The 72,089-nt window shown below is 37.7% G+C and overlaps 2 protein-coding genes across 2 annotated transcripts; both read left to right on the forward strand.

Annotated features, from left to right (window-relative positions):
- Positions 1–24,495: 24,495 nt before the first annotated feature.
- Positions 24,496–25,614, forward strand: LOC138901043 (uncharacterized). Its single transcript, XM_070188770.1, has one exon. It carries the CDS (start codon positions 24,496–24,498, stop codon positions 25,612–25,614), a length of 1,119 nt encoding a protein of 372 aa, XP_070044871.1.
- A 12,992-nt stretch (positions 25,615–38,606) lies between these two features.
- On the forward strand, positions 38,607–39,116 carry LOC138901044 (uncharacterized). Its single transcript, XM_070188771.1, has one exon. It carries the CDS (start codon positions 38,607–38,609, stop codon positions 39,114–39,116), a length of 510 nt encoding a protein of 169 aa, XP_070044872.1.
- The last annotated feature ends 32,973 nt before the right edge of the window (positions 39,117–72,089 follow it).

Raw genomic sequence — 72,089 nt, forward strand, 5'->3', positions numbered from 1 at the left:
AACTTGACGAACTCCTTTCATCGTGCTAGGCTTTCTATTTTAGCTATATTTATGCTATTGGATTATTTGACTTATGATTTGAGATTATCGGCTCTTTTTGCTTATATTTGATATCATGATCGGGCCTTAGAATAATAAATAAACATGTTGAATTGATATGATCGTTGAATTACATGATTAGCCATAGCTATCTCTTATTCATGTTGATGTTCATCAGCAAAATGCATGTCCATGTGCGCCTTTATTACATCATCTCATATGCATATACATGAGTCAGAGAGTTGGATATTGAGGAAAGTTAAGGATTTGGCACAAAGGAAATTATGAGAAAATATTGATTATGGACTTCAGTATTATTAGTGGATCGGGTTGCACTCCGCAATAATGCTTGGATATGAATCCCTCCCTCCAGAGTTAGGTGATTACCCATGTTACTTTGGGCCCTATGAGCATAACACTCAGATTGGTGCTATTTTGGACACTTGGCCTGTGTCGGGCTTATGGTTTGATACTCTGAGGTGTTGAGTTAGATTAGGAGCATGCATATGAATTTTTGATTCATGTCGTATTCCTCATTTGTACTTTTCGTTCAGTTCAATCTTGATTTTGAAAGTAACAGAGATATGTGACTCTGTATTGTGGTTCTACGCCTGAAAATCATGACAAAATATAAGTTATTTATGTGTCTTAATCCTTATATCCATTTGATGATATCATGTCATATTTATTGCTTTTTTTAATACTTTCACTTGCTTATTATACTGCTAATGAGTGTTAGTGTCGATCCATCATTACTACTTTTTCGAGGCTAGACTTGATACTTACTAAGTACCGTGGTTTGTACTATACTTCTACATATTTTGTGCAGATTTTGAGGTTGGTACTAGTCATACCCGTCCAACTGCTTAGTGACTTACATTTGGAGACTTTGTGGCAAGCTGCCTACTTGTTCGATCCGCATCATATGGAGTCCCCTCCCCTGTTATCTATTTCTTTTTTGTTTCTTTCAAATGGATATTGCTATGTTATTAGACACAATTTAATTAATATTAGATGCTCGTGAGGTTTGTGAAACCGGGTCTTGGGTATTGTTAGACATTTGTGGTCGTGTTTAGACCCTGGTTTAGAGATTTGTAAATTTATGTTGTATTTTGACACTATTCTATTTTCATATTTTATTATCACTCTATTAATAACTTAATAAATTGGCATATGTTATTGTTATTGAGTGTTGGCTTGCCTAGCAAGAAGGTTAGGCACCATCACGACCTTTGGTGGGATTTTAGGTCGTAACAATTCTCTAGGGCTAGGAGATTTTTTCAATATTGTCTCTTAGTTAATTCTACTGCTATCCGTGTGTGATATATATGTAGCATTTGACTTATTGCAGTTTTTTGCACATACACAAAGAGCTTAGAGAAAACATACACACAATCAAAACAATTTCAATAGCAATAGAAAAGTAAACTGAAGAACCAAGTCCCAACAATTGAGTCAATCTAGTTCTTGTTGTCTTGATCTTGTAGTAGGCGTTTTTGAGTTATAACCTTACTCTGCTTGTTCTAGAAGCACTTTTGTAAGGATTGCTTCTGAAAGAGATTATCTAGACTAAGAAATTAGTTTAGAGAGAGTAGTTGCAATCATCTAGGTTGCAGGTTGTTGAGTGGCTAGAGTTAGTCTCTTAGTTTATAAAAGAGTTTTTGTAACCTGAAACTGCTTGTTGTTTTAGTGAAGTTTGTGAGGAAAATCCTAGAGTTGGGTCATGATTTTTACTCCCTTGGAAAAAGAGTTTTTAAGATAAAAATTCTTGTCTTCTTTGTTCTTCTGCACTTATTTGTCACAGGAGTTGTTGACGGCCAATTTTAACCCTCCCCTTTTAAATTAATTTATTTATACTTAATAATTTACAATAAATATTTTAAAGCGCTTTCCAATAACAAATATCTATTTTTTCATAAACTAACCAAGCATTAGTTTTAAAATTAATCACATATTATTAATATTATGTAATTACAAACATATTTACTATTTTAAGATTATTAAAATATTTCTTATATAGGTTCTATAATTAATTTGATAAATTACTCTCTAATTTCTATTTAATAAGATTATTATGTAAAAATTCAAAATTAGTGTTAAAATGCAAAAAATAAAGTATTTTTATAAATATAATAATTATAATTTTTATCACATTTTATTGAAATTGTTAAGTTTATTTAAATTAAATTCAAAAGGGGTTAAAAGACCAAAAGGCCACAATTGCAATTCTCAAGTCAAATGCAAAATGACCATTCCTGAAATCATTTTGGCCCAATGCATCAGCCCAGTCCGAAAATACACCCAACCCAAACACCCATCTCTTTCCTCCATGACGATCCAAGTCACTCTATTCACACCAATCAACGCTTGTCACGTCACCTATCTCCCACCTTCACATAAGAAACACAAATGATCTGAGTCGTCGATCCAAACCATCGACGGCCCACGATTATTCCCATTTTCTCTTTTAATTTAGACACATTACCAGATATTATCTCCACAGTTAGATCACACAAATCCAACGGTTCCCGTATTTTTCCAAATTAATTTCTTTAAACGTATAAAGCCCCAATTTATCAAGGCCGTTGATCAAATGATCAAACGTCCCATATTCCATCTTACAAACATAACCCTAGAGACCAACCCCCAATTACCCAAATTCTAAATCATTTCGTCTCTGACCTCGCCGCCTCTCTTTCCCCCTCCTCTCTCTTTTCTCTCAACCTCACAAGCCAAATCAATCACCAGACCTTGCACAAATTAGTGCAAGGTCACGAGTTCATCAGAGATTCATCTCTTTTTCCTTCCCTAGCCGTGATTCCCGCTGAATTTTCCTCTCTAATCATCAGAGACGTAAACCCCAAATCCGAACCCTAACCTTAAAAGATGAAACCTCAAATCACCATTGTTCTTTCAAATCCGTGGCATGCATGGCCATTCGTTTTGCTCTTGTATATTATACCTCTTCACTCTTTCCATTTTCACCATTCGATTTTAAAGTCCTAATCGAGAAGGTCAGACCAAAAGAGTGAAATTTCAACTCACCAGATTTCTTCCTTCGTCTCTTCAAATCAAAGCAAGTCTGAGACGCTAGCTGGCTTCCATATTGGTATTCGACACCCAAAAGTCAAATGCAATGACCTCTGGGTACTAGGGTTCAGACCAACGGTCTCTCATACTTCAACAATTAATCCTTCCTCTTAGGTAAAATCGACCATGTTTTTCCCTCTGTTCCTTGCTAATTTTCACTTGATTCGCTATCATAACCTGCCATGCGTCACTCTCCACTACTGATTTTTAATTTATGAAACCCTAGAACCTTCAATGGAACTATAAAGTGGCCTTTAATGTTCTCACCAGACACACACAAATACAAACACAACGACATAACACTGAAATCACTTAGAGTATATTCTGAGATCAAAAGCCTAGGTTTCCTTACTATTTATTTTCCTTTCCATTTTCTGAGTATCGTCACTGCTTCGAACATGAAGTTCTTGGGATCTTAAGAAACTGATAGAGCCTTTGTTTGGTATCCTACCCTTAAAAAGGTCAGCACATCCTCATCTCTCTCTTTTGTTCATCTCCTTTGAATGCTATAAATATGTTAGTTATCTTCTGAGAATGACAGTTGTTTATGGTATTTGTGATTAGTATGGAAATTCTTATGTTCTGATAGTCTAATGTCTGCTTATGATTATTTGTCCTGCTTTTCAAGTCTTTAATTGATGATTGGTCAAGTCATTAAGTAATTCTTGATGATTTTTGTTTCTGAGTTCTAATTGTCCATATGTTTAAGTTCCAATGTCTCGAATGATTATTCATACTTACCTAAACTCCACAACTCTTCATTGATGATTCTGTAGTGATCTTTGCCTTTACATATTATTTTCCCTGTATGCTATTAGTCTCATAGTCGAGTCAATTGTTTGATAACTATGACTGAGATGAATCTGAAGGTTCCTAAGTCTATCATCTACCCTCTAACTAAAGCATGAAAATATAAGTGTTTATATGCCTTCTCTTCTCTGTACTTAGTATCTGCTGACTTTGAAAGTAACTTCTGGGTTGTCACCATGACATTCTCATCTAGGTGTATTTTCATCTATTGACCTGGTTTTGTTGGAATTAAACTTTCTTCTTTTCGTGAATATCCATAGCTCTACATCACACATCCTGTTGGGATTAAGTTATTCTCCATTCATAAATAAGTCATGATCTTGTTTTGTTGACTGGTGGTTGTTCAGCTATCTCATGTTTGTTTAAAACCTTCAATTACATGTTCTATTTAAAACTTACTTGGTATAGTACTTCCCTGCCTTTAATCTCTTTAAACTACTGTTGGTTCTTGTGAAGCTTACATGCATCTATCATTGAGTAATCCTCCATAAAATGTAGGACTTACTTATTCTTTATTAATCAAGTGATAACTTTTAAAAGCCGAGGCATGACTACTTCATATGTAGATATTAAACTGGATCCATGCTTAAGTTAAACTTGTTTCAATGCAATGCTTTCCTTTATCTATAACTCCCTCTCTTCATGACATGTTTAACTTGATCGTGAATGTGCAAAGCTCCCCTGTTTATATGAAGTTATAACTTCACTTGAAATGTTCATGTAGCTAACTAAATATTGTATGTCCCTATATGATTCCTGATTTCATGCTCTGACCTGAACCATCTCAGTCCTTTCCCTACTATTAATTTGAAGCCAAATATGATCCTTAAACCTTATGAGGTCCTTTATTGATACTGTCTGAATATGATGACATGTTTAGGGCTAGCATTGTTAGGAGTATGACTCTGTTGCATCCTCAGGGATTCCATGTTTAAATCTGTGAACTTGTAATCATGTTGAGAGTCTAATCTTATTCCTGATATCTTTGATAACCTCTATAAAGATGTTTAACCATGATTGCTTTGTCTGAATCTTCATTGATGACCTTTAAAGTGTTAAATAGTATTATCAACCCTTGTATGTGCTAGAAGTAAACCAATCAGTTCACAGTTGGTTTGCCAGAGACAGGAACATCTGTATCTATTGTATTGTTGCATATATGACCCTATATAGCTTGCCTTTCCTTTGAGTGTGCTCTTCTCTAGTGTTTAGACCTTTACAACATTCTTGTGATGTTTTTGCTCCCCTTCCTGTGTACACTTGAAAGACAGATCCTTAATTCACTTTATATGCATTCTTTTATTTGGTATAAAATGTAGACTATGTGTTCTTATGTTAGGAAAGAAAGTATATTTTGTGCTAGGTAATGCTATAGCGCTTAGTTTACATTGAAAGGGCCTCATTGGCATTTAAACCTATAAGAAAAATATGTTGTTAGTATCTAAGGGTATTTGGGAGTAGAGTTTAACTCTAGGTTGGGCTGCTCTCCCTGGTAAAGGCATTGCCCAAGGCCTTGAGTCCCTTGGGAACTTTGAAGTGTCGGGGGATTCAAAGGGGCATCTACCTTGAGTAGAACTTCCTCATTAGCCCTTAATTCATTAACACATTTGAGTTCTTTAGGGGTTTAGTATTTAATGACAACGAAAATTTTCAATATAAATTATTTGCCGAGTATAACTACCATATTAATATAATTTTCCATAACATTGGAATATTGATAATTTCTTGTTACAATTGTTTGTCTATATATATTTCATACATATTTGAATATGCTGAGAATGTGGAATATACATCTAATGACCTTCTTTCTTTTTTGGGCATGTACATATTTAGGCATGCTGAGTTCCTAAGGAACTCAAGCCCAAACCAACCTTGTTGCACTTTCTGTAGGGGTCCAATCAGCAGTCGCCGTACTTTTCAATTGCTGAGCCTACCTTCTTGAGGACCAACCATTAGAGTCCAGTTTTCTTTTCCTCATTTCCTTCGTTATTAGTTATTGCTTCCTTAATCTAGTTTACTACTTTATTACTTTACCTACTGCATTGTCATATTTTGTTATCATGTATTTAACACTCATCTATTAGATCATGTACTTTACCTTCATGCTTTAATATCACCTGAAATATAAGCAAACTTTAAATAATATAGGATTTAGAGAATATTAGTTAGTAATTAATCTTCACTCCGCTAATTATAATTTATTCATTTTGTTCACTCACATCTCTTAAAAGGTTTTTGAAGCCCATAATTTAATCAAAATAGCGCCCCATTTTCAGAAAGAAAAAATCAGAAAGAATCGTTGGTCTTACTCACAAGAGGTAAATCAGATTTTCATAAAGCATTGAAGTACTATCGCCCCAAAAATAGATTTCCAAAAGACTGCCTCTTTTCAGATTTTTAAATCAAGGTACATTTAGGCTCACTCTCTTACAAATATTTTTTAGAGTTATATAAACATCTATTCCCTAAGTTAATTACTTCCATAACTTAATCTCATTATTGCAAGCCTTGTAAATATGGACTATTTTTAGAGATCTTTTAACCCTTCATAACTCTTTTATAATCTCACATCTTTCTTAAGTCTTACATCCCTTATATATACCGTCTCTTAAATATATATATAGTAAGCCATGCCCTAACAGTAATTAAGCATAGTATAAATAATCGGTTCCTAAAAATTAGTCTAAGTCTTATGGAGCTATCTCAGGTAGATTTTAAGGGGTGCCTAACACCTTCCCCTTAGAAGAACAATAACCCTTACCCATAATCTCACCGGTTTGCGGACCTATAAGGAACATGACTTAGTAATTAAATAGCTACTCTAGTATACCTTTAAATATTATGTGGTGACTCTCTTTCATCAACAACAGAGAAACCACAAGTTAAATTCTGTGTTGACTAGTGCAAAATAGGGTGCAACAAGAGTTATAAGAACCAATTGAAGAACTTGGTTCTAGGTATAACGTGAGAATTCTAGGGATAAAAATTTTAATAAGTCATTGCACTATTCATACATATCCCCTCTAGTGTATAGGTGGTGTAATAAACTAATAAAAAGTCAAATCTACCTAAAAGTACCCGATAAAGTAAAAATTAGCATCCACGAAAAAGAACTGTGGTTTTAAAAAAACAAATATTAAGCCAATAAAAAGACTACACTAATGTTGTACAACTAGAGTGCCCTCAAGTTATGATCAACATATATATAATAAAAAGCACGCAATACATAAATCAAGTATATCAGTTAAGTACATGCCGATAGAAAATTATTTTGACATCCCCACCCACACTTAAGTAGTGCATCGTTCTCAGTTGCACGCTATCACAAAACATAAAAATGTAAAGGTGTCAAAAACTCCCTCTTATGGACTATGGCTGCGTCGAGGACTGGTCACATCTCGATCCTTGGTGTTGTTGGATCCTCAAGCGCAACACCAAACACATCTACATCCTCAATCAACTCACCCTCCCCAGTATGAGAGCATCTAGTTGCAACAACCTCCGCTCTAGCCTTAGTCTTCTCCTCAGTAGCTACACTTGTTTTGGACTCATCAGTAAGAGTGCTATCAGTAGTACTGACTCAAACATCTGCAGCTCCTCCGACTTTGTTTATACTCCAGAGGACCGCGTCGGCAACGCCATCTTAAAGATGAGTATAATGTGGTCAAACTGCGAATGTATCCACTAGTCCTAAGTCTCTGCTACAGTCAAAAAGCATGATCTCGTGTATCTAAATCTACTCTCAACTGCCGGACCTCATCCTCTATGGCAGTGATATACTCCCATGGCCTTTCTTCTGCAGGTTTTCTTCATTTAGGTCTTAGACATCGCATATGTCATGAAGCACCTTCTCTTTCCCATCAGCCTTCTCAATTAGCTTGTACGTCTCCACCAATATGGTCAGGGTACACAGAAAGTATAGTCCCTATTTTATATTCTTGCAGGTCTTTTCCATCTGACTCCTCATCACCTCGCCAATGTTTACATAGATACCTATCATCAAAGCACATAATAAAAATATATGCTCCCAAATTACAATTATCTTTTGTGTTGTTAGTATCTATATATTGCATATCCAGTTCAACCAAGTTCGAGCCTCCATGTTCATGTATGTTTTTGTCAAAGCCTGTCTCTTAATCCATTTTGCACTACTCAGATCCTCACACATCATCACAAGCAATGTCAAATAAAATTTTTACTCTCTCCTCTAATATATTTTGATTGCGTGAATGGACTCGATATTATCTGTTTATGGCCATAGTTGAAGTATCGACCTCCACCCCGTGAATCCAAACAACATCACCCTTATTCGGGTCCCAGTTAGCATATAGTTCTTGCATGAGAGTCTAGTTAGCCTTTCCATTTGGTCCTTAAGCAAAACGCAACCACATTCTCTCCAATATCTCCATCACTATGTTTGGGCATTTGTTCTTTGTAGCATCCAAATTCAGCGACTTCTCTAGCAATTGAGGGAACACATACTTTTGCCTTATATTGTCCCACAGTTCCATGCATATATGCTCAGAATCTTATTTTCCAATATGTATTTGTTAACCAGAGTAATCCTCTGGCGTGGAATAATCATCTCATCATCAGACGAGTCAGAATCAGTCTCTGACTTAGGGGTGGCAAGTGGGCCGAGCCCGGTCCTAAGTGGGCTTCGCGGGCCCGGTCCTAAGTGGACCGGTCCTAAGTGGGCCGGTCCTATGCGGTCCGGTCCTAAACGGTCCTGGGCTTCGCGGGCTTAATGCTGGAACCGGCCCGGGACCGGGACCATGAACTAACGGTCCCGGGTTAAGTGGGCCGGTTCCGGGCCCAAACGGACCTAAACGGGCCCAACAGAAACTTTGTATTTTTAAATTTTTTTTTTATAGAAGTTAGAGAAAAAAATAGTAATAAAGATATATAAGCTATATTCGATTTATATACTATATATACATCTTAAAATATATATATACTATATTATATATACATAGTATACATCTTAAAATATACTATATATACATCTTAACATATACTATATATATATAGTATAGTATAGTAGATCTTAAGATATATATACATCTTAAGATATATAAGCTATATATATATATAGAGTAAGATGTATACTATCGAATATGACTTATAAACTATATATATATAGTATAGTATATATATATATATATATATATATATATATATATATATATATATATATATATATATATATATATATATAGTTATATACACACTATACTATATATACATATATATATAAGCTTATATATATATACTATACTATACTATATATACATCTTAAGATATATAAGTTATATTCGATTTATATACTATATATACATCTTAAGATATATATATATATATACACACACTATACTATATATACATAGTATATAAGTCATATTCGATAGTATACATCTTAAGATATACTATATATACATCTTAAGATATATATATATATATATATATATACACACACACACACACTATACTATATATACATCTTATATATACACACACTATACTATATATACATAGTATATAAGCTATATTCGATATATTCGATATACATACATATATATATATATATATATATATATATATATATATATATGCAGATATGTATACTATACTATACTATAATATATATACATCTTAAGATATATAAGTTATATTCGATTTATATACTATATATACATCTTAAGATATACTATATATACATGTATATCTACTATATATATATCTAATATATCTAGTATACTATGTATATATAATATATCTTAAGATGTATATATAGTATAGTATAGTATATATAGTATATCTTAAGATGTATATATAGTATATCTTAAGATGTATATATAGTATATCGAATATAGTTTATATATCTTAAGTTATATATATAGTATATATATACTATACTATACTATACTATATAAGCCGTATTCGATAGTATATATATAGGCTTATATATATATATGTATATCGAATATAGCTTATATATCTTATGAGATGTATATATAGTATAGACTATAGAATAGTATAAATATAAGCTTTTTTATATATATATACTATACTATACTATATTATACTATATGTATAGCTTAAGATATATAAAAGAACAAAAATATTGTAAAGAGATATTCAAATCAATGCGTTATATTTTTATTATAGCATTAAAAATCATGAAAATATCTTTCTTAGTCTTCCTCCCCCTATGGAATGAGCACAACAAGGTGCTAATACCACCATTGAGAAGAAAAAGAAACTAATCAAGATGTGCCAAAATACAAGTTACATATTAATTTACATGGTATCTCTTACAAATTTCATAAATCCTTCAAGGTCCGGAGGAATTTCCGTTGGTGGTGGCGGAAATGAAGCTTGCTCATCACCGCTTCCAGGCGAAGCATCATCCTCCGCAAGTTCAGCTAGCATTTCTTCGTAAGCTTCGTCTACCTCTGGTTGTGATTCAGCAAGTCCAAAATTTCTTCTTTCCGAACGGATCCAATCTCTGAAAAGTACTGATTTTTCCAAGCTCTCCCTCATAGACGCTCTATAATTACCGAGTTGAAGTCTTGCTTGACTGAAAGCGCTCCCTGATGCCACTGTTGAAGCTTGAATAGTTATGATTTGAGACAAGACTAAGGAGGTCTAGAGTTATGATTTTCCCAATTGTCGGAATCCTTCCCGCTATGCCTTCTATAATTTCGCCTAAGTATTTTCTACTGATCGTGAGTACTTCAGGTGTCATAATTCTCTTCCAAGCAACTACCACAATTTACTAGACATATTCTTCCGAACTACGCTAGCTGGCACTAGTTTACTGCTCACTAAGATCGCACCAAGGTTTCGTTATTCCTAATCCCACCTTTAAACCCTTCGTATTGATTCCTCACATACGTCAGGAGTGATGTTGTTCAACAACTACCTAAATATGTACCCTTTTCCAAGCAATACATACTAAATAGGCACAGTCAATTGGTGGTCATTCAATTAACAACAATAAACACGTAGTTGAACAAGTAGAGAAATTCAACGACTCAATTATATAAAAACATAACAAGAATTTATCCTACAAAAGGTTCTATTAAAACTCTAGATAACAAATTAGCTATTCATAATAGTATACAAAACTACAATACTAGAATTCATAACCAATAATGGAAATAGGAAGAAGGAAGTGAAAAATTCGTAAAAGAATTCCCCGCCTTGCTCCTAGTGTGTTCTTGCCTCCGTAGGTCAAATCCCCAAAGTCGGTCTCTCCCTCAAAATTGGTGTTTAATGACTATTTATATATGTCGAAAAAAGATCCAAACGAAATAAACAAGTCCAAAACCAAATAGGAGACAAAATAGGCACTAAAAAATCGGAACATGCTCGTTTAAGGGTGGCAAGTGGGCCGGTCCAGGCCCGGGACCGCGGGCCAAACGGGCTAAAGCCCGATTTTAGCGGGCTTGGGCCGGTCTCGTGGGCCAGTCCTATGATTTGGGCCGGTCTCGTGGGCCGGTCCTATGATTTGGGCCCGTCAGGCCCTGGACCGTTTAGCCCGCCAGGGCCCGGGACCAGCCCGGTCCCTTAGCGGGCCAAACGGTCCCAATGGCTATTTTTTTTTTTAAATTTTTTTTTTTTTAAATATAGCTGTTGGGCTGTCAAAAATAGCCGTTGGCTATTTATAAAATAGCCATTTAACCCTCCCCCAACTTTGTTTTAATCCCAAACTTTTTATAATTACACTTTTTTCCTATTTTCAACTATAAATACCCCATTATTCTTTCATTTTTTCTTACAAAATCATCAATCTATCACAATCTCTCTCTAATTTTCTTCTATAATTGCTACTATTGCTTACTTTATTATTACAATTTGTGAAACAATTGTGAAGTTGGTGAATTGAAGTCTTCAACGATAATCAATTTCCAACAAGTTGTTCGTCAATTCGGTAAACTCGTTCCAACTCTTAAGTTTTAATATTATAATTTTGTTTGTTTTATTTATTTTCTATTACTTTATTAATTAAGATGGCTTCCTTAAAAAAAATATTGGTAAAATTAAGGGAAAATCCAAGAGTGACGAATGTAGTGCTCAATCTGTTCCTCCCCCACTGCCCCGGGCTCCTCGAACCAAACTCCATATACGTCCTAAACCTGCTATTCTTGATAGCGATAATAGTTTATTACAATTTACTGAAAGTCAATTTTGCCATAATATTAGATCTGGTGAACAATTAGACCATGAATTAATGAATGCTCTTTATTATAATCCAACTATTGATAAAAATGATGACGAGGAAATAGATTTTGATGAAACTCAACCGGATGATGATACACCAACTAGTCCTGCTCCTGATGTTAACCCAACTAGTGGTAACCCTGCTAATCCAAATGATGCCCCATTTGATACTCCTGTTACTACCCCTACTTTTTCTAGACAACCTAGCAAACGGACGGAAACATCTCCCGTTTGGCCATTTTTTACTCAACTAATTCCAGAAAATAAGGTTAAGTGTAAAACTTGTGGCACAGAGTTAGTTTTTAAATATTTTGGATCACGGGGGGGAGGGGAAGAGACGGAAACTTTGGCTAGACACATAATGAAACACCCTCAAGATAAAGTGAGGTATCTTCGTCTGAAAGCTTTGGCCGACGGGAAAAGTCTACCTACTCCTAGTCAGGTTGACCCTAGTACCGGTTCAAATCAATTTCAACCGGAAATTAACACTGTTACCGGTGGTATTTTATATTATGATCCAAAAAAAGATCGGGAAGAATTGGCAAAAATGGTAACTGTTATGTGTTTACCCTATAGTTTTCCTTCTGATCCTAACTTTGTGCATTATATTAGAATTTTTTTTAATCCTACTTATAAAGGTTTTCCCCGCACAACCATAAAGAGCGATATTTATAAATATAAACATGAATATGAACAATATTTACGCTATTTATTTACTCATATAAATTGTCGTGTTGCTATTACAACTGATATTGGTAGAAGTGGTAACGACTGTGATTACCTTGTAGAATTTTTAGAAAAATTTATATTGCTACTAATGAATTTTTTGGGCAATATTATCCTACTATTTCTAACTGTTTAGTTTATATTGCAGAACTTGCAAATTTGTTTGCTCATTTTTCAGAGGGTAGAGAAATTTATAAACTTGCTATTGATTCTATGAGAAAAAAGTTTAAAAAATATTTTTTCCCTATTCCCCCTATTTATGGTGTTTTTGCTTTGTTAAATCCTTGTATGAAATTAGGAGGTCCTCATTTTTAGTATGAAACTGTTTATAATGATTTAGCACTTAAAGATGAGGAATTGTCTCAACTTTTGGAACCAATAGCCTCAATTAGAATAAATGCTCAAACTATTTTTAATACTTATCAAGTTGCATTAAATCATGCTAGACCAAATGTTCCAACTCATTCTTCTTCTGATTCTCAATCATCTAAAAGAACTGCGAGAGTAAGAGCACTTAGTGCTTGGGCGGGGTTTAGGGGTTCTCAAGGTTCTAGTAGTAGTGATTTTTCACAACTAAATGAGCTTGAAGTTTATTTGTCGCAGGAAATTGAGGAAGTGAATTCCGACGGCTCCTTTAATCTTTTGGAATGGTGGAAGGACAAAGAAAAACACTTTCCGAGAATGGAGGAAGTTTATTTTTCACCTTGTTGTGCTCATTCCATAGGGGGATGAAGACTAAGAAAGATATTGCCATATTTTTTAATGCTATAATAAAATTACAAGGCATATCTCTTTACAATATTTTTATCTTTAGACTTAGATATTATTTTTAACAACCTTTTGTCTTTAGACTAATATATATACTATACTATACTTTATATACATCATATATATAGTATATAAGCTGTATATATAGCTTATCGAATATAACTTTTATATATATACTATACTATACTATATATACATCTTATATATAGTATATAAGATGTATATATAGCATATCGAATATAGCTTATATATAAATATACTATATATACATCTTATATCGATATATATATATTATACATTTAATATATATACTATACTATACTATATATACATATATAGTATATAAGATGTATATATAGCTTATCGAATTTAACTTATATATATATATATTATACATTTAATATATATTCTATACTATACTATACTATACTATATATACATCTTATATGTAGTATATAAGATGTATATATAGCTTATCGAATATACATCTTTCATGAGCCTAGGTACTTTCATGGTATATATAAGATAGATATGAAATATTCGACATAGATATGTTTCTGAAATATGGATTTAGGAGAAACTAGTATGAAAAATACTAGATTGGAAGAGGTAGATATACCTCAAAACCTTGATTTGTTAAACAAATGGACTATTCCTAAAGTCCCTATTAGAACAATCTATGATTATGGATGGTTTGATAAACTCTCTTCTAAACAACTTATTAAAACAACTGAGCAATCTTTAGCTTTAAGTTCGTCTGAACAGACTATTCGTTTGTTAAACAAACATGATGTAGATATTCATAAACACCAGTATAATTATTTGCATATTGGTATGGTTCAAATTGCTTTTAAGCCTTTAACCCTTAAAGGGTTACCAGAGACATTTTTGGCTGCTCTCAGAGATGCCAGAAATTTGAATTTTAGACAGTCTCTGATGGGTTCTATTGAATCTACTGTCGCCTATGGCCCAGTATATTTTAATACTCAACCCAATTTGCAATTATCTTTATCTGATGTTAATATACTTGATGCATTAACATTAAATGTGAAAACGCATGGTTATAATTATGCGCCTGGTTCTGAACTGATATGTTTATCGTATAGAATATATTTTAAATTACTATCTACGTTAAACCCCAGATGTAAATTATATGATACATCTGATCAGACTATTCTAGTGGAAACGAATTTTGCAAAGTCTAAGGTCACCACGAGAAGACCTATTAAGTGGGAAGAAATTAATTTTTCAACCACATGGACTTTGGATTCGGTTATATCCCCCAGTCAGATAACTGATACTGTTAGTAATACTGAGTATTCTCATATTACTCAAAATCCGGATGGTAGGATTTGCATTCAGTTTGACGATAATAGTTCCACTTATAGTAGACAGTCATTTTCTAATAATAGAATGTTGCCTACTATTAATTCTAGTTATAACAGACATTCCTTTACTAGTCGTAGACTGTTGCCTGATATTCAACACATTTCTCCTGTTGAACCAGTCTATGGACCAGCTAGAAATCGTGCTGCATCTTTACACACAATTTCTACTAAAGTAGGTGATAAACTTGTTGAAAGGGTTAAGATTAACCCCAAAACAAATATTGTTCAGGATAGTGATAATATTTCTGATAAGGATATTCCTTCTGCGTCCGAAATGGATTTTGACCCCAATGATTCTTAATGATTCCACACCAAATTGATTTTAGTCCAGGGTCACAAGCTAGAGGTTATATTCAAAAAGAATTTTTTACTGATAAATGGAACCAGTTTAAAACTTGGTTTTTTGATACTTATAGTAAGGAAGATTTAAACAATATTTCACAAGAGTTTTATGAAACTTGTGCTTTACATAATCAAATTATGTATTTTGTTCCTTGGTTTATAACCACATATTTACCACTTTTTATAAAAGTTTTGGAAAGATCTTATAAAGACGGGAGTGGCAATATTACTAAAGCCATTTACCCTCCTCAATCATCTTTTGTTTTACCTAATAATACAGGTATTACTTTTACTGCATTTCAAAAATTTATTGATGAAGATGTTGCTGCAGTCAGCATCGCAGAAATTAATAAATTAATTTCTCAAAATAATTATTTGAGTTTATATGTTAAAGTTTTGGGTGAAAACGTTAGTTTTCTTAATAAAAAACTTGATGATTTAACAGTCTTGATTAAGGAGATGAATACGAAAAAGACTTTGACTGATATTGCCTCTTCTTCAGGAAGCAAATCAGAACCTCAGATTGTTGTTACTCATATTCAAAGACCTCCTGATATTCAGGATTTTAAATTTAAATCTTTTGGAGACTTAGAAGAACTTCTTGATAAAAAGTTATCCGGTTTGAATATCAAACCCATTGATTTATCAAATGATTTTGCTGATAAATTAGATTCTACTTTTGACTATAAAAAGGATGTTTTGTCAGAGTTTAATAAACTCAGAAGTTACCCCAAAAAGAATAGTAAGTTTGCAGATAGCAGATATGCTGATAAACCTAGAATGCAGACTTATTATTACAATCGTCCTACTCCTCAAGATGTTTTAATAGAGGAACGTGATTGGAATCAGACTAATACGTCTTACAGTGGTTCCGAAATTTATGAATGGAATCTTGATGGTTTGACTGATAGGCAGTTAACTATTCTAGTACATAGAATGCTTATGTATGCAACTATCTGTAAAAGTGTAAAAAATACAGATAGGAATATTTGCAGAATGATTGTTGCAGGTTTTACTGGCCAACTTCGTGGCTGGTGGGACAATTATTTGTCTGTCAACGAAAGGGCAATGGTTATTAACGCTAAAGCCGTTGACGAAGGACTTGATAACTTAGGCATGGCCCTAGTGGCAAATAGAGAAGATGCCGTTTATACCCTTATTCTTACTATATTAGAACACTTCAATGGTAGATTTACCAACCAAAATGAAACTGTTCGTACTCTCCTTAATAGCCTTAGATGTAAGACTTTAAGTGAGTTTAGGTGGTATAAAGACACCTTTATGAGTAGAGTGATGGAACTACCAGAAAATAAGTTTGAACATTGGAAAGCTAAGTTCATAGATGGCCTTCCCTCTTTATTTGCCGAAAGAGTTAGAAAGGTTTTAAGAGGTAGTTATGGAGAAATTCCTTATGCAGACTATACCTATGGTAAATTAATAGGAATTTGCACACAGGAAGGATTAAACCTGTGCAATGAATTAAGATTGTCCAGACAACTTAAGATGGATAAGCTTAAAGAAAGAAACCAGTTAGGGGACTTTTGCGCCCAGTTCGGTTTACCCGAAACTTCTACTCATAGGAAAAAGAAACATAAGTATCATAGATACCCCAACCAAGACAGTCCTTATAGGAAAAAGAGATCTAGATATAGATCCAAAGAAGAACGAGAAGCCAAGAAAGCACATCGCAAGTCTACTAGATTTACCAAAAATAGGTCTAAGCGAGATCTTGCTGACATTAAGTGTTATAAGTGTGGTAAATTTGGCCATATAGCTCCAAATTGTAAGCTTCAAAAGCTGAAAACCTTAGGACTAGAAGATGAACTACGTGATAAGGTTTATAGTTTGTTATATACTTCTGGATCGGAATCTGATTATTATTCTGAATCAGAATCCGAAGCTGAAATTGATTTGCTTGATTTATCTGATAGTGATAAAAATATTGATAATACTTGTACAACTTGCAAAGGTGATACATGTACTTGTGATGATGAATTTTATAAATTACAATCACAGTTTCAAGACCTAAACATGAAAACTATTACTTCTGATAATATAATAGAACTTTTAAAAGAAGTTAATGATGAAAAACTTCGTGAAAAAATTATTAATTTGGCTGCTAGTTCAAGTTCTAATTCAAGTTCTAGTTTTGCAAAACCTTTTGAAAAAGAATTTGAATATTCCCCGCCTTATTCCTTACTAGAGGTTAATAACCGTTTGTTAAACAAAAATGCATCTCCAGCAAGAGATTCTTCTTTCGATGATTTAAAAATTGAAGTTGAAAACTTAAAACGAGAGATCAAATCTCTTAAACAAAATCAAATGATTTGTGATCATAGGATTACTCAGATTGAGAAAATCAATTCTCCAGCTGAGAAATCTAATGATAAAAACAAAGGTATTTTTGAAAATGATATTGAAGAAAAACCTATTAATTTTAATCCTAAACATGATATGTTTCTAGGAATGATGCAAATTATTACTGCTCATAAATGGTACATCAAATGTACTATTCTCATTGATAATAGTTTCTCAATTACAAACATTGCCATGATTGATAGTGGAGCAGATGTTAGCTGCATTCAAGAAGGTTTAGTACCTACGAAATATTTTTAAAAAACTACTCATATGGTTAGATCTGCATCCGGACATGCTTTAGATATAAAGTATAAACTTCCTAATACGGGTATTTGTCAGAATAAAGTCTGTATTCCTCACTTCTTTTTCTTGGTAAAAAACCAGTTATACCCTCCAATTATACTTGGAACACCGTTTATTAACGCCGTTTATCCTTTTACTAGCATAGACTTGAAAAGTTTTACTGCTACTTATAAGGATAAAGAGATAAGTTATACTTTTGTTACAGATCCAGTAACTAGAGATATTAATGCTTTAATTGATATGAAGCAAAAACATGTTGATTCTTTACAATTAGAAATGTTTAGTATGAATATATTTGATACTCTGAATTCTACTAAAGTACAGGAAAAAATCAAATTGATTTCCGAGCAGATTGCTATTGATATTTGTGCTGAGCATCCTAGTGCTTTTTGGAATCGAAAAAAGCATATTGTTACTCTTCCATATGAAGATAATTTCACTGAGGATGATATTCCTACTAAATCTCGACCTTGTCAGATGAATGCAGAATTGGTGGAATTTTGCAAAAAAGAGATTGATAGTCTGCTATCAAAGGGTTTGATAAAACCCTCAAAATCTCCTTGGTCTTGTACAGCTTTTTATGTTAATAACGCAGCTGAAAAGGAACGTGGTGTTCCTAGATTAGTCATTAATTATAAGCCCTTGAATAAATATTTGAAATGGGTTAGGTATCCTATTCCTAATAAAAGAGATTTATTGTCTAGATTATATGACGCCAATATATTTTCAAAATTTGATTTAAAATCTGGTTATTGGCAGATTCAAATATTTAAAGAGCATACTTATAGAACTGCTTTTAATGTTCCATTTGGGCAATATGAATGGAATGTTATGCCTTTTGGTTTAAAAAATGCCCCTTCAGAATTCCAAAAAATTATGAATGATATTTTCAACCCTTATCTAGACTTCGTCATTGTATATATCGATGACATTTTGGTATTTTCCAAAACACTTGAAATGCATATTAAGCATTTAGATATTTTCAAAAGAATTGTTATACAAAATGGTTTGGTAATCTCAAAACAAAAAATGAGCTTATTTCAAACTAACATTAGATTCCTAGGACATTATATTTGTCAGGGGAAGATTACTCCTATTCAACGATCGATTGATTTTGCCTCAAAATTTCCCGATGTTATTACTGATAGAACTCAGTTACAAAGATTTTTGGGAAGTTTAAATTATATTTCACCTTTTTATAAAGATCTGTCACGTGATTTAGCCCCCTTATATGATAGGTTAAAAAGAATTATAAAAGTCCTTGGACTGATAGTCACACTACTTTGGTAAAAAATATTAAACAACGTGTTAAATCTTTACCTTGCTTAACCCTTGCTAATCCTACATGGCAAAAAATTATAGAGACTGATGCGTCTAATATTGGTTATGGAGGGATATTAAAACAGATAAATCCCAATGATAAACATGAATATCTGATTAGATTTTATTCTGGTAAATGGTCTGAAGCCCAGAAAAAATACGCTACTGTGGCACATGAAATGTTAACCATAGTAAAATGTGTTTTAAAATTTCAGGACGACTTATACAATCAAAAGTTTTTGATAAAAACTGACGCACAATCTGTTAAATATATGTTTAATAAAGATTTTAAACATGATGCCTCAAAAATGATATTTGCAAGATGGCAAGCTCAATTAGCCCCTTTTGATTTTGAAATACAATATAAAAAGGGAATTGATAATTCTCTGCCAGATTTCTTATCTCGTGAATATTTACAGGATGGAACCCCCCTGGGGTAGGGGAAGAGGTAGAGGTTGGGGAAGATCATCCCCACAGTCCAAAGGAAGGTCATCACCTTCGGGATCGTCATACGGATCCTCTTCAAACTCCCCAGTTATACAAATGGGAAGAAGGAGTTTAGTCAATGAGAGGATATCTCTCAGAGAAGAATCATCGATTGGACCATCCGTCCATCTGGAAGATATTCCAGAAGATAGTCCGTTATACGCACATTTGCAGGCATATTTGACTGCTCAAAAACAGAAAGATACTTCTGTTAAGCAAAGTAATACTTTTGCTTCCATTACTAAAGATGACAATGATGATATCAAGTCATACGAGAAAGTGCCAAAAAGAGAAATGATATTTCTCTTAGAAAATTCTGACATTCAGAGAAAAGAAGAACCATGGAAGATATTCCAAAGGTATTTGATAAATGGGTTATATTATCCGGGTGAGTCATACAAAACCCGTTCCTACTATGAAACGATACTGACCAGTACTGGAAGTGCAGATTTTCAGCACTTTTCTGGGTATAGCACAGACGAGAACGTTTATAACTTCTCGAAGATTATAATTAAACAGATTATATCTGTTGAAGACTGGGGTATATCCACAATGAAGGAAAGGCAGATAAGCCTTAACAAAAATAAAATGAATTTTACTTATTGGGATTATATCCAAGCTTTTGATAAAGTATTATACTACAATAATGATAGACACAAACATACTTGGTTTATAAAAGTATGTGCAAAGATATTTGCAACAACTGTTCCTAATTGGTTTCTAAACTGGTGGTCATACCACGGTCCAACAATAAAGATTTTACCAGATCCATTTCTCATGTTATACAAAGAATGGATAAAAATTTCTCCTTTTATTAACGATTTATACCACGCAGATCATATCTGCTACCCAGAAAAAATTAACCAAATATATTTCTTTCTGGAATTTTCTATCCCTTGGATACACAAATGGAATCCAGAAGTCGGATTCACTGAAGAACAAGTCCCCTGCTTATATAGGACTTTTTACAATAATTTTTGGGACAAGTTAATGAAGAAGGATCCCAAAACAAAGACCTTATATGGTCAAGAGCTCTTGGATTCAATCGAGATGAAGATCCAAGAATATTCCAGTAAACCTCAGAAAGAGGTAATTGATGACAGTTCAGTGAGGCATATTGCCAGAAGGATCTCCTTTCAAGAAGGAGATAAAACAGAGATGATTAACAGTTACTTGGAAGAGGTTAAAAGAAATTTACTGTCTTCCATTAATCAATATGAAAAGTCAGATACGTCAATGCAAAGTGAAACAAGCAACGATGATATTGCTGAAGATTCTCAGCCCATTGAAGCAGAAAGGATATTATCTGAAGAAGACTTACATGATACAGAAGAATTCATCCGCAAATTGAAAAAAGCGGAAAAGAAACCAGCACAGTGAAACAGCTGGACCCCACTCAAACAGTGAAGCCGCCGGACCTACAGCATAGTGAAGCCGCCGGACCCACTCGAACAGTAGATACACTGTTCATCAACAGTAAATACACTGTTTCTACAGTAGAAACACTGTTACAGGGACCCACGGGGACCCACTTTTACTGTTCATAGATTCCTTTTCTTTTTCTATTTATAGAAGTCATTCGTTCATTCTTAAGAGGCAGACGTGAAGACTCCCTCTCTCTAGAACTCTCTCTCTCTCTCTCTAAGTGTAAGTAAAGAGTTAGTTTGAAGTTTGTAGATTGTAATAGAAGAACAAATAAATAAAAGTTTTCAGTTCTTCATCTTCAGGGCCTTGCTTCTTGGCCACAAGGTACATACTTCTGTCTTTCTTAGTTTAGATTTTCTTCTAGTCTCTCCTCTCTGGCCGTGACGATGTCCGGCTAAGAGACTTCATATCTATGTTGAGTATCTAACTTCTCTCCTATATACACTATGAAAGCGACGACATCTATTAAAATATAAATGAGTTTTATATATAGAGTTTTGACTTGGTGTCAAGATGGTTGGTACAGTCTGATATAACACTACTCTTATTGGCTTTGCCTTAGTGGCTCCGTCTAGCCAGCCGTGAACCTCAGCCCGATAAAGGAGTTAAAAGGGCATCTTCTTTCACGGTTAGAACTGCTAGACACATGGGCTCAATAAAAGTATGTATTATATTATGACAGACCCCTTGCTTGAGTAAAGGTTTTTAACCTTCCATACAGTCATTAAACTATATATAAAATTCAAGTATATTTCAATTCTTATCCTTACTGATTGTGCGGATTACCGCCAGTCTTTAAATATAAGGGTACTGAATTAGCTAGATTAAGAATTCTCAAATATGTTAAAATAGAAATCTTTAACTGGTGGAAACCTTCCAGGCATATAAAAGCCAGATGTGAGGTGTGAAACAAGTCTAGTTCCCGAGTATATAAGATGTATATATAGCTTATCGAATTTAACTTATATATATATATATATTATACATTTAATATATATTCTATACTATACTATACTATACTATATATACATCTTATATGTAGTATATAAGATGTATATATAGCTTATCGAATATAGCTTTTATATATATATATATATATATTATACATTTAATATATATACTATACTATACTATACTATACTATATACACATCTTATATATAGTATACTATATAAGATGTATATATAGCTTATCGAATATAGCTTATATACATCTTATATATAGTATATAAGATATAGTATATAAGATGTATATATAGGTTATCGAATATAGCTTTTATATATATATATATATATATATATATACTATACTATATATACATCTTATATATAGTATATAAGTTGTATATATAGCTTATCGAATATACCTTATATATATATATATATACATTTAATATATATACTATACTATATATACATCTTATATATAGTATATAAGATGTATATATAGCTTATCGAATATAGCTTATATATATATATACATCTTATATCGATATACTATATATACATCTTATATACTATATATACATCTTATATATTATATATATTCGATATTAAATAAACTTAGGTCATAATTCTATAATAAAATTTACAAAGCATTGCCTTAGATATTTTTTTTAACATCCTTTTGTCTCTAATATCTATTTAATTTTTTTTAAAAAAAATATATGTTGGGCCCACTTAGCCCGTGGGCCGGGACCGTTTAGCCCGGGACCAAACGGTCCTGGTCCGGTCCATACAAAAAGCCCGTTTGGCCCGTTTAATTTGGACGGGCCCGGGCCCGGGACCGGGCCCGAGACCGTTTGGACCGGCCACTTGGCTCGTTTAGGCCCGGGACCGGCCCACTTACCAGCCCTATGCTTGCAAGAGACCTTGCGGCGCGAGCTCTAACGCGCGGTTCTTCTCGCTATACCCCTGGCGGCGCGGGCTTTGCAGCTCGCTTTCCACTGTGCGCCGCAAAATCCTTCGCGAGAAAAATCCCCTGAGATGCCTGTTGCTGCTTCGTTTAAAATTCTGTTTTGTTTCAATTTGTTCAACTCACTTTTCAATTTCTTTTCTCTTTCTCGTTTCTTGCCTTTCTTCTTTCAATTCTTCTTTTGTCTTGTTTTGATTTCTTTTGTCCCCTGGTTAAATAATCACAATTTCATTCTTGTAATATATAAAATACACATAAAATCTCTACTTTGCTTCCAATTTCGTCTCCAACGTATCTACACATAAAATAAACTCAATTAAGCACAAATATAGTCTAGTTTGCATTAAAGCACCTAAATGTAAGGTAAGTAATTGATAGGTTTAAAGTATCTTAGATTTATGTTTTAATGATCTAACAAACTTATTGTTAAGAATCAGATAAAGGACATGATGTACACTTGGTATATATCTCTATCAATGGACTCAAGCTAATGTGTGTTGTATGACTTCAGATAGAAAAGAATCAACTCAGGGACCTGATCCCTTTGAGTTTACCTAACAGCAGTACGAAGTCAACTCTACAGCTGGAAAGTGACTGCCTGCACTGTACATGCTACAGTACAGAAACAGTGCAACAGTCACTTCCAATTGGGAAGGGCTTTTTACCAACCAAGTGTTTACATCATCCAAAGGATATTAACAAGAAGCATTACAACAAAACATCACTTGAACACTTGTGAAATAATTCAAGCACTCAAGATCTGATAATCAAGCATTGAAGTCACAAGTGCATCAAGAACAAAGTACAACACTACTACGGACCAGTTCCTACAAGATCTTTGTATTAGTTTTTCATTATAATTCATACTTTGCTTATTTAGAAGCTTTAACTAGGAACCTCCAAAAACCATAAACCCTTAGAGTTTGTGTCGTGACTAGAGTTAGTTATGAGTTGAAGTCTTTGTAATAGGTGTATTGCAAAGTGACTTGTAATAGGTGTATTACAAGTTAGTGAGGGATTAAGAGTTTAATTCCTAGGTTACAATAGGTTGTAATCTAAAGATTGCTCAAGTAGTGAAGTTGAAATCCTACAAGTGTAGGTCGTGGTTTTTTATCCCCTTGAACAGGAGATTTTTCCACGTAAAATCTCCTGTGTCATTTACTTACTGGTTCATTAGCTATTTCTGTGGGAACTGGTATAGGACCAGGTCTCTATACAGTTTGGTGGACTCATGCATTCTATCAATTGGTATCAGAGCGGGTTCTTTCTAAAAGGTTAACACCTAGAGAGGATCCTTACCATGGCTGTTCCACCAAACCTCGAGGAAGGACAATCAACCTATATGCCCCCGAGATTCAACGGTCAATACTATGGCTGGTGGAAAACTCAAATGCATGACTTCATAATGGAAGAAGACTCCGAGTTATGGGATGTTATTTGTGATGGTCCATACGTCCCAACAAAGAAGGTAGGAGAACCTGCTGTAATGGTGCCAAAAACCAGGAAAGAGTACAATGATGCCGACAGGAAAGCTGTAGAAAAGAACTTTCGTGCCAAATATATTTTAGTGTGTGGCATAGGACCTGGTGAATATAATAGGATCTCAGCCTGTCAATCCGCTAAGGAGATATGTGAAGCTCTACAAACGGCACATGGGGGAACCACTCAAGTAAAGCAGTCCAAGATCGACATGCTCACCACTGAGTATGAGCTCTTTAAAATGAAGGATGATGAATCCATTCAAGACATGCATACTCGATTCACTTCCATTATAAATGAGCCACACTCTCTTGGAGAAATCATTCCTAGGAACAAGCTCGTGAGAAAAGTTCTTAGCGTTTTACCCAGCTCCTGGGAGAGTAAGGTGAACGCTATTACTGAAGCCAAGGATTTGCAAACACTGACTATGGGCGAGCTGGTTGAAAATCTGAAGACCTATGAGATGAAGAGAAAGAAGGACAGTGAAAGAAGAGGACCAAAGAAGGATAAGAACCTGGTACTCAAAGCTGAAAACAATGATTCGAGTGAGGAGGATAGCGATATAGCATACCTTACGAGAAGGTTTCAGAAAATGGTTCGAATGAATGAAGGTATACCAAAGAGAGGTAGTTCCAGCAAACCAAAGAATTATGACCTCTGTCATAAGTATGGAAAGCTAGGACATTTCATCAAGGACAGTCCTCTTCTGAAGCAAGAACATTTCAAGCACAACTCTGATAAAGCAGCCAAGAGGAACCCGGTTCCTGACAAACGCTTCAAAAGAAAAAACACAGCTAACAATGTTATGAAGAAAGCTCTTGCAGCATGGGGAGACTCCTTCAGTGAGTCTGAAGAAGAAAATGATGCAGGTGATAGCTCCATGTTGGCAGTTGAAAGTGAAGCAAATGAATATGATTCAATATTTGCCTTGATGGCTTAGTCAGACAATGATGAAGACGATGGCAATGATGAGGTAAATTTTAGGGATGTTTAGAGAAATTTGAAATCCTATTCTACTAAAAAACTCATGTCATTAGCTAATGTATTGATTGATGCATATCATAGTCTGGTGAGTGATAAGGATGCCTTAACCATATAGTTAGGAGATGCTGAGCAGACTAGAGATGACTTGGTGGTTTGTATAGTCGACCTCCACCCCGTGAATCCAAACAACATCACCCTTATTCGGGTCCCAGTTAGCATATAGTTCTTGCATGAGAGTCTAGTTAGCCTTTCCATTTGGTCCTTAAGCAAAACGCAACCACATTCTCTCCAATATCTCCATCACTATGTTTGGGCATTTGTTCTTTGTAGCATCCAAATTCAGCGACTTCTCTAGCAATTGAGGGAACACATACTTTTGCCTTATATTGTCCCACAGTTCCATGCATATATGCTCAGAATCTTATTTTCCAATATGTATTTGTTAACCAGAGTAATCAGGCGTGGAATAATCATCTCATCATCAGACGAGTCAGAATCAGTCTCTCACTTAGGGGTGGCAAGTGGGCCGGGCCCGGTCCTAAGTGGACCGGTCCTAAGTGGGCCGGTCCTATGCGGTCCGGTCCTAAACGGTCCTGGGCTTCGCGGGCTTAATGCTGGAACCGGTCCGGGACCGGGACCACGAACTAACGGTCCCGGGTTAAGTGGGCCGGTTCCGGGCCCAAACGGACCTAAACGGGCCCAACAGAAACTTTGTATTTTTAAATTTTTTTTATAGAAGTTAGAGAAAAAAATAGTAATAAAGATATATAAGCTATATTCGATTTATATACTATATATACATCTTAAAATATATATATACTATATTATATATACATAGTATACATCTTAAAATATACTATATATACATCTTAAGATATACTATATATATATAGTATAGTATAGTAGATCTTAAGATATATATACATCTTAAGATATATAAGCTATATATATATATAGTAAGATGTATATATAGTATATCTTAAGATGTATACTATCGAATATGACTTATAAACTATGTATATATATATATATATATATATATATATATATATACACACACTATACTATATATACATAGTATATTCGATATACTATACTATATATACATATATATATATATATAAGCTTATATATATATATACTATACTATACTATATATACATCTTAAGATATATAAGTTATATTCGATTTATATACTATATATACATCTTAAGATATATATATATATATACACACACTATACTATATATACATAGTATATAAGTCATATTCGATAGTATACATCTTAAGATATACTATATATACATCTTAAGATATATATATATATATATATATATATATATACACACACACACACACTATACTATATATACATCTTATATATACACACACTATACTATATATACATAGTATATAAGCTATATTCGATATATTCGATATACATATATATATATCTATATTCGATATATTCGATATACATATATATATATATATAAGCTTATATGTATACTATACTATACTATAATATATATACATCTTAAGATATATAAGTTATATTCGATTTATATACTATATATACATCTTAAGATATACTATATATACATGTATATCTACTATATATATATCTATAGTATATCTAGTATACTATGTATATATAATATATCTTAAGATGTATATATAGTATAGTATAGTATATATAGTATATCTTAAGATGTATATATAGTATATCGAATATAGTTTATATATCTTAAGTTATATATATAGTATATATATACTATACTATACTATACTATATAAGCCGTATTCGATAGTATATATATAGGTTTATATATATATATGTATATCGAATATAGCTTATATATCTTATGAGATGTATATATAGTATAGACTATAGAATAGTATAAATATAAGCTTTTTTATATATATATACTATACTATACTATATTATACTATATGTATAGCTTAAGATATATAAAAGAACAAAAATATTGTAAAGAGATATTCAAATCAATGCGTTATATTTTTATTATAGCATTAAAAATCATGAAAATATCTTTCTTAGTCTTCCTCCCCCTATGGAATGAGCACAACAAGGTGCTAATACCACCATTGAGAAGAAAAAGAAACTAATCAAGATGTGCCAAAATACAAGTTACATATTAATTTACATAGTATCTCTTACAAATTTCATAAATCCTTCAAGGTCCGGAGGAATTTCTGTTGGTGGTGGCGGAAATGAAGCTTGCTCATCACCGCTTCCAGGCGAAGCATCATCCTCCGCAAGTTCAGCTAGCATTTCTTCGTAAGCTTCGTCTACCTCTGGTTGTGATTCAGCAAGTCCAAAATTTCTTCTTTCCGAACGGATCCAATCTCTGAAAAGTACTGATTTTTCCAAGCTCTCCCTCATAGACGCTCTATAATCACCGAGTTGAAGTCTTGCTTGACTGAAAGCGCTCTCTGATGCCACTGTTGAAGCTTGAATAGTTAAAATATCTCGGGCCATCCTTGAAAGAATCGGAAAGTGTTTTTCTCGGGCCATCCCGGTTGAAATTGATTTGACCCGGTACTAAGGTCAGCCTGACTAGGTGCACTTGTCCCCTCAGCCAAAGCTTTCATACGAAAATATCTAGCTTTATCTTGAGGGTGTAGCAATATGTGTCTAGTCAAACTTCCCGTCCCCCCCGACTTCCAACATCCAACATATTGAAAAACTAACTCTTTGCCACAAGTTTTACATTTAGCCCTATTTTTTTATCTTAGTTGAGTGAAAAATTGCCAAACAAGAGATGTTTCTGCCCGTTTAGGAGGTTGTCTAGAAAAAATAGGGGCACTAATAGGACGGTCAGACGGGGGATCATCTAGATTATTATTAGTTGGGTTAACTTCAGGAGCAGGACTAGTGGGTGTATCATCATCCGGTTGCGTTTCATCAAAATCTATTTCTTCATCATCATTTTCATCAATAGTTAGATTACCATAAAGAGCATTCATATATTCATGGTTTAATTGTTCACCGGGTGCAATATTATGGAAAAATTGACTCTCGGTAAATTGTAATAAACTATTATCGCTATCAAGAATAGGAGGTGTAGGACGGGTAACATATTTAGGTTGGGGAGCCGGGGAAAGTGGAGGAGGAACATATTGGCCACTAGATTCACCACTCTTCGATTTTCCCTTATTTTTACTAAACATATTTTTTAAGGAATAAGCCATCTTAATTAATCAAGCAAAGTAAATAAAACAAAAAAAATTATAATATTAAAATTTAAGAGATGGAACGAGTTTACCGAATTGACGAACAACTTGTTGGAAATTGATTATCGTTGAAGACTTCAATTCACCAACTTCACAATTGTTTCAAAAATTATAACAATAAAGTAAGCAATAGTAGCAATTATAGAAGTAAATTAGAGAGAGATTGTGATAGATTGATGATTTTGTAAGAAAAAATGAAATAATGATGGGGTATTTATAGTTGAAAATAGGGAAAAAGTGTAATTATAAAAAGTTTGGGATTAAAACAAAGTTGAGGGGTTAAATGGCTATTTCATAAATAGCCAACGGCTATTTTTGACAGCCCAACGGCTATTTTTGACAGTCCAACGGCTATTTTTGACAGCCCAACGGCTATTTTTGACAGTCCAACGGGTTTTTTTTTAAATTTTTTTTTTAATTAAAAATAGCCGTTGAGCCCGCTAGGCCCGCTAAGGGACCGGGCCGGTCCCGGTCCGGTCCCGGGCCTTGGCGGGCCAAACGGTCCCGGGCCTGACGGGCCCAATCATAGGACCGGCCCACGAGACCGGACCAGGCCCGCTAAAACCGGACCAAACGGTCCTGGCCCGTTTAACCGTTTGGCCCGTTTGTCCCGCGATCTCGGGCCGGTCCCGGGCCTGGACCGGCCCACTTGCCAGCCTTACTCTGACTCAATCACGATGCCTTGCCTTTCCCTTTATCCCCAGCTGTCTTTCGCTTCATAGCTAGAGGCGGCCTTGAATCTCCCTCTAGGATTTGGAATCAAACCTCTCTTGGCTTCGATGGACGTGATTATGCCCTTTGTTGTGTCTATGCGGCAACTCAGTCCTTAGTATCTACCTCAGAAATCCCACTCGGCATTATGTCATGTTTTTGATTAGTTCTAACTTCCTTGGTGCTTTTGACGGTGCATTCTTGTCACTTGACTTCTTCTTCAGGGGAGTTTTACCATCTCTGCCTTCGGGATTGTGAGTTGGTGTTATAGAAACTGCCATTATACATGTGAAGAGCAATAAATCATATTATTCTAATATGCATTGATGAGTTATAGTAGTGTGAGACGCACCCTACACATAGCTAGTATAGGTGTATAAAATGAGGCACGAGCAACCACCATACCTTAATTGTAACCATTCAAGTCCATTTAGCACAATTGAAGACTAAATGGACAGAGGCTAAACGCGAGTTGCACCTAAGTTGGTCGGGGATTGGCATTCGTCAAGAGTACAATTGAAGACTAAATGGATAGAGGCTAAACGCGAGTTGCACCTAAGTTGGCCGGGGGTTGGCATTCGTCAAGAGCGAATGTAATTTATGTTCAAAAACTCCCAAACAGCCGCCCTAAACATAAGGATTTACTCCAATTGTCATTAAAAGAAGGCTCAATACTCAGACTTTGCAAAACCTATTGAAAATTTTGTTTAAGGAATTCATCAAACACCTTACAACAACAAGAACAACATACCCAGTGTATTCCCATATTATAGGGTCTGGAGAGGGTAAAGTGTATGCAGACTTTACACCTACCTTGTGTAAGTATAGAGGCTATTTCCGAAAGACCATCGCCTCAATAAAAACAATTCACAACAGGTTTGAAAAAGAGAATAGTAATGCAGAAGCCATGTCAAAAATAATAACGACAAGAACATCATCAACAACAAAATAATAAAGTAATAAGAAAATCGAAGCAATGGGAACAACATATAATAATGCAAATTGCAGAATAAGAAAAATACAAATATGACAACACTAATACTAAGATAGGAGAAATGGATCAGATATGATGACCCAAACTCGACGGCCTACTAACATTCTACCCTAATATTTGATCTCTATATCTTCCTATCTAGGGTCATGTCTTCGGTAAGCTGGAGATATACCATGTATTTTATAATAACTTTTCCCCAATACTTATTTGGCCTACCCCTACCTCTCCTTAGACCCATAATAGCCAACCTCTTGCACATTCTCACTGGGGCAGCTATGCATCTCCTCTTTACATGCCCATACCATCTCAGCCTTACTTCTCTCATCTTGTCATCCATAGATTCCACTCCACTTGTCTCGAATAAGTTTGCTCCTGATCATATTTCTCCTAGTTTTCCCATGCATCTACTTCAACATCCTCATTTTTACTACTTTTATCTTCTAAGCGTGAGAGTTCTTGACAGGCAAACACTTCACTCCATACTGCATAGATGGTCTAACAACCACTCTATAGAACTTACATTTACGTTTTGTTGGCACCCGCTTATCGCACAAGACACCGGATGCGAGCTTCCATTTCATCCACCCTACTCTAACACGATGTGTGACATCATCTTCAATCTCCCCATTTCCTTAGATTGTGTATCAATCCTCATTTCCACATCTTCCTCATGAGTTATATCACTGAACTTGTACTCCAGGCACTCCGTCATAGTCCTACTCAACTTGAAGCCTTTAGACTCCAGGGTCTTTCTCTAAACCTCCAACCTCACGTTGACTCTGCTTGGGTCTCAATCAATATTATGTAATTCACAAATAATATACACCATGGAACCTCTACTTGGATATTCCACATCAATACATCCATCACCAAGGCAAAGAGAAATGGGCTTAGAGTTAATCCCTAATGCAACCCTATAACTACTGGGGAAGTACCCCGAGTCTTCTCCCACTGCCCTTACCAGGTTTTGGCCCTATTGTACATTTCCTTAATCGACCTAATATAATCTATTGGTATACGTCTTTCCTCCAAATATCTCCATAGAACCTCCCACAGAACTTTGTCGTAAGTATTTTCTAGATCAATAAACACCATATGTAAGCCTCTCTTCCACTCCCTATGTTGCTCCACCAATATCCTAACAAGATGAATGGCTTCTGTAGTATATCGTCTCGGCATAAAACTAAATTGGTTCTAAAAAATAGATAACCCCCTCCTTACCCTCATCTCCATGACCCTCTCCCAAATCTTCATTGCGTGGCTAAGCAGCTTGATACCTCTATAGTTGTTGCAATTTTGAATATCACTCTTATTCTTGTACAACAGAATCATTGTACTACGCCTCCATTTTTCAGGAATCTCTATCGTCCTAAAAATGACATTAAATAACCCAGTTAGCTTCTCCATACATGCCTTGCTTGCGCTCTTCCAAAATTTCACCGATATCTTATCAGGCCTGGCCGGTCTTCCCCTCTTCATCTTATGCATCGCCCCCTCAACCTCCTCGAACTTAATATACCTGAAATAACCAAAATCTCGATGCCTCTCAGAGTATTCTAAATATCGATGCCTCTCAGAGTATTGTTTTGGCTTTCTTAAGGTATGTATCTTATCTAAACTTGGTTAAGGCACTAGTTGCCTGAGTTATTTGTGATAACTACGCACCATGGGTGGCGCCCATGTGTGGGGTTGAGCCCATGTGCGTGCACCAAGGTATTTTTCATGCTCTTTGTAGTGTTTAGGCTATGATATTCCTTGGATTGATTGCTAAGCTTCATGATATTATGGCTTTTATAATTGAACCCATGTTATGAGCTATTTGAGCTATATTTGAAGTTACATAGAGGTTAATCTCCTGATTGAACTTGATAATTACTACTTTCGTAATGTATTTGGCTTATTGAACTGTAATAGCACACTTTGCACATGCATACACCTTACCATGTCACTTATATAAGACCAGGAATATGAAATTTGATATTCATTTATCATTTACATGTATTCCTGTATATCTGTTTTCTGTGTGATATGGATTTGGATTGGTAGCATGTGACCATGCCAGGCAGATTGTGATATTAAGCTTGTGACCACGTCGGGTGAATTGTGATGTGACCACGCCAAGCGAATTGTGATATTGAGCATTTGAACATTCCAGGCGGATTGTGATATTGATTCTGTGACCACGCCAGACAGCTTGTGATATTGGCATGTGAGTTGTCCATGCGAATCCAAGATATTGATATTATTGGCACTTGAGTTGTTCGTGCAGTTGATATTATTAGTGCATAAGTTGTCTGTGCAGCACGTGAGTTGTCTGTGCAACGTGTGGATATGGATCCATCCCCCTAGGGTCACCCTCTCATGTTCCTTCTTGATGGTGTACATGCGGTTTGAGGACAGTTGACCAGTGGGTTGGTTCGATTATTGAAATTCTAAGGAAAAACTGGCTAGTGTTGATTTGGTTATTGCATTGCATCTTTACTTGCAATTTCCTTGGTTGTTTACCTGATTTATTTTCATATCTTCTTTATATGCTGGATTGTTAACTGAGGAGAGTACGCTATGTTATTATGTGCACCAAGGTGGTTTTATCTACGATTCATGACTTGATCATATTATTGTTCTACACTTGTTGGAGTTATGAACTGTACAGATTATTTGGCGCGTATCACTAATAATTCTTGCCACTATTACCTCGCCAAGGTTAGTTATGATACTTTCTGAGTATATGGGGTCGGTTTTACTCATACTACACTTCTGCACCTTACATGCAGATCTTTGAGCTGATGTTGTAATGGATAGCGTGAGCTGGCATTGAAGATATACCTATTTTCTTTTCCCGGATATAGCTACCACTTATCCTTGGTAGTTTTCGATTTGTAATCTATTTATGTATTTCCATATATATGTTATATTTATTTTTATCCCAACTTTATAAATATAAGTCTTAGTGGGTAATGACTTGTACTACCAATTTTTGGGTTATTATATGAAAATTTAGTTATTTCACGTATTGATTTATTATTACTTTCATTAGAATTGTGTTGAATGTTGTTTGGCTTACCTAGCGGGTTGGGTTAGGTGCCATCACGACTAGGTGAATTTTGGGTCATGACGAGTTGGTATCATAGCTTTAGGTTCATAGGTTCTACGAGTCATGAGCAAGTGTCTAGTAGAGACTTACGGATCAGTATGATGACGTCCATACTTATCTTATAGAGGATACAGGGCATGTAGGAAATTTTTCATCTTTCTTTTCTTATCGTGCGGTATTGATTCAGCTTGAAGCGTATCTCTTTGAATTCCTTCCATCCAGTTGTGTGTCGTGTAGATCACTTGGTATCAATTATGCATCGATGGCTTGTAATGTCATGGAAGAGGTGTGAGATGTGTTTATTGTGTTTTGGTGATAGGCCAATCTGGAGGGCTCGAGGCCAGGTTCATACTACGGCTTGATCTCGGTGGTTTCAGTTGTGTGAGTATGTGCTTTTAGACTTATACATCTGTTATTGTCCCTAGGAGTGGGTGATGGCTCATCGAGTGATTGGATAGCGATATGATGAGTATTATGTGACTAAGGACTAAGATTAGATAATTTTGGATGTTATGAGAGGACTTTTGCTTGGGATGTGAAAGGACTATGGATGCTTGATCTCTGTCTTGTGGAGTCTTGAGTTATGAGTGTGTTAGGGATCTTTTAGTTGTTCATTATGGAATGAAGTAGATTCTTATGTCTTGTTGACGAGTTCAGACTTGGGAGGATTTAATGATTGCATAATGGTTGTAACCATGATAGGATCATCAAGAGATGCCAATTTGAGACTAAGTAGGTGGGTTATCTCCTACGGGATGTTCTGAGGTTGTGTAATCCTTATGATATTTATGTGAAGAGTTTTCTTTCTACCAGTGGGATGTGTATGTGATGTAGTTTGAGTTCAGATCGCTTGAGGAAGTTCGCACGACTGTCACAAGGATGAATATGTTCTTAGCAAATGATTTGAAGTATTTTAGGACTAGGTCCACATGAGCGCATGAAGAATTTAGTTGAATTACAATGCATGATTATGACAGTTATGGAGTAGGGGTATTATGGGTTATCAGATGATGTGTTTTATGGCTTCACCCTAAGTGGTGAAGTCTGCCATCGACGATTAGATTACATGGTCATGTGTTATGTTAGTTTGTTGTAACGACCCGGCCGGTCGTTTCGAGAGTTATAGCCCTGTTTCTCCCATTTCTGCTTCCTTTTGTGCTTTTCAGCTATATTATGATATACCGGGTTAGTTGCTTCGGGTCCGAAGTGGTTTCAGAGTGGATTGAGACACTTAGTCTCTAAAGTAGAAGCTTAAGTTGGAAAAGTCAACCGTATGTTGACTTATATGTAAACGATCTTGGAATTGAATTCTGATGGTTCCATTAGCTTCGTTAGATGATTTTGGACTTATGAGCGCGTCCGGGATATAATTTAGAATTCTATAGTGGAATTAGGCTTGAATTGGCAAAAGTAAGAAATTTGGCAATTTCGGTCGGCAGTGGAAAATTTAATATCAGGGTCGGAATGGATTTTCAGAAGTTAGAGTATGTTTGTGGTGTCATTTATGACGTGTGTGTAAAATGTGAGGTCATTCGGACGTGGTTTGGTTGGTTTCGGCATCGATTGTCGAATTTAGAAGGTTAGAAGTTCTTAGGCTTGAATCTGAGGGTAATTTGGTGTTTTGATGTTGTTTTGAGTGATTCGATGATTTGTCTAAGTTTGTATGTTGATATATGACTTGTTGGTATGGTTGGATGAGGTCCCGGGGGGCTTGGGTTGAATTCGGGTGGTTAACGGACTTGGAAGTAAGTTGAGGAAGTAGCTGAAGTTTTGTTGTTGTTGTAGTAATTGCACCTGCGGAGTGGGAACTGCAGGTGCGAGCCCGCAGAAGCGAAAAGGAGAAGGCTTGGTAGTGGTCGCAGGTGCGAGGTTCTTTCCGCACCTGCGAGGCCGCGGATGCGGACCTATTGCGCAGAAGAGCTTTCGCAGAAGCGAAAATGAGTGTGCAGGTGCGGTAGCTGGAGAAGTTAGTGATTTCCGCAGAAGCAGACTTTCAACAGCAAAAGCGGGACCGAAAAAGCGGGATTTGGGCCGCAGGTGCGGAAGACCTGGGAAGAATACATAAATGCGAGGTTTCGAGATTTTTCACCATTTCTAACATTTTGAGCTCGGATTTTAAAGATTTTGAGAGGGTTTTTCAAGGGGAATTCTTGAGGTAAGATCCTTGTGTCTATTTTTCTTCAATGATTATGTTTCCCTACTGATGTTACACCTAGTTGGTGAGTTTGTGAGGTGAAATTTGGGGGTTTTAGGCTAGGGATTTGGAGAGTTAATTTTGGGGAATTGAATGGTCATTTGATGTCGGATTTTGGTAAATTTAGTATGGTTAGACTCGTGAGAAAATGGGCTTTCGGGTTTTATGACTTTGGTCGAATTTCGAGATGTGGGCCCGGGGGCCACCGGGTTTGAGCCAATTTCGAGTTTAGAGTCTAATTTTGTATTTTTCTTGTGGAATTCATTCCTTTAGCATAAATTTATGGTATTGTACTGATTGTGAATAGATTCGGAACATTTAGAGATCGAATCGAGGGGAAAGAGCATTCCAGAGTAGGAGTTCTACGTTGTTGAGGTAAATAACAAATTTAAATCTGATTTTGAGGGTATGAAACCCGAAGTTTGGTATGATGTGACTGTTTGGAGGTAGCACCCATGCCAGGTGACGGGCGTGTGGATGTATGCCGTGAGGGATTGAGACTTGGTCCGTCCCGGGAGACTGTGAAGTCTTATAGCCTTTAATTGTGTTTATATGCATTCCTCTCTACTACAACTTGACTGTTTTTCATGTTAGAAATCATGCTTAGGCTATATTTCTGCTCATGGTAGTTATACTCAGTCATAGTGATTTATGTACATATTTACCTCAGTCTCTATTATTTGTTTTCCCTGATGATATACTGTAACACTTTGATTTGGATTGTTTTTCCTTTCTTTATTTAGAGCTGTAAGACTAGAGAGGTTCATGACTGAGTAAGGCCGAGGGCCTGGTTGTGAGGTATTATTATATAGCACGTAAGTTGTCCGTACAGATCCTTATGTTTATACTATGGCACGTGAGTTGTTCGTGCAGTACGTGAGTTGTCCATACGGATCCAGATATGATATTATAGCACGTGAGTGGTCCGTAAAACACGCGAGTTATCCGTGCGGATTAGCGCTTAGGCTGTAGGAGCCCCTCATGAGTATGAACACCCCTAGTGAGCTCAGGTACCTATTGAGAGTGTGTGTTGAGGGCTGAGAGCCTAGATTGTGAGCTGTTGAAATGGGTTGAGTGACTGCTGCCTTGAGAGGTTGTACTTGCTTTTATTTATTTTTGTTCTCAGTTGTTATCTGTTGTTGTTGCGAAACTTCCGAAAGATTCATATCTGTCTTACATGAGCGCGAACTGATTTGACCTATACCACAGGATTTGAAAACATATTCACTCTTTACTGAAAACTTTTAAAATGAACTGTACTGTATAGCTCGTCACTGCTTCTCAGTTCCTTATTTATTTCTGTTACTTGCTGAGTTGGTTGTACTCATGCTACACCTTGCACTTCATGTGCAAATCAAGGAGTGTTTGATCACGGAGGTCGTTGAGTTCGGGCGCGATCGAGTACCGGAGACTATGAGGTAGCTGTTGGCGTCCGCAGGACCTTGTCTCTCCATCTATATATTTCTTTCTGTCTTGCATTGATGCTTAGACACTGGTTGTATTAGTTTGGTTATCTAGATTCTCATGACTTAGTGACACCCTGATGTTGGGCTATTTTTCCGCACTTATGTTTTTGTTTGGGTCTTACCCCGTATTTATGAAAAACTCTGGATATTTTAAATATCTTAATTCACTTCTGTTAAAATTTTGAAAGAGTCTTGGAAAGGTCGGCTTTCCTAGTACCACGATAGGTGCCATAACAGTGGGTTAGGTTTTGGGTAGTGACAAGTTGGTATCAGAGCCCTAGGTTACATAGGTCTCACGAGTCATGAGCGGGTTAGTAGAGTCTTGTGGATCGGTACAGAGACGTCTGTACTTATCTTCGAGAGGCTGCAGAACCCTTAGGAAAATTTCACATTATTGGATTCTTGTCGTGCGAATCTGTTTATTTTGGTAATTAAACACTTGTTGTTTCATTCTCTCACAGATGGTGAGGACTCATGCTACCAGTCAGGAGAGCCAGCCACCAGTACCACCAGCCAGGGCCATGAGAGGCCAAGGCCGCGGTAGAGGCCGTAGTAGGGGCAGAGGTGTAGCCCGTACAACAGCTGGGGCAGTACCTGCAGATCCACCAGTTGTCCCAGATCATGACCAGGTACCAGTTGTTGATGCACTAGCTTAGGCACCACCTATGCCTATTGTGATTCCAGGCCTTCAGGAGGCCTTAGCTCAGATTCTGACAGTGTGTACCGTCCTTGCTCAGGCGCTCTCTATCTCGACGGCCGCAGCCACTTCTCAGGTCGTGGGAGGCACTCAGACTCCCGCCGCTCGCACACCCGAGCAGGTTGTTCAGGGACTCGAGATACCGGATGCACCACCAGCCCAGTCGATTGCAGCTACCCAGGATTATGTGGTTCCTGCTATGCCCGAGGATGATCAGCGTAGGTTGGAGAGGTTTGGGAGACTCCAGCCTCCACCTTTCAGTGGCACAGAGAGAGAGGATGCCCAGGACTTCTTAGATAGATGTCAGAGGATATTCCCTACAGCTGGTATTCTAGAGACTTGTAGGGTCTCATTCACTACTTTTTAGTTTTCTGGGAAGCACTCAGATGGTGGGAGACTTACGAGAGGCGTAGGACTATTGGCGCAACACCCCTTACTTGGCAACAGTTCTTCGTGGTCTTTTTGGAGAAGTTCGTGCATCAGTCCCGCAGAGAGGAGCTGTGCAGACAGTTTGAGCAGCTTCGCCAAGGCGATATGTTTGTGATGCAGTATGAGATGCGATTCTCGGAGTTGGCCCATCATTCTATCCGGTTGGTTCCCACAGACAGGAAAAGGATCATGAGGTTTATAGATGGTCTTACTTTTCTGCTACGGTTGCTCATGACCAGAGAGAGGGTGTCTGGTGCTACCTTTGATGAGGTTGTCGACATTGCTCGGCAGATTGCGATAGGTCGCGGTCAGAAGAGGGTTGAGAGGGAGGCCAAGAGGCCTCGTGGTCAGGGTGGATTCAGCGGTTCTCCTTTTGGGGGTCAGTTCCAGCATGGTAGAGGTCGTCATTTCAGAAAGGCTCCGTCATCTCGGCCATTTCACCGTGGTGCATCATCTGGCCATGGTTCTCATAGTCATCAGCAGGGCCAGTCATTATTCAGTTCACTACCAGTGCAGAGTTCTCATCATGCCCGGCCCGCTCAGGTGTCCTCGGGTAGTTCTTTTGGGTATCAGGAGCAGCAGTTTCATCAGAGGAGGGGTTATTTCGAGTGCTGAGATTTTGGTCACATTATGAGAGACTGTCCTAGGCTATTGGGTGGGACTCCACAGTGGAGTACCCGGCTGATGGCTCCAGCACCAGTTCCTCTACCACCCGCTCAACCAGCTAGGGGCGGAGCCCAGTCAGCTAGGGGTCGCCTGAGATAGGGAGGCAGATCAGGGGGTGGTAAGGCCCGTTTCTATGCCCTCCCTGCCAGACCAGATGTTATTGCTTCAGATGATGTTATTACAGGTATTGTCTCAGTTTGTCACAGAAATGCCTCTGTATTAAATGATCCTGGTTCCACGTATTCATATGTTTTCTCGTATTTAGCCCATTTTCTAGATATGCCCCGTGGGTATTTAGTTTCATCTGTTCATGTATCTTCTCCTGTGGGCGATACTATTATTGTGGACCGCGTATATCGGTCATGTGTGGTGACAATTAGGGGTCTGGAGACCCAAGCGGACCTTTTGTTGCTCAGTATGGTTGCCTTTGATATGATATTGTGTATGGATTGGTTATCTCCATGTCATGTTGTTCTAGATTGTCACGCTAAGATTGTGACATTGGCGATGCCAGGATTTCTGAGGGTTGAGTGGAGCGGTTCTATAAATTATGTACCTAGTAGGGTGATTTCATATTTGATGGCTCGGCGTATGGTTGAGAAGGGTTTCCTATCTTATTTGGTGTTTGTGAGGGATGTTAGTGCAGAGACTCCTGCCATTGATTCTGTTCTAATGGTACGTAATTTTCCGAAAGTGTTTCCTGCAGACCTGCCGGGCATGCCACCTGAAAGGGATATTAACTTTGGTATTGATTTGGTGCCGGGCACTCAGCCCATTTCTATTCCATCGTATCGTATGGCACCGACGGAGTTGAAGGAGTTGAAAGAACAGCTTCAGGAACTCCTTAATAAGAGGTTTATTCGGCCTAGTGTGTCCCCTTCAGGTGCACCGGTCCTATTTATGAAGAAGAAGGATATTCAGGTGGATCCGAAGAAGATAGAGGCGATGCAGAGTTGGCCTAGACCGTCCTCAGACACGGAGATTAAGAGCTTTCTTGGTTTGGCGGGTTATTACCATCGCTTTGTGGAGGGATTTTCATCTATTGCATCGTCCTTGACCAAATTGACCCAGAAGAGTGCTCCATTCAGGTGGTCGGATGAGAGTGAGGAGAGCTTTCAGAAGCTCAAGACTGCTTTGGTCACAGCTCCAGTGTTAGTTCTGCCATCAGCTTCAGGTTCTTACACCGTGTATTATGATGCCTCGAGGGTAGGTATTGGATGTGTTATGATGCAGGGAGGTAAGGTGATTGCCTATGCCTCGCGCCAGTTGAAGACCCATGAGAAGAACTATCTTGTCCGTGATCTTGAGTTAGCAGCCATTGTTCACGCCTTGAAGATTTGGAATCATTATTTGTATGTGGTTCATTGTGAGATCTATACGGATCACCGGAGTTTGCAGTATCTGTTGAAGCAGAAGGATCATAATTTACGTCAACAGAGATGGTTGGAGCTTCTTAAGGACTATGATATCACTATTTTGTACCATACGGGGAAGGCCAATGTGGTGGCTGATGCTTTGAGTCCCCGGACGGAGAGTTTGGGGAGTTTAGCATCCGGCAACAGAGAGACCTTTGTAACTGGATATTTGGGCCTTGGCGGGCCAGCTTGTGAGATTGGATATTTCGGAGCCGAGTCGGGTGTTGGCTTGCATGGTCTTTGGGTCTTCTCTTTATGACCGTATCAGGGAGCGTCAGTATGATGACCCCCACTTGCTCGTTCTTCAGGACATGGTTCGGAGAGGTGATGCTAGGGATATGACTATTGGTGATGATGACATGTTGAGGATGCAGGGCCGGATATGTGTGCCTAATGTAGATGGGCTCAGGGAGTTGATTCTTGAGGAGGCTCACAGCTCGCGGTATTCTATCCATCCGAGTGCCGCGAATATATACCAGGATTTAAAGCGGCACTATTGGTGGAGGCGGATAAAGAAGGATATAGTTAGGTTTGTAGCTCGGTGTCTCAACTATCAGCAGGTCAAGTGTGAACATTAGAGACCGGGTGACTTTCTTCAGAGGTTAGAGATTCTAGAGTGGAAGTGGGAGCGGATCACCATGGACTTCGTGGTTGGGCTCCCACGGACTTCGAGAAAGTTTGATGCTATTTGGGTTATTATGGATCGACTGACCAAGTCCGCTCACTTCATTCCAGTTGGTACTACTTACACTTCAGAGCGGTTGACTGAGATTTACATCCGAGAGATTGTTTGCCTGCATGGTATCCCAGTTTCTATCATTTCAGATATGGGCACTCAGTTTACATCACAGTTTTGGAGGGTCGTGCAGCGAGAGTTAGGTACTCAGGTTGAGTTGAGCACAACTTTTCACCCTCAGACGGACGGGCAGTCCGAGTGCACTATTCAGATATTGGAGGACATGTTGCACGCTTGTATCATTAACTTTGGGGGTTCATGGGATCAGTTTCTGCCGCTCGCGGAGTTTGCATATAACAACAGTTATCAGTCGAGTATTCAGATAACTCCGTATGAGGATTTATATGGGAGGAGGTGTAGATCTCCGGTAGGATGGTTTGAATCCGGTGAGGCTAGGATCTTAGGTACAGACTTGGTCCAGGATGCATTAGATAAGGTGAAATTGATTCAAGAGCGGCTTCGCACGGTGCAGTCTAGGCAGAAGAGCTATGCGGGCAGAAAGGTCCGTTATGTGTCTTTTATGGTTGGGGAGAAGGTTTTGCTGAAGGTGTCACCCATAAAGGGTGTTATGAGGTTTGGGAAGAAGGGCAAGTTGAGCCCCTGTTTATTGGGCCTTTTGAGGTGCTTCAGAGGATAGGGGAGGTGGCTTATAAGCTTGCCTTGCCACCCAGCTTATCGAGTGTGCATCCAGTGTTTCATGTTTGCATGCTCGGGAAGTATGTTGACGATCCGTCCCATGTTTTGGACTTCAGCACGGTTCAGTTGGAGGGTGATATGACTTATGATGTGGAGCCGATGGCCATTTTGGATCGGCAGGTTCGGAAGTTAAGGTCAAAGGACATAGCTTCGGTGAAGGTGCAGTGGAGAGGTCAGCCTGTGGAAGAGGCCACCTGGGAGACCGAGTGGGAGATGCGGAGCATATATCCACACCTATTCAAGACACCATCTATGTTTCTAGATTCGTTCGAGGACGAACGGTTATTTCAGAGGGAGAGGATTTAACGACCCAGCCGGTCGTTTCGAGAGTTATAGCCTTGTTTCCCCCATTTTTACTTTCTTTTATGCTTTTCAGCTATATTATGATATACCGGGTTAGTTGATTCGGGTCCGGAGTGGTTTCAGAGTGGATTGAGACACTTAGTCTCTAAAGTAGAAGCTTAAGTTGGAAACGTCAACCGGATATTGACTTAAGTGTAAACGATCTCGTAATTGAATTCTGATGGTTCCAATAGCTTCGTTAGGTGATTTTAGACTTAGAAGCGCGTCCGTGATGTGATTTGGAGGTCTGTAGTGGAATTAGGCTTGAATTGGCGAAAGTTGAAAATTTGGCAATTTCGATCGGCAGTGGAAAATTTGATATCGGGGTCGGAATGGATTTTCAGAAGTTAGAGTAGGTTTGTGGTATCATTTGTGGCTTGTGTGTAAAATTTGAGGTCATTCGAACGTGGTTTGGTTGGTTTCAGTGTTGGTTGTCGAATTTTGAAGGTTAGAAGTTCTTAGGCTTGAATCCGAGGGTAATTTGGTATTTTGATATTGTTTTGAGTGATTCGATGATTTGTCTAAGTTTGTATCTTGATATATAACTTATTGGTATGGTTGTTTGGGGTCCCAAGGGGCTCGGGTAAAATTCGAGTGGTTAACGGACTTGGAAGTAAGTTGAGGAAGCAACTGAAGTTTTGCTGCTGCTGTAGTAATCGCACCTGCGGAGTGGGAACTGCAGGTGCGAGCCCCAGAAGTGAGAAGTAGCCAACAGAAGCAAAAAGGAGGAGGCTTGGCAGTGGCCGCAGGTGCGAGGTTCTTTCCGCACCTGCGAGGCAGCAGATGCGGACCTATTGCGCAGAAGCGCTTTCACAGAAGCGGAAATGAGTGCGCAGGTGCAGTTGCTGGAGAAGTTAGTGATTTCCATAGAAGCGAACTTTAAACCGCAAAAGCGGGACCGCGAAAGCGGGATTTGGGCCGCAGGTGCGGAAGACCTGGGCAGAAGACATAAATACGAGGTTTCAAAATTTTTCACCATTTCTAATATTTTGAGCTCGGAGTTTAGAGATTTTGAGAGTGTTTTTCATGGGGAATTCTTGAGGTAAGATCCTTGTGTCTATTTTTCTTCAATGATTATGTTTCCCCACTAATTTTACACCTAGTTGGTGAGTTTTTGAGGTGAAATTTGGGAGTTTGAGGCTAGGGATTTGGAGAGTTAATTTTGGGGAATTGAATGGCCATTTGATGTCGGATTTTGGTAAATTTGGTATGGTTAGACTCATGAGAGAATGGGATTTCGGGTTTTGTGACTTTGGTCGGATTTCGAGACGTGGGCCCGGGGGACGAGTTTGAGCCAATTTTGGGTTTTGAGTCTAATTTGTTATTTTTCCTGTGGAATTCATTCCTTTAGCATAAATTTATGGTATTGTACTGATTGTGAATAGATTCAGAGCATTTGAAGACCTAATAGAGGGGCAAGAGCATTTCGGAGTAGGAGTTCTACGCTGTTGAGGTAAGTAACAATTTTAAATCTAGTTTTGAGTGTATGAAACCCGGAGTTTAGTATGATGTGACTGTTTGGAGGTGGCACCCATGCCAGGTGACGGGCGTGTGGGTGTACGCTGTGAGGGATTGAGACTTGGTCCGTTCCGGAAGACTGTGAAATCTAATAGCCTTTAATTGTGTTTATATGCATTCCTCTCTACTAGAACTTGACTGTTTTTCATGTTAGAAATTATGCTTAGGCTATATTCCTGCCCATGGTAGTTATACTCAGTCATAGTGATTCCTGTACATGTTTACCTCAGTCTCTGTTATTTGTTTTCCCTGATGATATAATGTAACACTTTGATTTGGGTTGTTTTCCCTTTCTTTATTGAGAGTTGTGAGACTAGAGAGGTTCATGACTGAGTAAGGCCGAGGGCCTGGTTGTGAGGTATTGTTATATAGCACGTGAGTTGTCCGTGCAGATCCTTATGTTTATACTATGGCACGTGAGTTGTCCGTGTAACACGTGAGTTGTCCGCACAGATCTAGATATGATATTATAGCACGTGAGTGGTCCATGCAGCATGTGAGTTGTCCGTGCAGATTAGTGCTTGGGCTGTAGGAGCCCCTCATGAGTCTGAACATTCCCAGTGAGCGCAAGTACCTATTGAGAGTGTGTGTTGAGGGCTGAGAGCCGAGAGTGTGAGCTGTTGAGATGGGTGGAGTGACTGCTGCCTTGAGAGGCTGTACTTGCTTTTATTTATTGTTGTTATCTATTGTTGTTGCGAAATTTTTGAAAGATTCATATCTGTTTTACATGAGCGCGAACTGATTTGACTTATACCACAGGATTTGAAAACATGTTCACTCTTTACTGAAAACTTTTAAAATGAACTGTACTGTATAGCTCGTCACTGCTTCTCAGTTCCTTATTTATTTATGTTACTTGCTGAGTTGGTTGTACTCATGCTACACCCTACACTTCATGTACAGATCCATGTGTGTTTGATCACGGAGGTCGTTGAGTTCGGGCGCGATCGAGTATCGGAGACTACGAGGTAGCTGCCGGTGTCCGCAGGGCCTTGTCTCTCCTTTTATATATTTCTTTCAGTCTTGTATTGATGCTTAGACACTGGTTGTATTAGTTTGGTTATCTAGATGCTCATGAGTTAGTGACACCCCGATGTCGGGCTATTTTTCTGCACTTATATTTTAATTTGGGTCTTACCCCGTATTTATGAAAAACTCTGGATATTTTAAATGTCTTAACTCAATTCTGTTAAACTTTTGAAAGAGTCTTGGAAAGGTCGGCTTGCCTAGTACCACGATAGGTGCCATCACGATGGGTTAGGTTTTAGGTCGTGACATTTGGACTAAAGCATACTTGTGGATCAATTATGACTTGAAGAGGTTGATTTCGAGGATGACTCAAGTAGGGAAATTTTTGGATGCATGATGTATTACACTTTATGGGCATATGGAAATTTTAGAATGATTCAGGTTTGTTATTCGTAGCGGATGTAGTGTGCAAGGAGAGGGATTCACGCGGTTGCTTATAGGTGGGGTCACTTCCTTAGGTGTTGATATGCTAAGGGAGCACACGTTGTTCATAGGGGTGGGCGTCCGGGCAGTTCGGATTGCACATGAAAATTTCGGTTTAGATTTTTGATTTTTGGATTGAAGAAATGATAATCCCAATCCAATCCAAATAAGCTCGAATTGGATCAGATTTTGTGAGTTCGATTTCGGATTAGTCGTCTTGGATATTTTGGATTTTCGGTTTTGAGCTTATAAGTTGAGATGCTTCTTCTTTTTACAAAAATGAATACCCAAATGAAGTGTTCATGTTAAATTGTCTAAAAAAATTCTTTATTCTCACCGCAATCATCCAAATAAAGTATTCAAGTAATAAAATTATTATTAAAAAATACAATAGAGACATTAATACGGCCTATAAGAAGTACAAATAGTAAAACCATGTCCAAATAGAAGTATTCTAAGTAACTTAGTAATTAATATTGAATATATGAGATAATATCTAATGGGTAGGATATTGAACTTATTACTATTGACATATGGATAATGGACTAAATATAAAGTATAAGAATTTCGGATTTTCGGATAACCAAAAATTCGAAGTACCAAATCCAATATCCAAAAATTTTAAAAATTAAATTCAAAATCCAATCCGTAATCATAAAATCCAAACCAAAAATCCAAAAATTCGAATTTCGGTTTAGATTTTGGGTTTGCCCAGACTATGTCCACCCCTAGTTGTTCGACTCGTTTTGGTGGTGCATTGGAGATTAGAGAAAAGTGGATGACTCTCGAGAAGGTTCTAATGAGTGCAAAATTCATATGTGGTATTTGAGGGTTCTCCATATTTGTGTATGGCTAAGATCTGAGATTTGCATGGGATGGTGCCAAGACTTACGGTAATTCTATATCATTAGTGATTATATATTTCGATATCAGATTTATTAAGGAAATATCTTCAAATTCACAGAAGGTCTGTTTAGAGTGGTAATCCAGTTGCGGTACTATTGGGTGCTTAAGAGGGAATACAGTGGTATATGAGCCTTAAGACAATGTGATTTCATACTAGGATCTCTTGGGGTGAGCTTTGATTAAGGACTGTAGTGTTACTGGTAAGAAGAAGTGTTAGCTTGAAGGCAAGTCGAGAGGGAATCAAAGAAATGGGCTAGCTGGGTAGTGGTTCGGGTCGACATGGAAATAGAAATGATTAGTTCTTTTGGTTTCTTTGGTGGTGAGACTCTACATGTGTTTTATGGCAATACTCTTGGGTTGGGCGATCTGCATGACTTGGTTGAGTTAGAGGGATTCAGTTCTGATGACTTGGTTATGTGTAAATGGATTTCGAAGAGTTCTCAATGCTTTCAACCACGACTTGGGGCAGATGTTTTCGACGGGCATGAAGAGTATGTTAAGTGTGTGATTTTCTCTTGGATGGGGGTCAAGTGGAATTTCTCGGGCTAACGGAATGTGTATCCTTCTTGTAATTCAGGGTTGATAATGGGGTTCTCATATTTTCATATGATGGCACAATAGATGCGATGCAACGTGAGGGATTGAGGTTTGCATGTATGAGATTGCGGTTCCGTCCAAAGGGAAGGTCATGAGTTCTAGACAACATGGACATTTTTAGATATTTAGAAGAACGCTGGCACTATCTGGTATCACCTGAGAAGGGGCAAAATTCAGAAGGCGCATTGTGTTTTGACTTGCGAATGCTTGACTGGTATTACAGTAATTGCCTGGATGATCAACTGCTGATGTTCAGATTTTGCTATGAGGCATAGAAGAATTATGGAAGTAATTTTTGTGAGATGATTGCGTTGAGGGATTTATCAGTCATTAGAGTGGTGGAGTTGGGATCGGACATGGAGATTCTAATATTCTAGGGATTTGAAGACTAGGCGGGTTCTCAGAGGCAGATTATTCCTTGGTTGCGGATAGTGAAGGTATGTTAAGAGGTTGGGTGTTATGGATAGGTTATTGTGGACTTTTTGGAGGTTATCTGCCTATTTTGGGAGGATCAGAAATGATTTGGGGGCCACTGGCAGGACAAATGAGGATGTGTATTCTACATCGGAATGGGCTTGTTTACTCAACACAACTATTGTTGAGGGGTGTGTCATTCAGTTAGAGTTGGTCTTATTCGTGTCTGATATGTTCCAAGTGTTACTCTTCTATGCTACGATAGGTTTTGAGACTATTGACTATTTACACACATGATGTAGTTCTGTTTGGACTTGTGATAGAATTCGAGCAAGATGGCTCTTGGGGTGTTGAATAGTTGATTGGGCCTTGGTTATGGTCTTCCTGTTTGTGGTATATTGTGCTATCCGTTTATGGCCATGCACTTCGCGTGTTTGTTGTTGATATGCATATGGTTGTTGATTGTGATTATCATGGCTTGAGGTATTTTGTGTGTATCGGTGCATGGATTGGGTCATGCATCGCCGATGTTAAGTTGCAATATGTATCGTCGCGTTTATTTTGCGTGTTTTATTTCTTCGTTGTGAGATGGGTTCATAGCATTGTGCTTTGGGTTGGTATCTATTGAACTTGCATGATAGTTCACCCATTTGGTTGTCCTTCTACCGCTGGTTACATTCGAATTGTTTCTTATTTGGTGCACGAATTGCATAGTATATGGTACTAAGTAGTATTGGTGTGGCATGTCGGTCGAGCAGCTTGTACTGGATGAGGTGAGGTTATTGGACATGAAATGAGTGTTATCGGATTTGATTAAGGTATGTTTGGAAGAATAATGTCACTAGTCAGCTTAAATTTTGGCTATGGTTCTTCGCGGGAGAGAGAGCTCCATGACTTGTTGATCTGATAAGTGGTTATGAGTCTCTACACGTGTCTTTCATCATTGGCAGGGTACGGAGATTAGAACAAGGTTTTATTTGATATGAGGTTTGTTACCGGTACCGGGTTTGTTATTGAGCAGCTATTGTGGTCGGAAGTTATTGTTATGAGTATCTAAATTATGTGGTATATCATGTGATTATATCTTGGATTATGATTATGACTTGATATAGCTTGTTTAGATTATATGCAGTGTGGAGATGTGAGAATCAGGTCTTATAATCAGTTGCGGATGTTGGAGATTGTGTTCTAAGGTTTATGGACTAAGATTGAAGTAAGGATCTTCAGTTAGGTTGTATTTTCAAGCTTATATGGATTGGGGTGATGTGGGATCACCTATGGGTATGTGCATGGTGAGTTTATATAGTGATTTGATGACTTTGGAATGACTCTTGGCACGTTCGAGGACGAATGTATGTTTAAATGCGGGAAAATGTAATGGCCCGACCAGTTGATTTGAGCATTTATATTTTGTTTGGTGATTTGAGGTCTTGAGTAGCTTCATATGAGGTATTATGACTTACGTGTATGATCGGTTTTGATTTTCGATTGGTTTGGGATTGATTTAGAAGAATGATTCTTAATTTGAAAATTTAAAGTTGGAAGAGTTGACCAAGTTTGACTTTTGTTAATTTGACCTCGGATCGGAGTTTTAATGATTCTGTTAGGTCCGGATGGTGATTTTAGAATTGTTCACATGCCCGGATTTATATTTGGATGTTTCTAGAAGGTATTGGCTCTAATTGGCGAAAGTTGGTAAATTGAAGATTTAGAAAGTTCATAGGTCTAATCGGAAGTTGACTTTGATGTTATTATGTTTAGATCATTGTTCCGGGAGTTGGAATAGGTTCGTTATATCATTTGGAACTTGTGTGCAAACTTTGAGGTGATTCTGAGTTGTTTAGACGTGTTCGACATAAGTTTGGAATTTGGAAATTTGAAATGGTTCACTAAGCTTGGTTTGAGGTGCGATTCTTGGTTTAGATATTGTTATGTGTGATTTGAGGCCTCGAGTAGATCCGTATTATGTTTTGAAACTTATTGTTAGGTTCAGACGGGGCCCCGAGGGGCTCGGGTGAGTTTCAGATTATTATGGCCTTGATGGCAGTTCTAGTTCTAGTGTTTTGAGCCTGCACAGGTGTGGTCGCATGTGCGGACTCGCTTATACGAAGGAAGGCTCGCTTCTGCGAAGAGGAGGTGTTCAAGAGAGCTTTGCTTATGCATAGATTAAGGGGCAGATGCGGAGGCGCTTCTGTGAGTTTGCATGTGCATTTGCAGAGCCACAGATATGGGTCTTGCGCCAAAGATGCGAGAGGAGGTCAGATTCAACTGGTTCGCAGATGCGAGCGAAGGCTCGCAGGTGCAACCTTTTGTCCGCAGATGTAGAAATACTGACAGATTTTTATATATTCGAGGGTTGATTTATTTTTATCACATTATGAGATTGGGAGCTCGAATTTGGGCGATATTTAGCTATCTTCAAGATTTGGATTGGGTTAAGTATTGTTTTACTCGATTTTGATTATTATACATGATTCCATCTTCGATTTTGGCATTTGATTAATGAATCTAAATGAGAAATTGGGGGTTTTTGTTAAACTTTTTTAAAGTGAATAATTGAGATTTGAACATTGATTCGAATTCGGATTGGAGTGAAACTAGTATAGTTGGACTCGTATTCTAATGGGTTATCGAAATTTGTGAGTTTTGTCAAGTTCCAGGGTACGAGTCCAGGTAGACCTTTTGGTTGACTTTAAGTATTTGATTAAAGATTCGACCTTTATCATTTGGGTTTGATTCCTATGACATTATTTGACGTTTTTGAGTTTCTTTTGGCTAGTTTCGAGCCATTCGGAGGTCAATTCATAGGGGACGGCGTTCCTAGTGTATTGTTTTGGCTTGCTTGAGGTAAGTATCTTACATAAACTTGGTTGAGGCACTAGTTTCCTGAGTTATTTATAATAGATACGTGCTATGGGTGGCGCCCGTGTGTGGGATTGTGCCCATGTGCATGCACCGGGGTATTATTTATGCTCGGGGTAGTGCATGTTTAGGCTATGATTGCGTTAGATTGAGTGCTAAGCTTCATGTTTAGGCTATGATTGTGTTGGATTGAGTGCTAAGCTTCATGATGTGATGGTTGTTATATTTGTACCCTTGTTGTGAGCTATTTGAGCTATGTTTGAGGTTACATAGAGGTTAATCTCCTGATTGAACTTCATAATTATTACTTTCGTGATGTATTTGCCTTATTGAGCTGTGATAGTACACTTTGCACATGCATATACTTTAGCATGTCACTTGTACCTGTTCAGGAGTATGAAATTTGATGTTCATTGATCATTTATATATATTCTTGCATATCTGCTTTCTGTGTGATATGGATTGGACTGGTAGCATGTGATCACGGCGGGCGGATTGTGATATTGAGCATGTGACTATGTCGGGCGAATTGTAATATTGAGCTTGTGACCACGCCGGGCGGATTGTGGTATTGAGCATGTGACCATGCTTGGCGAATTGTAATATTGAACATGTGACCACGCCTGATGGATTGTGATAGTTGTACGTGAGTTGTCCGTGCAGCACGTGAGTTGCTCGTGCAGATCCGAGATATTGATATTACTAGCACGTGAGTTGTCCGTGCAGCATGTGAGTTGTCCGTGTGGTTGAGAAAAGTTGATCAGTAATTTGGTTCGGTTATTGAAATTCTAAGGAAAAGCTTGTTAGTGTTGATTTGGTTATTGCATTTCATCTTTACTTGCAATTTTCTTGGTTGTTTACCTGATTTATTTGCATATCTTCTTTATATGTTGGATTCTTGACTGAGCCGAGTATGTTAAGTTATTATGTGCACCAAGGTGATTCTATTTGTGATTCATGACTTGATCATATTATTGTTCTGCACTTGTTGGAGTTATGAACTGTACAGGTTATTTGGCGAGTATCATTAATAACTCATGTCACTATTACCTCGCTGAGGTTAGTCATGATACTTACTAAGTACATGGGGTCGGTTGTACTCATACTACACTTCTGCACCCTGCTTGTAGATCTTAAAGTTGATGTTGTTATGGATGGCGAGAGCTGGCATTAAAGATGTACCTATTTATTTTCCGGATATAGCTACCACTTGTCCTTGGTAGTTTTAACTTTATAATATGTTTATGTATATTCCAAACAGATGTTCTCTTTATTTTCATACCAGCTTTGTAAATCTAAGTCTTAGCGGCTCATGACCTGTACTATCAATCTTTGGATTATTATATGAAAATTCAGTTATTTCATGTATTGATTTCCTATTACTTTCATTAGAATTGTGTTGAATGTTGTTTGCCTTACATAGCGGATTGAGTTAGGTGTCATCACGACTAGGTGGATTTTGGGTTGTGATATACGGGTCGAGAAACAAGCCTCTATAATTCTACTCTAATCTAAATATAACTTTTCCAAGCATAGCATAGAAAGATAAATTGGTGGCCACATAATTTACAAATTAAACCAAGAATTAGAAAAATAATAAATAATGATAATTCGTACTAACAAGATAATAATCAACAAACATCAATATTAATGTCAATCACAACCCCGTAGCTAAAGTGGTTAGCCACCCATTACCTAGTTCTCAAAAGAATTTAAAAATCATAAACGAACAAGAAAGAATGGACGGATTAGTTGAACTCATCGTCGAATTTGGTGTCTTCTGCTCCTAGTGTGATCCCTGCCTTAAGGGATGTGTAACCCCCTTCAAAAGGCATTCCTTAAGGCAGTGATTTGAGTAGTAGAGGGTGGAGGTAGGGTGGTATGTATGCGTTACATTTTAAAATAGTGATGGGAGACTAGGACACCTAGAATATGGGAGAATCTTATTTTATACCTGATATAACTGAATTTTGGATTGAGGATGTGAGCCGTCCAATGCACGAAGCATCCCGCGTTCACGCAGGATCTGGGAAGGGTCACACTCTGGGATGGACCTAGCATAAGATTTACAGGTTCGGCCGAACTTAGTAACTTTGGTCTAAACTATATATTTGTCTTAAAAAATTTATTGAATATGTATAAATTGTTTAATTTATAACCTAATAACATAAACGAACTAGAATCCCGAATCACAAGTTTTAAATACTGGCTCTGCCTCTGGTCGCACCCCAAAGGAGTATAAGGTAGGCAGCCTAACCTAATGATTTCACGACTTGAACCCGTAGGCCGGAACCAATAGGTCACACGGAGACAACTTTACCGATACTCCAAAACTCTCATTCTTTGGATGGGAGGATGTAAATTAGACAATTAGGTTAACGGGCTATAAAATCCCCTCCCTGTCTGGCTAACTTTGATAATTTTGTTTAACAAGCTTGTCGTTCATTTAGAGACCACAGTTTGAAAACTAATATCATCACAGTCGAAGAATGACTTTCAAGTTTCAACTACTTTAAAATATTCTTTGATTTAGTAATAGAATCCAGTTGTCATCTTCTTGGTCATGTGCTAAGAAGCATTACTCATCTTTCCATTCAGATGAGGGTGCAATTGGTAAATATTTTTAATGCCAAAGTAAACTTCTCAAGAAAATTCTATAGTGTAAAAGCAATAGATTTGCTAACGAGGAGCAAAACGAGGGTAACAGTTAAATTCCCGTGTTCATTTGTCTAACTCCTTATGTGTGTACGTTCATGCAGCTCATTACAAATCTGAATAACGGAGAAAATTACAATAAATTGACTATTAATATGTACTCAATTCATGAAAAATTTCTCATAATTCATTCTTCTAACTATTTTTTTATTCCCTATTGGGCCAGGAAAAAAGAAAGAAAGGAAAAAAGACATTATTAATGGGTCCATCCATGTGAAAGGAAGACAACTTCCTTTGACAAAGGCAGTACTGTCCAAATCCAAGCTTGTCAAATAAATATTTGTATGGCAAGGAAAAGTTAAAAAGGGAAGGAAGCCAAGTTTGGTTTACTATTATTGATGTCACCTCTGACATCTTTGAGAGGTTCTTCACCTCTATAAATAAGAAAGTATTCCTGCAGTTATTGGACCCACACAAATAGATAGAGTAAGAGACACTACTAAAAATCCGGGTCAAATCGTCCAAAAAAACAACCAAAGTGGGTCGGTAATGGCCAATAATAGTTCAAAACGCGATCATTTACGTGTGGACGGTATTTTGAAGGTCGGAAGGGTATACCGACCAAAGTTGATTGGAAATTACCGACCAACTTTGGTCGGTCAATTAAATTCAAAAAATAAATTGCCGAAAAAATCGACCAAAGTTGATCGGTATTTTAATTATGTAATTAATAAATGCACCATCTGGTAATCAAACCGGGGTCTGTACTATGGCAGGATACTATTCTACCACTAGACCATTTGCGTATTTTATTTTAAGACTGTCTTTTATTTTATTTATATTCTTTAATTATATTTTCGCACGAAAATAACCGACCAAAGTTAGTCGGTTTTATTAAAAAATAAAATTACCGACCGAATTCGGTCAGTTTTTTAAAATGACCGGATGAATTAACCGACTGAATTCGCTCGGTTTTTTTAATATTAATTTTAATTTATTTTAAATAAAAAATCGGCCAAAGTTGGTCGGTTTCTTGAAAAATAAATTTTGCGGGACTCAAAAATAGTTTCTCATATTTTTGCGCCAAAGAAACCGAGCAAAGTTGGTCGGTTTCATAAACAAAATTAAAAAATAAAATATTTTGAAAAACCGACCAACTTTGGTCGGTTTTTTGACCTACCAAAATTGATCGGTCGATCGTGGTTGGTTTTTACCGAATTTCTAGTAGTGAAAGAATTCACAGAGTAAGAACAAAACTACTTTGTGAGGAAAAATATAGAGAGTTTGAGCGGTATTGTAGTGAGGTAAAAAAATCAAAAGAGGGTTATTTCTTTTGAGTGTTAGTGGAGAATGAATTCATCAAAATTCTTTTTAACAAAAATTGGAGTATTTTACTCGGTACCACAAATTATAAAATTCTTGCTATAGTAAAATCAGTTGCTCATCTAGGGCAGTGATTTTTTCCTTATTCAGAAGGATTTTTCACGTAAAAATATAGTGTCCTTGTTTCTCTTATAATTGCCAATGGTTACTGTATTTTAGTAATCCGTATTTATTACAGTTGTATACCGTGAATATTATTGCTTTGGGGATTAATTTTCCCAATAACTGGTATCAGAGCACATGTTTTTCTCATTCACAGAAATATTATTTATATTTAATTTACTTTGTAACAAAAAAAAATATCTGGAGTAAAATATGAAGTAACAAGATTCAATGGTAATGACGGTTTCTCAATATGGTAAAGAAGGATGAAGGACCTGCTCATCCAACAAGGGTTAGACATTGCACTAGATGGTAAAGAGACAAAGCTGGAAACTATGAAAGTCGAGGATTGGGCAGACATAGATAAGAAGGCAGCTGGTGCAATCAGACTGCACTTGTCCGATGAAGTACTCAATAATGTCAGGGATGAAAATAATGGATGTGGTATTTGGAAAAGATTAGAAAATCTATACATGTCCAAATCCTTAACACAGAAGTTATTTTTGAGAAACTAGCTTTATGCCATCCATATGAGTGAAGGTACAAATTTCTTGTCCCATTTAAATATGTTCAATTGATTAATCACGCAGCTGAAAAACCTTGGAGAAATAATCACTGAAGTAGATAAGGCTATCATGCTTCTAAACTCGTTGCCATCTTCCTATGATAATTTGGCAACAACCATCCAGCATGGTAGAGATACCATCGATTTAAAGGAGGTCACATCAGCCATCCTACTCAATGATAAGATAAGGAAGAAGCCCGAAAATTAAGGGCATGCTCTTATTATGGAAAACAGAAGAAGAAGTTTTTATAAAGCATCGAGTAGCCATGATAAATTCAAAGCTCGTGAAAAGTCCAGGAACCGATCAAAGGGTAGGAATTGCTATAGTTGCGGTCAACCCGGTCACATCAAAAGAGAGTGCCAAAAGAAAGGTCGAGGCGAGAGCAGTGGCCGGAAGAATGATGACAACACAACTGCTGCAGTGAACAACGATGATCCAGTGGTTCTCTTCGTTCACGAGGAGGAAGAATGCATGCACTTAGCAAGCCAAGAGTCAGAATGGATGGTTGACACAACAACATCCTACCATGCCATACCGGTAAGAGAATTCTTCTATAGGTACAAAGAAAGAGACTTTGGGATGGTCAAGATGGGAAATACCAATCATTCAAAGATTGTGGGGATTGGCGACACTTATCAAGACAAATGTCGTATGCACATTAGTTTCAAAAGATGTGTGCCACGTACCAAATCTGTGAAAGAATTTGATTTCAGGTATCGCTCTAGATCGATATGGGTACGAGAATCATTTTGCCAATAGGAAGTGGAGACTCACTAAGGGATTATTGGTGATTGCTAAAGGAGTTGTTCCCTATACGTTATACAAAACAACCACTGAGATATGTAAAGGTGGATTACATGCGACTGTAGATGATATGCCAGCAGATTTATGGCATCGGAGATTGGGCCATGAGAAAGGATTGCAGATCATATCCAAGAAGTCATTCATCTTATTTGCAAAAGGTACAACTATTTTATTAAAAGGCGTGGGCGTAAGGCGGGGCGTTTTACATATGCCTCAACGGGGCGTAATCCCTGAGGCACGGGGCGTAAGCCCCATAGGTATTTAATTTTTACTATTTTATAAAATAATATAATGACAATTAATATTTATAAATAGGTAAAATTGCATAAAAATTGAAGAAAACTATATATGTGTGTGCTCCATCACCACAAAAAATAAATCAAAATAATCTATTATACGTTACTTACAAGCACAAGTAATTTGAGTCTAAAAGAATAAAATTTTCTATATGGAGGAACAAAAAGGATGATTAACCTGTAATTTGAACTTTGAATTTGCTGCTATGAAAAATAATGTAGTTCTCTTTGTATTTGTAAAAAAATAAAATATTCATTCCTTTTGGAAGATATTAGCAGACTAGCGGACAAGATAAAAATTTGGGAAAACCATGAATTAGGGCTTAAATCAATAAAAAAGATCTTTACTTTTAAATTAAATACTTTTGAGTTCCTTTTTAAACCTTATGAGTAATTACCAAACTCACTTTTGAGAATTTGGGTATTATATGAAGGACTAATTCAATAAATTTTATTTTAATTTGAAAAAGTCTCTGGGGCTTACTCCTTGCTAAACAAACGCGCCCCGAACGCCCGGGCGTACGCCCCAAATTGCGGGGCGTATGCCTCTTGAGACTTTCGCCCCACACCATCGCCCCGGGGCATTTTTGGTATGCCTCACCCCGGGGCTCGCCCCAGAAACGCAACAGAAGGTACAACTATGAAGTCTTGTGATTATTGTTTATTTGAAAAAAAATACAGGATATCGTTTCAAGCAACTTATGAAAGAAAATTGAATATACTTAATTTAGTATATTCTGATGTTTGTGGTCCAATGGATGTAAAATCAATGAGATGTGACAAATATTTTCTCACATTTATTGATGATGTTTCACGGAAATTGTGGGTTTATTTCCTGAGAACAAAGACCAAGTATTTCAAGTTTTTCAAAAATTCCATGCTCTGGTGGAAAGGGAGAGAAGTCAAAAATTAAAGCGCCTCAGGATAGACAATGGAGGAAATATACTTCAAAGGAGTTTGAAGACTATTTCTCAAGTCATGGAATCAGATATGAGAAGACAGTTCGTGAAATCCCACAACACAATGGTATAGCTGAAAGGATGAATCACACCATTATCGAAAAAGTGAGAATATGCTCAAAATGGCAAAACTTCCTAAGCCATTTTGGGGTGAAGCAGCTTGCACAACCTGTTACTTAATTAACAGAAGTCTATCAGTTTCATTGAAGTTTGACATTCTAGAGAAAGTCTGGACCATCAAAGGGGTGTCCTACTCCCATCTGAAAGTGTTTGGATGTAAAGCTTTTGCACATGTGCCGAAGGAGCAGAGAACAAAGCAGAATGATAAAGTTATTCCCTGCATCTTCATTGGTTATGGATATGAAGACTTCGGCTACAGATTGTGGGACCCAGAAAGGAAAACGATCATCAGAAGCAGAAATGTGATCTTCAGAGAAGCTGTGGTCAGGATTGATATTGATCAATTAACAAAGACCAAAAATGATAATGGTACAGTTACTAACTTTGTTATTGATCCTACTGTACACGTACACAATCCTTCCACATATGGCACAAGGAAGGCGTATATGAAGAGGTTGTTGAGCAAGGGGGAGCGCCCTAGTCCACAAGAGGAAGAATAAGAGCAACAGCAACAAGAAGAATGACAACAACCTTTAGAAGATCTGAAAGAGAGAAGGTAGAGTCCACGAGATATCCTTCTTCAGGGTATATCCTCGTCACTGATAAGGGGGAGCTAGAGAATTTCAAGGAGGTGCTATCTTACCCAGAACAAATCCAGTGGATGGATGCCATGCAATAAGAGATGAATTCTCTACAGAAGAATGGAACGTACAAATGTATAAGAAGTTTGACTCATTCATGAGAAGTCAAACGTACACAAAAACTTTTTCAGATCTATGTGTATACTATAAGAAATTTTCTAACAATAACTTTATCATCTTGTTGTTATATGTGGATGACATTCTAATTGTAGGACAAGACAAGAAGTTGATTTCCAAGTTGAAGGAAGATTTGTCTATGTCATTTGACATGAAAGACTTGGGTCCAACATAAAAAATTATAGGATTGGAGATTACCAGAGATAGGACAAATAGTAAGTTGTTGTTGTCACAACAGAAGTATATTGAATGTGTACTTAAACACTTCAACATGATAAGTGCTAAACCAGTTAGCACGCCTCTTGTTGGTCATATGAAGTTGAACAAGACAATGTGTCCTACAACAAAGGAAGATAAAGAAAATATGGCTAAAGTTCCATATTCCTCTACCGTCGGGAATTTGATGTATGCAATGGTATGTACCAGACCTGATATTGCCCATGATGTCGGTATTGTTAGCAGGTTTCTTGACAACCCCAGTAAAGAACAATGGGAAGCTATGAAGTGGATACTCAGGTATTTAAAAGGAACCTCGGATGAATGCTTTTGTTTTGGGAGATCGGATCCAGTCTTGAAGGGCTATACAGATGCTGATATGGCAGGTGATACTGATAATAAAAAATCCACTACTGGACATCTATTTACTTTTTCAGGGGGAGTTATATCATGGCAATCTATATTGCAGAAGTGTGTTGCACTTTTAACAACTGAAGCAGAGTACATTGCCGCTACAAAAGCTGGCAAGGAGATGGTATGGCTTAAGCGGTTTCTTCAAGAGCCTGAATTGCATCAAAAGGAGTATGTTATCTATTGTGATAGTCAGAGTGCAATAGACTTGAGCAAGAACTCCATGTACTATGCAAGAACAAAATATATCGATGTGAGATATCATTGGATTCATGAGCAAGTGGAGAACGAATCTTTGCAGGTCAAAAAGATTCACACGAGTGAAAATCCCGCGGATATGTTGACTAAGGTGATACCAAGAGACAAGTTCGAACTATGCAAAGAACTTGTTGGTATGAGTTCAATATGAAAAACTGGAGATACCTCCTTCAGGTGCATGGGACTGGAGGGAGAGATTTGATGGGTCCATCCCATGTGAAAGGAAGACAACTTCCTTTGGCAAAGATTGCACTGTCTAAACCTAAGCTTGTCAAGTAAATATTTGTCTGGCAAGGAAAAGTCAAAAAGTGAAGGAAGACAAGTTTAGTTTACTATTATTGAAGTCGCATCTGACATCTTTGAGAGGTTCTTCACCTCTATAAATAAGGAAGTATTCCTTCGGTTGTTGGACCCACAAAAACATATAGAGTAAGATAGAATTCACAGAGTAAGAAGAAAAATACTCTGTGAGAAAAATATAGAGAGTTTGAGCGGTATTGTAGTGAGGTGAGAAAATCAATGAGTGTTAGTGGTCTTGGAGTATTTTACTCGGTATCACAAATTGTATAATCTTTGCTATAGTGAAATCAGTTGCTCCTCTCGCGCCGTGATTTTTTCATTATTCAGAAGTGTTTTTCACATAAAAATTCGGTGTCCTTGTTTCTCATATTATTGTCATTGGTTACTGTATTTTAGTAATCCGCATTTATTACAATCGTATAACGTAAATATTATTTCTTTGGAGATTAATTTCCCAACAATTATAACATTAATTCAAAATGTAAAAGAACATCACCTCAAAGAACCATATCATAGTAACATTGAAAAAGAAAGGTGAATGCAGTAAATATTACACTAATATTCACAAGAGGGCTTTCAGTCGGCATTCTAAATAGTTCGAAACTAATTACTGCCCAAATATCTCATTTTAATGACCGTTCTGGAATCAACCAACTTGGACAATGCAACTCTCTTTATCTTTCGCAGCGATCCTAGAATCCAAACCAATATGATTGCCTAACGTAGCTTTTTTTTATTTTATTTTACTTTTAGCTATAGACCAACCTAACAAGAAAGACATCAAGAAATACCTTGTAAAACTCATAATAACCTGACAAAAGAGACATTTTTACTCAACAAGCAAGATCAGGTTACTACTTCAACTCATGTCCATAATTTCACTAATTTGACCACATCTTGTCCATTGAATTTAGTCTAAGCAATTATTGTTGTTTGAGACGGTACGATCATCTCAAATAAGTTCCCATGAAATGATGATTATGTTCCAAATTATGAGTTTAGCTCATTGGACTGGGCAAGGATCAGTTAATGCATATTTAGAACCAAGATCTAAACGTCACCCAAAAAAAATAGAACGTAACAGTAATTTAACTCTAAGTATGCCTCCCCTTAATCTGCTTAAGATCCAATCACTTACTTTTTCACTTTCCTTGCAAATTGACATTCCAGTATAGGGTAAAATATGTTAGGTTAAACGATCGCATAAGGAAGTGACACATGGAGTCGAAGACAAAAGATAGCTGATATCGAAGTCAACGATCCCGTCTGTTACCGGAGAGAATAATACTCATAAAGATGAAATAAATGTCTGTCATCCGGTAGCATTTAATGAAGAATATACAAGGAATATGGCATTCATTGCCCGCCATTACACATTCTTCAATGACCCTCATAATTGACATTAAAGAGGGGCGTGATCCTAGAACCTTGTTCTCTAGGTGCAGCTATAAATAGTGAGCTCTATTATCATTGTAATGGATACGAATTTTCTAGAAAACATATGCTACACTTTATTCAAAGCTCAATATAATTTTATCTTCTTATTTTTTGATATCATTGTTGTTGTGCCCGGAAGCCTTGCTCCCGAAACTACTATTTCTGCTATTTTGTCTCCATCTCAAGGTTGAGTATTATATTTTTATATAATTCATCTATTATTTCAGGATCAAATTAATTCACTTATCTAAAAATCGCGTATAAATTCAACTGCACCGTTTTACGGGCGAATAATTCCTTCTTCGGTCTTTCTTTGAATCGAGTAGCTTTAACAACACACACAACCTTGAGGCCCAAGGAAATCAGTCTCAACACGAGGATTGAATCAATGATACCCGCAGTGAGGGGAATGAGGCCACGCCGATCCACGGTAGGCGGTACCCGCGACATGTTCGGGAGGCGACTCCTGATGATGCCGAAGAGGAGCACGTCGTTGAAGCGATAAGGGTCTTATAGGAGCAACAAGAGGCCATTCTAGTCAATCTCACATGGCAGGATAAGGTTATGATAGAGCTAAAGCAGGCGTTGTTAGGTGCTTTCAATAACGCGAATGGACGAGGTCCAATTCCTCCCGGTGCTCCCAAAAATCAAACAACGCAGAGGGTCGACAACAACACCCTGAGGGGTGAAGTCGGCTTCGATGGGGCCAGTGGGAGCAGTTCCGGTCACAACAACGAGAGCGATCCCTTTAAAAATGAACTCATACAGTTTATGAGGAAAGTGAACACCCACATGGACCAAATCTCGGGTGCACCACCAGGAGCATATCACCACCTAACATGTTTAAAATCATCCTGAAACGGTTTAAAATGCCCGACGTGCCAAAATATGATGGGACTTCTTCCCCTCAGGAGTATATCACCACCTAACAACGGCGGTGAAGGGGGAAAATTTAGTTCCCCACGATATTGAATCAGTTTTGTTAAAAAGATACGGGGAGACTCTCACGAAGGGAGTGTCACAACCCAATTTTCCCTTTGTATGACGTCGTGACTGCACCTAGTCTCTACGACTAGGTAAACCTAACATTTAAGGAATAATGAAATGAAAACATAAATTTAACAACTAACTGTAGCAAGAGCAACATAACTGGGTACCATGCCTCTTGGCATGTACAATAACCAACTATTCAAAAAATAAAATACACAGAAAATCCCAAAACCCGGAACATCATGAATCATAAACTCCAGAAGGAAATTCTAGTGTCTCTATACATCAGACTCTAACAAAAGAAAAATACATAAGATAATGGACATGGAAAAGAGTAGAAGGGGACTCCGAGTTCTGTGGACATGGCAGATATACCTTGAAGTCTCCAAAGTTGTCCCGACTCACTGATAGTGCGGCTGATAAGGAGCACCTGGATCTGCACACGAAATCATTTGTAAAATATTAGCATGAGTACACCACAATCGGTACCCAGTAAGTGCCAAGCCTAACCTCTGTCGAGTATTGACGAGGTTAGGTCAGGACCCTACTGGTATAAATAATAATAAAGAGGCAAAAATAAAATATCGTAGTAGAATAAACACTGAAATTTAACAAGGAAGAATTCCTAGAATGTAATAGCTTAGTACACAGAAATACAACAGGGAATCTCCCGAGATACCGTCTCGTAGTCCCAAACATAAATGTGCAGAACAGGGGGATCTCCCGGAATACCATTCCGTAGTCTCAAAGTAAATATGTAGTACATGCGGATCTCCCGGAATACCGTTATGTAGTCCCAAAGTAAATATGTAGTACAAGGGGATCTCCCGGAATACCGTTCCGTAGTCCCAAAGTAAATATGCAATACAGGGGGATCTCCCGGAATACCGTTCCGTAGTCCCAAAGTAAATATGCACCCAAACAATAGAATTCAATAGTTACGGCACAAAATTCTACAGCTCAACCTAAGTACCAGTTAAGGAAAGATAGGTAAATTCACTAAACATGTTGCACGTAGTTCAAGTAAATAGTTAAGGCAAGTAGGCATGCTATTCTAGTCTAGTCGGATACTACACATGCTGATGGAACTCGAATAAGAAGGAAATCAGGTTATTACTTAGTAGAAAAATTGGATTTTTACACAATTTGCCTGTGTACGTATTCGTCACCTCACGTACACGGCGCTCATGTATCAAAAACAATACAAATTTGTTGCAGTCAAACGCACACGCAAGTATACGCGGTCGTCAAGTAATAAAGTGACTAAAAGTCGGATGTCGAATTCTAAACTAATTAAATAAAAAAATATAAATAATAAACTTTGAACAGAGAAAGAGCAGATTTTTTATGATATCAATGTAATGAAAACGATCTAGGGTTATGGGCTATCTAACAATCCTATTGTATTTTTCAATTGAATTGACCGACTAATTTATCTAGTTTATTGGTTGACAAGGTTAATATTGCTCATAAGAATCTGTCGAGTTCTTACTCGCCTATTCAAGCTAACCTAACGCCTATATGTCTATGGAGTTAGAATCAACAAGAACGCATTTATAATTCCTGTAAATCAACCAAGCAAGGCAATTAGGTATATGTCTATCCTAACCACGAATCCGTTCCCCGAGTTCAAGAACTTGCTCTACTCAATCCTATATGCAATCTAGAATTTCCATTTTCGAGTTCAATTCTAGATTCGTAGATAGTATTCAAATGGTGATCAAGCAATTAAATAATTAAGCGCAAGATTGAATAAATAAACCAATATGATAAATCAAGAAGGCAAAATCAATATCCGAATAACAATAGTCATGAAAGAACCACAACCCTAGAACGTGAAGTTTAGCTCCACATAGACATGGTAGCCAAACAACAAATCATACAAAGAAACATAAAAATTACTAAGTTTGGTGGGAGAAAGATGGAACTTGATGAATTCCGGCCTCCACGGCGGCTCTGTGCTTGTGTTTTCCTCTCAAAAACGTCCTCTCCCTTTTAAAATAGGTTTAGGTTGGCTTTTATATGAGTTGGGGGCGTCTTGGGGTCGAATTAACTGAGTCCCGATTGAAATAGGACATGTTCACATTTTTGAGCGTCCAGGGCAGCGTGGGGCACTGGCCCTGGCGCTCAAATATTTTAGCTGCTGTATATTGCGCCACAGCCAGCGCCCCACGCTGGTTGTGGCTCTCAAATCTCACTTTTTGCGATTTTGTCCCGATTTCGCTCCAATTCGCGCCCTTTCATCCCAAATTGCATCCGAATGATCCCTACACATAGAAATACCAAAGTATAGCACAAATAATCATATTAAACATCTCAAATCGTCGAGACATGAGCAAAATGTGAGGCGATATATATCAAAATATGCATACATTAAGCCGATTATAAACACCCCACACTTAGACTCTTGCTCGTCCTCGAGCAATGGAACTATATTAACACCCCCAAAACGTACTTAGCACTATGAAAGAGGACTTCACAATTAATTCAATCAAACACCCTACCTTTTGACTGTGATCGATGTCGGCAATTAAGCATGAACATACAAATTTCACATTCTTCCCGTTTTTAAATAGCCCAAGTATACTCAATGTTTTTCAACCAACTCAATCAACTCCAGCTACCTCTCCACAACCACCTTACCTCAAGAGACGACTCGTTACCACTAAGCATCCTCAACACATGCACTCACCCAACACAAGAAAGTGTACAATTTCACCAATCCGTCATGAGATCAAGTGCCCTCACCACAAGCAAAAGAGTGACTATCAAAGTAGTCCACAAATTTAAATATGTCATTGAACATAAATTAAGGACATCACACAATTGAACATTCACTCACTCTCACAAAGAATTCATGTGCATCCCGTGATCGTACCATAAGCTTGCCCGTAGTGTACATCTCTACTAATCTAAGCTAGCTAAATCTAGGATCAATTAGGACTTTAAGGTTGTAATGTAGGCTAAGGGGCGGGTAGGATACATTTAAGAATAGTGACTAACCCTCCTAAGCACTTTAATACACTACACTCACAATTCAAGTGCAATTGCTTCGCAACCCATTCACTTGTCATACACCATAACTAACATAGCCCTATTTTCCATCAAGCACCTCTATGGTTTCACTAGCACGAGTGAGAAGGATTAGGAGGTGTGTCTTTCTACATTATTTGAACTTTTGTTTGCTCTTTCTTGCAAAAACATTTCCTCTTCTTCTTTTTTTGTTTTTTTTCTCCACACACTCCATACATTGAAGTTCATAAGCTAGTGACCTTTATTCACAATTTTAGTGCACCTTAAGGGCCCTTCCATGGTTCCACTTGAAAGCCACTTTCTAATCTCTCACCTTACTTCTTTTAGAGACTAAGTGCCTTAGGAGGTAAAGGTTCAACAATCTCAAATTAAGAACAACTAGGAGTACGGCTTGTAATGTGGTTGCCAAGGTAACGGTCTATAGGCTCAAAGGGGCTAGAAATGGGAAAAATTTATTTGTCAGTGACAAGCACCTTTATGGTCAAGCAAGAAACATCCATGTCATCTCCTAGACTAGCACAACTTAATGATTTCGCGTTGATTAACACATGGGGCAAGTTCTAGACTGCACATGATAGCATAGAATATCAACAATCCTTACACACACATGGCACTTGACTCACTCAAGACGGTTCTGTGTGACTCTCAGTTCAAGCAAGCATATCAAGTTGAGAATTTTTAAGCAACAATGTACTAGTGGCATACAAGTCAATCAACTGAGAAAAGGCGTCAAAGAGTAGGCTACTTAATCTACTTGGGCATTACAATTCAAATCATATATGCAGGAAGATAGAGTGCATGCTATAACTTAACTTGCCAACACCAAACATGTCAACAGGTACCTCAGAGCAATCTCAGTTTTCTCCCTTATCCTACTCCTAAAAAAATAAAACAAAATACTCGGTTCGAGCTACACCCTTGGAAAAGAACCGGCGTCCAAAGAAAAACAAGGGATACTACCTATTATCAAAAATAAAACAAAAAAAAATCATTTTGGTATTTTTAATCGGACTTTAATCCCTCAAGAAAATTGTCCAACAGATCCATCGTCGGGAAAAGTCCAAAACACAATTTCAATTTTTTCTCAATTTTTTTCTGTTTTTTTTTAATTTTTAATTTTAATTACTACTACTACTATACTACACCATTAATTCTACTAACTATGCTATTAAAAATAAGAAGCTAGCTAACAATAAAAAGATAAGAAACTAACAATATACTAATATAATACTATAGAAAGAATAGAGAATCTTTCACCCCACACTTAAAAGAGTGCAGTGTCCTCAATGCACAAATAAAGTAAAAATAACAAGGGTGGACAAGAAACTCCCTGAAAGACCAAAGGTCGAAGCAATAGCAGCTCACGGGGTACTCAAACTTCTCCCATGGATTGTCCTTTGTGCGGGTACCTCACACTAGTTCCAATAATCTGGCTTGCTTTTGAACACTTCCAATGACTTTCTTCCTATGCTCATAATCCTACAAAATAAAAACAACACTACAAAAATAATAAAAACAATAAAATAAACAAAAATAAAAGAAAGCAATAAAGTTGGGTTGTCTCCCAACAAGCGCCTAATTTAACATCGCAGCACGACTTGAACCACTTTCTGCCTCCACCTCGAACTTATGAATTGTACCCCTAACATGGCATCTAGTCTGTGGCTATGCTCCTTTGGTGGGGATACAAAAATAAATAGGCCAAGTAATAAATTTTTCACTCTATACTTCTTCGCCTTTATATGAGGAATGTAATTTTTTCTCTCTGGCACGACAAATTCAAGAATATAGGAATTCTCATCCTCACCCTTTGACTCCCCCATAGGCTCAGATGGCTCAATTACTATCTTACTATCTAAACACAATGTGAAAAAATGATTGGAATGAGGTCTGATGCGCCCTGACTCATGAATTGTACTACTATTTACATCCCCATATGTACATACACTCAAGTCTCCCAAAGTAATGTTATCTACTCCCTTGTATGTCTCTAGATCACTCTTCTCAACATTGGCATCCTCAAAACAAATATGGTCTAATGATTGGTATTCTCGTTTTAGCTCCTCAATTTGGTCTAGAAGATTTTTTTCAGCTTTACACAACTCATCATTAAATTGTTGGCCATTACACGCATCAACCTTTGCATCCAAGTTATGCACAACCAAGCCAAAACTATTAAATTCTTGTGCAAGATCAACTCTCTCCTTAGACCAATCATTCACCAACGTTGTTAAAAGACAACGTCGTTCCGTATATTCGCTTAATCGAGAATATCTGTCCCAATACTAACCCTTACTCCCATATTCAAATTCAGACCTCCCAGAGTTCAGGGCATGACAAGACCAAAAAGATGAGCCATAACAGTCTTCCGTCAATCAAGCGTCTTCATCAATAACCTTACCTTTGGATACTTCATCCCTAGATGTCATGTTGAGAGAACTAGAAACACACTAAGAGAAAAGTTAATTAGTTATAAAATTAAAAAATATTTACAAAAAGAAAAAAATATAAAGTTATAAGTAAAAGTCTAATTTAGAAAAATAGCTAATTCTAAGTCCCCGGCAACGACGCCAAAAACTTGTTGCAGCCAAACGCACACGCAAGTATACGCGGTCGTCAAGTAATAAAGTGACTAAAAGTCGGATGTCGAACCCACGAGAACTTGTAATTAACTATTAACTAAATTAGACTATCCTAATTATCTAAACAAGAATTAAACCTAAAAATATTTTATTCTAAACTAATTAAATAAAAAATATAAATAATGAACTTTGAACAGAGAAAGAGCAGATTTTTTATGATATCAATGTAATGAAAACGATCTAGGGTTATGGGCTATCTAACAATCTTATTGTATTCTTCAATTGAATTGAACGACTAATTTATCTAGCTTATTGGTTGACAGGGTTAATATTGCTCATAAGAATCTGTCGAGTTCTTACTCGCCTATTCAAGCTAACCTAACGCCTATATGTCTATGGAGTTAGAATCACAAGAACGCATTTATAATTCCTGTAAATCAACCAAGCAAGGCAATTAGGTATATGTCTATCCTAACCATGAATCCGTTCCCCGAGTTCAAGAATTTGCTCTACTCAATACTATATGCAATCTAGAATTTCCACTTTCGAGTTCAATTCTAGATTCGTAGATAGTATTCAATTGGTGATCAAGCAATTAAATAATTAAGCGCAAGATTGAATAAATAAACTAATATGATAAATCAAGAAGGCAAAATTAATATCCGAATAACAGTAGTCATGAAAGAACCACAACCCTAGAACGTGAAGTTTAGCTCCACATAGACATGGTAGCCAAACAACAAATCATACAAAGAAACATAAAAATTACTAAGTTTGATGGGAGAAAGATGGAACTTGATAAATTCCGGTCTCCACGGCGGCTCTGTGCTTGTGTTTTCCTCTCAAAAACGTCCTCTCTCTTTTAAAATAGGTTTAGGTTGGCTTTTATATGAGTTGGGGGCATCTTGGGATCGAAATAACGAGTCCCGGTCGAAATAGGACATGTTCATGTTTTTGAACGTCCAAGGCAGCGTGGGGCACTGGCCCTGGCGCTCAAATATTTTAGATGTTGTAAATTGCACCACAGCCAGCGCCCCACGCTGGTTGTGGCCCTCAAATCTCACTTTTTGCGATTTTGTCCCGATTTCGCTCCAATTCGCGCCCTTTCATCCCAAATTGCATCTGAATGATCCCTACATAGAAATACCAAAATGTAGCACAAATAATCATATTAAACATCTCAAATCGTCGAGACATGAGCAAAATGTGAGGCGATATATATCAAAATATGCATACATTAAGCCGATTATCAAAATTTTATGGGGAGTTCCCCCACACAAGGTTAGGAAAGCCACTTACCTCGAACCAAGCTCAATCAATCAGTCACAATGCCTTTCCCACAAATATCCGGCTCTGAGTGGCCGAAATGTAGGAAAATCAATTACATAACGTAAATATAGCTACAAGAAACTAATCTAGCTAATGAAATTAAATTTAAAGCAAGAAATTAGAAAAATGCCCAAAAAGCCTCCACGGGCCCATGTCTCGAAATCAGGTAAGAGTCACAAAATATGAACACACATTCACTCACGAGCCCAACCATACCAAAATTAACCAATTTCGATCACAACTCGACCTTCAAATCCTCAATTTGTGGTTTATGAAGTTTGTACAATTTTTTCCAAATTTCCATCTCAAAGTACTAATTAAATGATAAAATCAGTGATGTATTCATATATATTAACCAAATCCGAGTTAGAATCACTTACCCCGATGAATTTCTTGAAAAACCCACGAAACATCATCTCAAACCGAGCTCCCAAGGTGCAAAAATGAAATTATAACCTAAGCCTCTATTATATAGTACATTCTCTGAACTCACCATGTGCGATCCGCAAAATTCCAAGTGTGGCCGCACATCCCAGCTCCTGCATTCGCACTCTCTTGGTAATTGCACTGCCAGGCTTTAGTATTTTAGCCATCACTTTTTCTACAGATGTCTAAATAATGACTTCTTTACCTTTCTGGATACTAGACACGAAGCCCTCCACTGACCTATATGAATCATCTCAAAATTCCTAGTATATCAAAAGATATAAGCTTCCGAAGTTGGACCAGCAAATCTGAGAGTTCCTGAGTGCGGCCGCACACAAAATTGTGCGGCATGCACACTCCTCTATGGCCTGAAGTGCGGCCGCACACAAAATTGTGTGGTCCTCACAATTCCCCTAAGGTCCGCACTTCCCTTTTGCCTCAACACTCCCAAAATGTGCAGTCCGCACTTCCAAAGACCCCCAGAACAACATTAGAGTGCTGAAAAGTCCGTACTCGCTCAAAACTCACCCTGAAACTCACCCGTGGCCCCCGGGACCTCAACCAAACATAACAACCAATCCTAACATTATAGATCTACTCCAACTTTTGGAATCGGAATTCTACCCCGATATCAGAAATTCCGCTACCGGTCCAAAACTCCAAAAATTTGACTTTTGTCATTTCAAGCCTAATTGAGCTACGGACCTCCAAAACACAATTTGGACACGCCCCTAAGCCCAAAATCACCCAACGGAGCTAATAAAATCGACAGAATTCTATTCCGGATCCTTCTTCACACGGTTCTGACTACGGTCCAAATTTTAAGACTTAAGTACCCATTTAGGGACTAAGTGTCCCAAAAAACTCTAAAACCAAAACGAAACATCCCGGCAAGTCACAATAGCAGAAAATAGATATGGGGAAAGTAGTTAATAGGGGATCGGGGCTTTTGCTATCAAAACGACCGGCCAGGTCGTTACATTCTCCCTCTCTTAAAACAATCGTTCGTCCTCGGACGAGCATAGAGACAAACTTGAAGTGGTGAAAAGATGAGGATAACGGTTGCGCATATCCTGCTCGGTATCCCAAGTCGCATCCTCGACCGGATGACCCCGACACTGAACCTTTACTGATGCAATGTTCTTTGACCTTAGCGTTCAAACCTTCCTGTCCAGAATAGCCACTGGCTCCTCAACATAAGATAGATCTTTGTCCAACTATACTGAGCTGAAATCTAACACATGAGACGGATCGCTGTGATACTTCCGGAGCATAGAAACATGGAATACTGGATGAACTCCTGCTAGACTGGGAGGCAAGGCAAGCTCATAAGAAACCTCACCAACTCGCCGCAACACCTCAAATGGACCAATAAACCTTGGGCTCAGTGTGCCCTTCTTTCCAAACCTCACAACGCCCTTCATAGGCAAAAATCGAAGCAAGACTCGCTCTCCAACCATGAATTCCACATCGCAAACCTTCCGATCCGCATAACTCTTCTCTCTGGACTGGGCTGTTCGAAGTCTATCCTGAATCACCTTAACCTTCTCCAAAGCATTCTGAACCAAGTCTGTGCCCAATAACCTAGCCTCGCCCTGCTCGAACCAACCCACTAGGGACCGACACCGCCTACCATACAGAGCCTCATACGGTGCCATCTGAATATTGGACTGATAACTGTTGTTGTAGGAAAACTCTGCAAGTCTATCACACACGCATGGAGCATATCCTCTAATATCTGAATATTGCGCTCGGACTACCCGTCCGTCTGAGGGTGAAATGATGTGCTCAACTCAACCCGAGTACCCAACTCATGATGTACAGCTCTCCAAAACTGTGATATAAATTGCGTACCCCGGTCAGAGATAATAGATACCAGTATGCCATGAAGCCTGACGATCTCACATATGTAGATTCGAGCTAGCTTCTCGGAAGAATAGGTAGTCATCACAGAAATGAAATAAGCCGACTTGGTCAGCCTATCCACAATCATCCAAACTGCATCAAACCTCCGATGAGTCCATGGGAGTCCAACAACAAAATCCATAGTGATCTGCTCCCATTTCCATTCTGGAATCTCTAATTTCTGAAGCAACCCACCTGGCCGCTGATGCTCATACTTCATCTGCTGGCAATTTAGGCACCGAGCCACATACTCCACTATGTCCTTCTTTATTCTCCCCCACCAGTAATGCTGCCTCAATTCCTGATACATCTTCGCGACACCCGGATAAATAGAGTACTGCGAACTGTGAGCCTCTTAGAGAATCAACTCACGCAAACCACCTACATTGGGCATACATAGCCTGCCCTGCATCCTCAATGCACCATCATCTCCAATACTGACCTCCTTAGCATCACTGTGTTGGACTGTGTCCTTAAGGACAAGCAGATGGGGGTCATCATACTGACGCTCCCTGATACGATCATAAAGAAAAGACCGAGAGATCATATAAGACAATACTCGACTCGGCTGAAAAATATCTAATCTCACAAACTAGCTAGCTAAGGCCTGAACATCCAATGTCAGGGGCCTCTCTGTTGTTGGTAGATCTGCTAAGCTCCCCAAACTCTCTACCCGGTGACTCAAAGCATCGGCCACCACATTGGCTCAAGGTAGTTCAAAATGGTGATATCATAATCCTTAAGTAGCTCCAACCACCTCCTCTGACGCAAATTAAGATCCTTCTGCTTGAACAGATGCTACAAACTCCGGTGATCGGTGTAAATCTCACAAGGAACACCGTACAAATAATGCCGCCAAATCTTCAAGGCATGAACAATAGCTGCTAACTCAAGGTCGTGGACAGGATAGTTCTTTTTATGCACCTTCGGTTGTCTGGACGCATAGGCAATCACCCTACCGTCCTGCATCAATACCGCACCAAGACCAATCTGCGATGCATCACAATATACAGTATAAGACCCCGAACCTATAGGCAATACCAATACTAGGGCCAAAGTTGTCTTGAGCTTTTGAAAGCTCTCCTCACATTCCTCTGTCCACCTGAACGGAGCACCCTTCTGGGCCAGCTTGGTCATAGGTTCTGCAATAGATGAGAATCCCTCTACAAAGCGACGGTAATACCCCGCCAACCCAAGAAAACTACGGATCTCCGTAGACGATGACGGTCTAGGCCAACTCTGCACTGCTTCCACCTTCTTCGGATCCACCTTGATCCCATCACTCGATACTACATGGCCCAAGAATGCCATTGAGTCTAGCCAAAACTCACACTTAGAAAATTTTGCATATAACTTCTTTTCTCTCAAGGTCTGAAGCACAGTCCTCAGATGCCGCCCATGATCCTCTCGACTCTGGGAGTATACCAGAATGTCATAAATAAATACAATGACGA

The sequence above is a fragment of the Nicotiana tomentosiformis genome, chromosome 11 (assembly GCF_000390325.3).
Source record: "Nicotiana tomentosiformis chromosome 11, ASM39032v3, whole genome shotgun sequence".
In the NCBI taxonomy this organism is placed as follows: Eukaryota; Viridiplantae; Streptophyta; class Magnoliopsida; order Solanales; family Solanaceae; genus Nicotiana; species Nicotiana tomentosiformis.

Bases quoted from the DNA above. Each gene is read 5' to 3' on its own strand.
- LOC138901043 (XM_070188770.1), top strand. From the start codon at position 24,496: ATGGCTGTTCCACCAAACCTCGAGGAAGGACAATCAACCTATATGCCC.
- LOC138901044 (XM_070188771.1), top strand. From the start codon at position 38,607: ATGTTTGTGATGCAGTATGAGATGCGATTCTCGGAGTTGGCCCATCAT.